The 66290-nt window shown below is 44.0% G+C and overlaps 1 protein-coding gene and 1 pseudogene across 1 annotated transcript; both read left to right on the top strand.

Annotated features, from left to right (window-relative positions):
* Nucleotides 1–5735: 5735 nt before the first annotated feature.
* LOC123038873 (GMP synthase [glutamine-hydrolyzing]-like) lies at nucleotides 5736–9210 on the top strand (annotated as a pseudogene).
* A 30804-nt stretch (nucleotides 9211–40014) lies between these two features.
* On the top strand, nucleotides 40015–42027 carry LOC123040224 (bidirectional sugar transporter SWEET6b-like). Its single transcript, XM_044463127.1, has 5 exons — nucleotides 40015–40203; nucleotides 40318–40534; nucleotides 40670–40831; nucleotides 41382–41501; nucleotides 41620–42027. The coding sequence occupies exons 1-5, from the start codon at nucleotides 40124–40126 to the stop codon at nucleotides 41779–41781; spliced, it is 741 nt and encodes a 246-aa protein (XP_044319062.1). The 5' UTR covers nucleotides 40015–40123; the 3' UTR covers nucleotides 41782–42027.
* Nucleotides 42028–66290: the final 24263 nt, after the last annotated feature.

Raw genomic sequence — 66290 nt, 5'->3', positions numbered from 1 at the left:
TTCTTGTAGACGTTGTTGGGCCTCCAAGTACATAGGTTTGTAGGACAGTAGCAAATTTCCCTCAAGTGGATGACCTAAGGTTTATCAAACAGTGGGAGGCGTAGGATGGAGATGGTCTCTCTGAAGAAACCCTGCAAATTAAATAACAAAGAGTCTCTCGTGTCCCCAACACACCCAATACAATGGCAAATTGTATAGGTGCACTAGTTCGACGAAGAGATGGTGATACAAGTGCAATATGGATGGTAGATATAGGTTTTTGTTATATGAAATTATAAAAACAGCAAGGTAGCTAATGATAAAAGTGGGCGTAAACGGTATTTCAATGCTAGGAAACAAGGCCTAGGGTTCATAGTTTCACTAGTGCAAGTTCTCTCAACAATAATAACATAACTGGATCATATAACTATCCCTCAACATGCAACAAAGAGTCACTCCAAAGTCACTAATAGTAGAGAACAAACGAAGAGACTATTGTAGGGTATGAAACCACATCAAAGTTATCCTTTCTGATCGATCTATTCAAGAGTCCGTAGTAAAATAACACGAAGCTATTCTTTCCTTTCGATGTATCATAGAGTTCGTACTAGAAAAACACCTTAAGACACAAATCAACCAAAACCCTAATGTCACCTAGATACTCCAATGTCACCTCAAGTATCCATGGACATGATTATATGATATGCATCACACAATCTTAGATTCATCTATTCAAACCAACACAAAGTAATTCAAAGAGTGCCCCAAAGTTTCTACCGAAGAGTCAAGAGGAAAACGTGTGCCAACCCCTATGCATAAGTTCACAAGGTCACGGAACCCGCAAGTTGATAACCAAAACGTACATCAAGTATATCACGTGAATATCCCATTCTCACCACAGATAAGCACATGCAAGACATACATCAAGTGTTCTCAAATCCTTAAAGACTAAATCCGATGAAATAACTTCAAAGGGAAAAATCAATCCATTACAAGAGAGTAGAGGGGGAGAAACATCATAAGATCCAACTATAATAGCAAAGCTCGCGATACATCAAGATCGTGCCAAATCAAGAACACGAGAGAGAGAGAGATCAAAAACATAGCTATTGGTACATACCCTCAGCCCTGAGGGTGAAATACTGCCTCCTCATCATGGAGAGCATCGGGATGATGAAGATGGCCACCGATGATGGATCCCCCCTCCGGCAGGGTGCCGGAACAGGGTCCTGATTGGTTTTTGGTGGCTATAGAGGCTTGAGGCAGCGGAACTCCTGATCTATTGTGCTCCTGGATGTTTTCGGGGTATATGGAAATATATAGGCGAAAGAAGTCGGTTAGGGGAGCCACAAGGGGCCCACGAGGGTGGGGGCGCGCCCAGGGGGTAGGGCGCGCCCCTGACCCTCGTGGCTACCTTGAAGCTTCCCAGATGTCTACTCCAAGTCTGCTGGATTGCTTCCATTCCAAAAATAACTCTCCCGAAGGTTTCATTCCGTTTGGACTCCGTTTGATATTCCTTTTCTGCGAAACACTGAAATAGGCAAAAATAACAATTTGGACTGGGCCTCCAGTTAATAGGTTAGTCCCAAAAATAATATAAAAGTGTATAATAAAGCCCATTAAACATCCAAAACAGATAATATAACAGCATGAATACTTCATAATTTATAGATATGTTGGAGACGTATCAGCATCCCCAGCGTAATTCCTGCTCATCCTCGAGTAGGTAAATGATAAAAGAAAGAATTTATGAAGTGTGAATTCTAGCAGGTGCACAAGTTTGGTCAATGATAATTTCAATCACCTTTTCTAGCATCATTATATGTCATAATAGTAGCTCATCTCGTAAAAAAATTCATGATCAAGTAACAAGCTATTCACATGTTAAAGCATAGACCATAAACTTTCTTGAAAACTAGCAAACTACATTCTCATTCATCAAACAATTGCAATTCATCTTATTTTCAGGAAGTGTCTATGTCAGAGCTTTGATTTAGCAAACTCCACATACTCAACTATCATTCAATCTTTCACAATTGCTAACACTCATGTGATATTTATGGGTTCAAAGTTTTAATCGAACACATAGAAAGATAGGGGATTATAGTTTCGCCTCCCAACCTTTTACCTCAAGGGAAATGTCAACAATAATAATTTATGAACGCCTACATCCAAGTGGATAAATATGTCCAGATCACCCCAAGACAAAGTTCTTGCCAAAGGAAAAAGTGTAAAAAGGAAAGGCATTGATCACCATGACTCTTGTATAAGGGTAGAAGACAGAAGTAAAAGATAGGCCCTTCGTAGAGGGAAGCAGAGGTTGTCATGCGCTTTTATGGTTGGTTGCACAAAATCTTAATGCAAAAGAACGTCACTTTATATTGCCGCTTGTGATAAAGACCTTTATTATGCAGTCCGTCGCTTTTATTTCTTCCCTATCACAAGTTCGTATAAAGCTTATTTTCTTCGCACTAATAGATCATACATATTTAGGGAGCAATTTTTATTGCATGCACCGATGAAATCTTACTTGAAGGATCTTACTCAATCCATAGGTAGGTATGGTGGATTTCTACTTGGTGCAAAGAATTTCGCTAACATGGGAGGGAAAGGCAAGCTCAACATGTTGGATGATCCAAGACAATATAACTTTTCAGATATAGGAAAACATAACCCATTAAGTTGTCTTCCTTATCCACCATCAACCTTTTATCATATCATATTTTAATGGAGTGCTCACAATTACAAAAGATGTCCAAGATAGTATATTTATATGTGAAATCTCTCTTCCTTCAATATTCTTTCATGAATTGTTCAAGTGACCAATACAATGTTTGCTAACCTTCAATAAATTTACCACCTCTACTTCTTATATGTGAAGTCATCACTCCCCATGGGATAAGAGTATGAAACATATATAATTTCAGATTTATGATATTCAATTCATTCAACCATTTACTCATAGGATATAAGTGAAGCACACGAGTAAATGAAAAAATACTTCCAAAAAGATATAAGTGAAGATCAATGAGTAGTTAAATAATTATGTAACTATGTGAAGACTCTCTCTCATTTAAGAATTTCAGCTCTTAAGTACTTTATTCAAACAGCAAGCAAAACAAAATAAAACAACATTTCAAGGATAGCACACATCATGTGAATAAGCAAAAACTTAGGTTCAACCGATACTAACCGATAATTGTTGAAGAAGAAAGGTAGGATGCCTACCGGGGCATCCCCAAGCTTAGATGCTTGAGGCCTATTGAAATATTATCTTGGGGTGCCTTGGGCATCCCCAAGCTTGAACTTTTGTCTCTCCTTAATTCCTCTCATATCACGGTTTTCCTAAATCTGAAAAACGTCATCCACACAAAACTCAACAAGAACTCGTGAGATAAGTTAGTATAAAACAATGCAAAAAACCTTATAATTTTCTACTGTAACAAATAATAAAATTATTATTCAACATTTCATACTAAATGTGTCTTCATATTTAATACTCCTATCCTCAAATAGAATCATTAAACAAGCAAACATAAGCAAACAATGCAAACATAACAGCAATCTGCCAAAACCTTATAGTCTGTAAAGAATGCAAGATTGATCATTCTTCCCTGACTACAATAATTATGAGAAAAATACTACAAGATTTAGCAGATCTCAATATGCAATAAAATTCAATATTATATCATTCTCTGACTTTTCTAGGGAATTTTTGCAACAGCGGTAAACTTTCTGTTTTGAAACAGCAACATGTATTCTTGCAAAATAAGAATGATAAACGCTATCCTTGACATTTTTATTGAAAATATAGATGCAAAACATTATTCTAAATAACCGCAAGAAAATACTAACAAAATAAAATGACGCTCCAAGCAAAACACATATCATGTGGTAAATAAAAATATAGCTCCAAGTAAATTACCGATGAACGAAGACGAAAGAGGGGATACCTTCCGGGGCATCCCCAAGCTTAGGCTCTTGCCACTCCTTATTCCGTAGTCCATCGAATCTTTACCCAAAACTTGAAAACTTCACAACACAAAACTCAACAAAAAATCTCATGAGCTCCTTTAGTACAAGAAAACAAACCACCACTTTAAGGTACTGTAATGAACTCATTCTTTATTCATATTGGTGTAACTAGCAAAAAGGCCCGTGCTTTGCAACGGGAGAAAAAAAACCACACGCTCTTAATTTACAATAAATGTTTTATAATATGAGAATATGTAGCTACTTTTTAAATGCATGAAGAGTTAAAAGGTTGTTAACAAGATACATGATTTCTTTAATCATAAAAAGAGGGTTTTTTTCATCTGAAAATGAACATTTTTTATGGTCTCATGTTGACGCAGGTACTTCCGCCCCTATTTCATCATTATTTCTTGCCATACATTTCATAGGTATTGGTTCTTGTTTTATCACTATTTATTTCTTATCAAACTTGTTTTTTATTTTCTTTTTTGTCATGCATGCCTCCTTTTTCCTTTTTTTTCATGCATGTGTTTTTCTTCTTCTTCTTCTTATATATAGGAGAATAGCGCAATATCTCATCTTTATCGGATCTCCTCTGAATTTTCTAATTTTTTTGAAAGATCCAGCAAATTGCTAGCTTCAATTAGATTAAGCAGAAAAGCAGCAAAAGAACAACATGGGGAGGATCCGAAGATCAAAGATAAAAGAAAAAACAACAACCCTATTGGCCACCGAACAACACTACCCTTACACGGCGGAACGCCATCCACCCACATCAAGAAAATGCAGCTCTGACTCCAGCGGAGAACTACAGAGAGCAAAGCAATGTTGGCGTCACGGTGCATTTTCTCTTTTATTTATTTTATAGCGGACGTCCCATCTTTATTGTGTCCTTTTATTTCTTGTCATGCATGTCCTTATTTATTGGGTGTCTCTAACAAATTTATCTTCAATCTGATGTCCAATCCTGATTTTGCTGAGGTGTTCATCCCCAATCTGAATCAGTACCGGTATGAAAAAAAGATGAATACTGCACTGTTGATTCGCATTGCCGCCTAGATAGTATTATTTTTAAAATTGTGAAAAGGTAAAATAACATCATATTTAGATTCTACAAAATTTTCTAATCAAGTTTCATATATAATATGTTAAATTTGAAGTTATGGTTTAAAAGATATGAGTATTTAAAAAATATATTTGACACTACTAGAAACAGGGAATTTGCCATCAGCCAGCTCTTTACCATCTGCCAGCTGATGGCAAAGAACGTCTTTGCCATCTGCTTATAAAAAACAGATGGCAAAGAACTGACAGACGGCAAAGAACATGGTTGCCATCAGCCAATTCTTTGCCATCTGCTAGTGGATGGCAAATAATCTTTTCCATCTGCTAGCAGATGGCAAAGAGGTTGGGAGTGTCCTGTGGCCGTCAAGAGTGTAACGGCGTACCAGCCCCACCTCTTTGCCATCTGCCAGCAGACGGCAAAGATTCTTTGCCATCTGCTGGCAGGTGGCAAAGAGATGGGGTTATTTTTTTCCAGGTAAAAAAAACTATGGGGTTATCCCCTCCCTCTCTCCCCACCCATCCACAACCCCACGTACGCCCCTCGCTCCTTCCTTCCTCACCCGCCGCCGCTCCCTCCCACCTCCTCCTCCTCCTTCTGCGCCCTAGGAGCCCCGCCGCCGCCCTGCTCCTACTCATCCACCGGCCAGCCCTACTGCGTCGCGAGCCCCTCCCTCCTCTTCGTGTTCCGGTGGTCGATAGTCGGGGTCAACGAGGAGATGCACGTGGCGGCGGCCATGGACGACTCCATGAGCGGGACCTCCGCCGTCGCGGCGCCTGCGGCCGGCGGCGCACTCCACGGGGCTCGGGATGTCCGCGGTGGCGCGGGCTGTGGACCGAGAGGCGGGGCCCTTGATGCGTTCCGCTCGAGGGGCTGGTCGGGCTGGCGCGGGATCTGAGCCACCGTTCATGGATTTCTCGCAGCTTGCACTACACCCTACTCCCCGCCGTCGCCGCCCACTCCTTGCTGCCGCAGCCGGTGATTCCACACGGTGAGGCAACTCCCTCCCCCTTCCCGCCTCCCGCCCCCCTCTCCCCCCTCATCCTTTCTCGAACCTGACAACCAAACTGGTCTCCCAGATCGGAACACATCAGCAGAGGCATGTTCTTCTTTAGAAGGCCAGACGTCTAGCGTTCGTCTTCAAGAGACCATGTCCATTTGACGTGCAACTACAATCTAGTGAGTTTCTCTGCCCCGAGTCACGACGACCTCCTTATGTGTGGATGTCAAAAGATGTGTGTTGTTTCTGCAACAGTGCAATGGCTGGTGAGGCAACTCTCTTTGAAAAATCCTTCAACATTATGTTTCTTCGTCTATGATTTAGTGCACTGTATGTGGTTGTTCTTTGCTTAGAAAACATTATCATCAGATCTGTTGGTATATGATGACTGGAAGTAATTTTAGTTTTAGATGAATTTCATTCATATGATGTGGTGTGTCCAGGCTCTTTTTTCTTTCTTTCAGTATATGATGTTGTGATTTAGTAGCTTGGAGCCTGGCACTTTAATTCAAAACTGATGTGGATACCTAAAATAATAAAAGAGCAGGAAATGGTGGCTAGCTATTTTATGGACTCCAGTACCACCCGGAGGTAGCTATTTTATTCTGTCATCTTGGATAGATGGAGATGGATTTAAACTAAGATTATTATGCTAATAAGTTCAGTTGCGTTTGTTGATTGGCTTATTTTGGGAGATTGTGAGACCCACATTTTGAGTTTGAACTGCTGGGCAACCTGCCCTTTTTCCGTAAGTGATAATTGAAATATAAGTGGGCTATTTTCTAAGTTAATACTTGGGTTTCTTGGGATGGTACCAACCTTTGGGGTAACAGGTTGTGTATTTACATGAGTTTTCTTTTTTTGTGGTAAGAAAAATGAGGATATAAGGTCATGGTCATCTGTATGGATCACACTGATCACAGCTTGCATATTACTGATTGTGTATTTACTAGTTTGGGTTTGTAGTGCATACCGATCTAAGTACACATGCTTCTTCGTAAAATTGTTTATACCTTAGCATGTTTGTCATAAACTTTTCAATCATCTGATTATACAAGGTGACACATCCAACCCAAGGAAAGGAAACACTGCGCCGCTTTCTTTTTGATGTTTGTGGGATTAAAGCTGACTGGAAGATTCAGGATGTGCTGGATGAGGAAATTAAGACCATCAGAAGTATGGTTGGGACTGATGAACTTGTGATTTGCGCGTTATCAGGAGGAGTTGACTCGATAGTTGCAGCCACGCTTGTTCATAACGCGATAGGTGATAGGCTTCATTGTGTTTTTGTTGACAATGGTCTATTGAGTTAGCCGTTCTTTCAGCATGTTCTGCTTCGGAATCAGTATGCAGCTAAACTAACATGTGATCTTATCTGCAGATACAAGGAGAAGGAACGAGTAATGTCAACCTTTAATAGTGACTTGCACCTTCCTATCACATGTATTGATGCTTCGGAGTAATTTCTTAGCAAGTTAAAAGGAGTCAAAGACCCAGAGATGAAAAGAAAGATTGTTGGCAAAGAATTCATAGCTGTCTTTGATGAATTTGCTCACATGTTAGAACAGTAGACAGGAAAAAGACCTGAATATTTAGTTCAAGGAACATTGTACCCTGATGTGATTGAATCATGCCCACCCCCTGGGAGTGGTATGACACATTCCCACACCATCAAAAGCCATCACAATGTAGGTGGTCTTCCTGAAGATATGAAATTGAAGCTCATTCAACCACTCAAGCTCCTATTTAAGGATGAGGTATTGATCTGCATCTATACATATATGTACTGAAAGATACCTCATACTGATACTTCATATATTTATTGATACTTCACTTTGCATGATCTGACATGCTGCTGAAAGATAGCTCATACTCGGAAATTATTTCCGTTTTGATTTCGAAGAAAATATTCCTATCACTTATTGTTTGTCAAATTTATGTCCTGCAAAAGGTGCGGAAGTTGGGTAGTATCTTAAATATCCCAGAGTCATTCTTAAAGCGACATCCATTTCCCGGGCCTGGTCTTGCTGTACGTATCCCATCAGGTGATGTTATAGAAGGCAATGCTTTGGAGGGTCTTCGTCAGGTTTGATCTTTTTCAACCATTGGTTTCTAAATCACCTTTGATATATGGTGTTAATTTTGGACCACTCTGTTTACGTATTCTAGGCGGATGAGATGTATGTTCAAGCCATTAGAGATGCAGGACTCTATGATACAATTTGGCAAGCTTTTGCTGTGCTTTTGCCTGTCGAAACAGTTGGGGTCCAGGGTGACCAGAGAACTTACGGCTATCCGGTTATTTTAAAGGCAATTACCAGTGAGGATGGCATGACTGCAGATTGGTACGCTGCATTGAACCTATCGCTCTATCATATCCCCTTTGGAACTTTATGATGCAATCGTACTCTAATGGTGTACTAGATGGCGATATTTTGTTGCAGTTCTGAGATAATAAGTTACAGCAAATACTATTCTGTTTGCTTTTTAGCTCAGTGTTCTAGAACAATACTTGGGCTTCCTGCTTCCCCTTTGGTTGCTCGGTTCCTGCTAGAGTAGTTTGTGAATACTATTAATTTGACTTAGACAATTCAGCATTAACCTATGTTACATTGCCTGTTGGCCTTCCCTTTTTAGGCAACCCAAAATCCATAATTTTCCTCAGTTGTAATGTACAGTTATAGTCTGCCAAGCTATGTTATTCTAAGCTATCTAATCAAGTCTCAACTGGTATCCCTAAGTTCGTGGACAGTTTGTTAATTATTCGATGCTGTGTATTTATTTATGTATTAGTTGCCGTTCTGATGCCCTTTGTCCATGTGGTCTTGGTATAGGATTGTTTTTAGCGCCTTATGCACTGTTGTGTACAGAAATGTGTTCTCTCTCTTCCTCTCATTTTGTTAACAAGCATTGATTACCGATGTTTCTGTTATTTGGCAACTCTCTCATTTTGTTAACAAGTGTTGGTAATTAAGGATGTCTCTATTATGTGGTAGAATCTAGTTCTTTTTGGAGTTCATTGATACTATCTTGAATATTTTGACTGACCTTTTCTTTTGTTTCTGTCAGGTATTATTTTGAACGCAAGTTCCTGGCCGATGTGTCGAGTAGGATCTGCAACAATGTGCGAGGCGTTAACCATGTTTGCCTAGAGATAACATCAAAGCCACCAGCGACAGTGGAGTGGGAATAGCCTGATAGTGCACTAAAGGACCCGGAATCGCAAATCATGCTCTGATGTCACATCATTTGAGTGGATGTTCTTATGTTGTGATCATTTAACACATAACGCCAATTACTATATCATTGTCTGGGGTTCCTAGATAGATCTCCTTGCCGTGAAAGATGATCAAAGCTTTGAAACTGCACTTATAATTGTCCTTTCTATTCTTAAATTATATTTCCCTGCCTTTCTAGAGCCTGTTGGACGGTCGTATCTCGCAATTTTATAGCAATACCACATATGTAATGCGAGCGTAATAGTATATGTTAGCAGTGATGGTTTTAGCAAATGCAAAGTTTCTTGTAAACCATGATGATACCACTTTTGATGGCACTATGTTGGCCTAATGACAACTGTCAGTGCACTCCTAACAGACGTTGGGTTGTGCTTAGGGCGCTCCCAATACATCAATTAAAGAAAGAGAATGGAGTTGTATGTTAGTGGAGATATGGCTCTAGCAAACATACCTTTTTTATAAAATTGATGAGCTGAATATCCAGGTAATGCTTTGTCTATAACTAATTTGGCGGCTAGATTTCTGTGAAGTTGTTAGACTGTAGTTCGATGGTTATGTATTAGGTAATGCTTTGTCTATAACTAATTTGGCTCCTAGATTTATTGAAGTTGTTAGACCGTATTTTGGTGGTTATATATGAGAGCTAAAGAACAATATCTACTGAACAATAAAGAACAATATGTTCTTTTTCTCTTAACAGAGCTTCTCTAAGCTTTTCTAATATGTTATCCTAGTTTATTCCTAGTAGCTCCGAGCCAACGTAGTGTGTGAACAAGTACTGAATGTTTTGTTTAGGCTTGGTTCTTATGTGATTTTTTCTTCAGAGACGGACAAGGAGGCCAAGAGATGGAAGTGAGGCTATATATGCAGTGCTTTGTTTGATGGGGAACTATCTTAGTTTGCCAGTATACGCTGTAGTGGTTTGTATTGATAATTCCATGCTAAATTTCCACTCAGTACCAAATGAAACTTGCTACTATTGGTAACATGTGTTGGATACATATGTGTTCATGACTATTGGTAATATGTGTTGAATATGCTATATTGGTCATATAAATATATTTGTGTTTGATTTCTGTGAAAATGAGTTGATATAAGAAAAAACAAAATTAAATGGGGCAATATAGTCACTTTGCCATCTGGCAGATGGCAAAGAGCTTTGCCATTAACTGGCAGATGGCAAAGAGGCCACGTGTCATCTACATGTAAAATTTGGGCTGGCTTATTTAGGCTCTTTGCCATCTGCCAGCAGATGGCAAACTGTTTGCCATCTGCTGGCAGACGGCAAAGCATGCAACCTTTGCCATCTACTGGCAGATGGCAAACAGCCTGCAGCCTTTGCCATCTGCTGGCAGATGGCAAAGTATGCCGTTAGCCTTCTAACGGGGCTAACCCCGTTAAGAGGCTTTGCCATCTGCCAGCTGATGGCAAAGCCACAGGCTCTTTGCCATCAGCCAGCAGACGGCAAAGAAGCCTTTACCGGCATGGTTTTAGAAAAACTGTTTGCCATCTGCTGGCAGATGGCAAAGCCTTTGCCATCCGCCGACCATGCCTTTGCCATCTGCCATGGAAGATGGCAAAGTGCCAGATTCCAGTAGTGTGATATGTACTGCGGGTTTAATGTCAGAAACATCAGGGGGTTTTCTACAAAATAGGATGACGGACTAAGAATACCTATTTATTTTATTATTATTAGTTATAGATCTCTACTATATTCCAACTTCTCTATGGTTCATACCCTCCGATACTACTCATAGATTCATCAAAATAAGCAAACAACACAATGAAAAACAGAATCTGTCGAAAACAGAACAGTCTGTAGTAATCTGTATCAAACGTATACTTCTCTAACTCCAACAATTCTGAAATAAATTGGTGGACCTGAGTAATTTGTCTATTAATCATCTGCAAAAATAATCAACCTAAAATCCCTCTGCAGTAAAAAATGAAAGCTAATCTCGTCAGCGCAAAAGTTTCTGTTTTTTACAGCAAGATCATAAAGACTTCACCCAAGTCTTCCCAAAGGTTCTACTAGGCACAAACACTAATTAAAACATAAAAAAATATCTAACCAGAGGCTATATGAATTATTTATTACTAAACAGGAATAAAATGCAAAGAACAAAAGTAAATTGGGTTGCCTCCCAACAAGCGCTAACGTTTAATGCACCTAGCTAGGCATGATGTTTTCAATGATGCTCATATAAAAGAAAATAATTGAAACATAAAGAGAGCATCATGAAGAATATGACTATCACATTTAAGTCTAACCCACTTCCTATGCATAGGGATTTTGTGAGCAAACAACTTATGGGAACAATAATCAACTAACATAGGAAGGCAAAACAAGCACAACTTCAAGATTTTAAGCACATAGAGAGGAAACTTGATATTATTGCAATTCCTAAGGGCATATGTTCCTCCCTCATAATAATTTTCAGTAGCATCATGAATGAATTCAATAATATAACCAACACAGCAAGCATTCTTTTCATGATCTACTTGCATAGAAAATTTACTACTCTCCACATCAGCAAATTTCTTCTCATGAATAGTAGTGGGAGTATCATAAGAGACACGAATACTATAAATTGTTTCCACATTAAAAGAGTAATGTTCAGAAAAAGGGTAACCATAATCATGACAAGTTTTATAAATATGATCATCACTACTTTTTATAGCATACGTATCATCATAATAATTATCATAAGTTGCAACTTTGTTCTCATCATAATCGATTGAAACCTCTTCCAAGATAGTGGAATCACCACTAAATAAAGTCATGACCTCTGCAAATCCACTTTCATACTTATCACAATAAGATTCAACATCCTCCAAAATAGTGGGATCATTACTTCCTAATGTTGACTCTCTTACAAACCCACTTTCATCAATATAATCATCATAAGTAGGAGGCATGCTATCATCATAATAAATTTTCTCATCAAAACTTGGGAGGCTAAAAATATCATCTTCATTAAACATAGCATCCCCAAGCTTGGGACAAACATTAATTGCAACAAATATATTCTCAAACATGTCATTCTCATCAAACATAGCATCCCCAAGATTGGGCCTTTTCCAACCATAAGCATAATCACTCTCATCATTAATAGTATGAATAACACCAATAGTATAGCAATCATCATCATCACAGTGATTAATATGAGCAACATCATTTGGGAGGGATACCTTTCTACCTTTGCTTCTCCATCTTTTCTTTTTCTTCTTCACATCATGTGTGGGTTCAACCCTCTTTTTTGAGATCCTTATTAATGAGAGTGGTTGAATAGAAAGCTCCTCCTCATTACCTCATTCATCATAAGAAATAATAGGATGGTATTGGGAAGTCTCTTCCCTTTCATTAGTATTCTCTTCATTTTCTATTTCTTTTCTTTTCTTTATGTAATTGGCAATATAAGGATTTTCAATGCAATTCACCGCACAATACATAAAAATTACTTCTAGATCCAAATCAAGAACTTTATCAAGGACAAATCTTGTAAGATCCTTAGTTATACATTTCACTTCTTCATAACCCACAAGTAAACTAAATTCATTATGATGTGCAAGGGAAATCAAGTCATCACAATTGTTGGACATGATTCGATCATGAAACAATTTGCATTGGGTATTTAAATGATCATGTTCATTGCAAAGTTCACAAGGATGGCAAAGAAATTTTAAATTTTCAGCACAAACTTCTAGCCTCTCTTGCAACCATTTAGTTTCTAAATACTTATGCCTCTTGCAAAATCTATCTTCCCTATTTGGTGTGTACTTGCAAACTATATGCACTCCACAAAAGTTGACAATCTTATAACAGACATTTTCATCATGACTAGTGTAATCATCATTAGTACCATGGATACTCAAAGAGTTCATACTAACAACATTGCAGTCATGCTCTTCATTCAAAGATTTAGTGCCAAACAATTTATAGACTTCTTCTTCTAGCACTTCAGCACAATTTTCCTTACCATCATTCTCACGAAAGATATTAAAAAGATGAAGCGTATGAGACAAACTCAATTCCATTTTTTTGTAATTTTTTATAGACAGATCTAGTGATAAAACATGAAACTAAAAGATTCGATTGCAAGATCTAAAGATATACTTTCAAGCACTCAACTCCCCGGCGACGGCACCAGAAAAGAGTTTGATGTCTACTACACAACCTTCTTCTTATAGACGTTCTTGGGCCTCCAAGTGCAGGGTTTGTAGGACAGTAGCAAATTTCACTCAAGTGGATGACCTAAGGTTTATCAATCTGTGGGAGGTGTAGGATGAAGATGGTCTCTCTCAAGCAACCCTGCAACCAAATAACAAAGAGTCTCTTGTGTCCCCAACACACCCAATACAATGGTAACTTGTATAGGTGCACTAGTTCAGCGACGAGATGGTGATACAAGTGCAACATGGATGGTAGATATAGGTTTTGTAATCTGAAATTATAAAAACAGCAAGGTAACTAATGATAAAACTGAGCGTAAATGGTATTGCAATGCTAGGAAACAAGGCCTAGGGTTCATACTTTCACTAGTGCAAGTTCTCTCAACAATAATAACATAACTGGATCATATAACTATCCCTCAACATGCAACAAAGAGTCACTCCAAAGTCACTAATAGCGGAGAACAAACAAAGAGATTATTGTAGTGTAAGAAACCACCTCAAAGTTATCCTTTCTGATCGATCTATTCAAGAGTCCGTAGTAAAATAACACAAAGCTATTCTTTCCGTTTGATCTATCATAGAGTTCATACTAGAATAACACCTTAAGACACAAATCAACCAAAACCCTAATGTCACCTAGATACTCCAATGTCACCTCAAGTATCCGTGGGCATGATTATACGATATGCATCACACAATATCAGATTCATCTATTCAAACCAACACAAAGTACTTCAAAGAGTGCCCCAAAGTTTCTAACAAAGAGTCAAGACGAAAACGTGTGCCAACCCCTGTGCATAAGTTCACAAGGTCACGTAACCCGCAAGTTGATTACCAAAAAGGACATCAACTAGATCACGTGAATATCCCATTGTCACCACAGATAAGCACATGCAAGACATATATCAAGTGGTCTCAGATCCTTAAAGACTAAATCCGATAAGATAACTTCAAAGGGAAAACTCAATCCATTACAGGAGAGAAGAGGGGGAGAAACAATATCATAAGATCCAAATATAATAGCAAAGCTCGCGATACATCAAGATTGTGCCAAATCAAGAACACGAGAGAGAGCGAGAGAGAGAGAGAGAGAGAGAGATCAAACACATAGCTACTGGTACATACCCTCAGCTCCGAGGGTGAACTACTCCCCCTCGTCATGGAGAGCGCCGGGATGATGAAGATGGCCACCGGTGATGGATCCCCCCTCTGGCAAGGTGCCGGAACAAGGTCCCGATTGGTTTTTGGTGGCTACAGAGGCTTGCGGCAGCAAACCTCCCGATCTATTGTGCTCCTGGATGTTTTCGGGGTATATGGACATATATAGGTGAAAGAAGTTGGTCAGGGGAGCCACGAGGGGCCCACGAGGGTGCGGGGCACGCCCAGGTGGGTAGTGCGCACCCCTGCCCCTCGTGGCCACCTGGAAGCTTCCTTAACGTCTGTTCCAAGTCTCGTGGATTGCTTCGGTTCCAAAAATAACTCTCCCGAAGGTTTCATTCCGTTTGGACTCCGTTTGATATTCCTTTTCTGTGAAACACTAAAATAGGCAAAAACAGCAATTTGGACGGGGCCTCTGGTTAATAGGTTAGTCCCAAAAATAATATAAAAGTTTAAATAAAGCCCATTAAACATACAAAACAGATAATATAACAACATGAATACTTCATAAATTATATATATGTTGGAGACGTATCACTCTTATCTCACAAAAGTGTTGTTGCTATATAGCAGTTTTCCTGTTTGTTTCCTTCTATTTTCTTTTCCTTTATTTTCTCTCACTTTTCTTTTCTTTTTTTCCGAGAGCAGTGAACGAATGGAAGGCGATATATATTGCATCATTTGACGGTTAAGTATGTATACCAAATAGGAACATATATATTACATCATTGGACCCATGCATAATAATGGCTAAGTGTGTATACAAAATAGGAACATCATTTGACCGATAACATACGGTTCCTCAGCGTTGACGTTTTCGTTTTTGAGTTAGCTTCTTTCCCTTCTTGTTTGTTGAAGAATAATTGAGCCCCTCATTGTGACTTTTCCTTTTGCATGGAGTATGATTTTTCTTAGGTAATGTAGTATTCTTTCTTCTTTTGATGTATACTTCATCATCATCGTCATCTTCCCTCATTGGGTTGCCGTACTGATTGTAGTCTTCCTCGTTGGCAACTCCATCCATTCTAATGATGTTCCTTTTGCCTTTCCTCACGACAACACGGCTGGGATTGCATGGGTCGGTTATGAAGAAGTATTGTGTCACGTGCTTAGCGTGTACCCATGGCTCATTTTTTGCGATAGCGTTCACGGTAGAGCCCTTGGCGTCGGGTATAGCTATGGTAGTGAAATTCTAGTTTTCTCTTTAGAAATTCTAGTTTTCTCTTTAGACACGGAACATCGTCGTGTTGTGCAGTCTAGAGTAGTCAAGCTCCCAGATCTCGTCGACCCTTCCGTAAAATCGTTCAGTTGCATCGTTGTCGCTGCCGGTCATGCATTCCATCGTCACCCCTGAGTTCTGATCATCAATGTCCATATCTTTACAATGTGTATCCATTGAAATCGTATGCCTGATAGGTTGGGAGGTTTGGAGAGGGGCCATGTGCTAAGGCGTATATGAGTAATCTGTCCTTTGAGCCCTCCTCCGGGGGATTAGCAATAATATGCCCTTTGAACCAATGCAGGAAAGTGGATTTGTGCTCTCTAGTAACTTCGGCATCCGTCCTGCATACCCCCCTATCACGATACTTCTTTGTGATAATTTTTATTATGTCGTCCGGCATCATGTTGTGCAGGAATGAAGGCCCCAGGTCTATTATGCCGTCCACAATATGGACACACAGATGCACCATCACGTCAAAGAACGTGGGCGGGAAGTACATCTCAAGCTCATTCAGTATCACAACGATCTCTTCCTGTAGCCTTTGGAGCTGCTTCACACTGATCGACTTTTGAGAGATGAGGTCAAAAAAGTTGCAGAGACCAATAAGTGTGTCATGGACGTGCTTGTCCATTATATCTCTAAGGGCAACAGGTAGTATCTGCATCATCATCACATGATAGTCATGGGACTTCATCTCGTTGAACCTTTTCTTGTCCATGTCTAGATATCTGCTTATCTTGCCACAATAACCGGAACTAACTTTGACTCCGGTAAGGCACTTAAAGAATTGATCAATCTTAGCCTGACTTAAGGTGAAGCAAGAAGGGGGGAAATAATTATCTTCCTTTATTTTCTTGCCCTTCTTCTCCCGCGCCTCTGTCTCCGTCTCTGTCTTGTCTGACTTTTTACGAGGCAGCATCTGCAAATATTCCCTGATATTCAAGTCTTGCAAGTCTTTTCTTACCTTCGGCCCATCCTTGGTCTTATCCAGCATGTCCATCAGTGTCGCAAGAAAGCTCTCAAGGACATTCTTACATATATGCATTTGATCAAGGCAATGAGGTGTATCGAGTTTGTGCCGGTACTCAAAGTCCAAGAACACAGACCTCGTCTTCCATACCTTCAGCAGCGGCTCCGGTGCCTTTTTCATCGTCTTTCCTGGTGCGGGGCACTGCTCCTAGTTTTTCAATAGCTCATCAATTTCTGCGCCGCTCCGTTTACGTGGAGGTCCTCGATGCTCAGCGTGACCACTGAATAGATCTCCACGGTTTCTGCATGGGTCATCCGGTTCGAGCCATCTTCGATGCCCCATGTACACGATTTTTCCAGATCCGCCATTTTTCCTTGACGTTAGCTATTGAGACGTCGTATCATCCATGCACCGCGTGCATCCACAATATCCATGGCACACCTGTCCTGCGACATATCCGTAACCGAGATAGTCATGCACCATCGTGGTCAGCGCGGCTCTCATGTAGAAATACTTGCCTTTGCTGGCGTCCCATGTCTTGGCCGGTATTTTCCATAACGTGTCTAACTCCTCTTGAAGTAGCCCCAAATACAGATTAATATTATTTCCTGGTTTTTTCGGCCCTTGAATCAGCATGCTCATGTGAATGTACTTCGACTTCATCCACAACTAGGGGGGAGGTTGTACATCCATAGAAACACGGGCCATGTGCTATGGTTGGTGTTCTAGTTGCCAAATGGATTCACGCCATTTGTACACGCGCCGAGCACGATGTTTCTTGCATCACATTCGGAATACCGATAGAAGTTGTTCAACGCTCTCCACTGGCTTCCATCCTTGACGTGTCTCAGCTTCGGATCATCTCCATCGTCGGGCTTCTTCCTCTCCGCGTGCCAGCGCATTAGCTTTGCTTACTTGGGATCTATGAAATACCGCTGGAGACGGGGAGTGATCGGTAAGTACCATACAACTTTCTGGGGACATTTCTTCTTGGCCTTCTTGTATCGAGAAGCATTGCACACCGGGCAGCTTGTTTTTTCCGTGTGCTCCTTCCAATAAATTATGCAATTGGTGATGCATGCATGGTATCTAACGTGCGGCAGATCAAGAGGGCACACGATCTTCTTGGCATCATCAACACTAGTAGGACATAGATTCCCCGTGGGAAGAACATCCTTTAGGTACTTGAGATGCTCATCGAGGCTAGTGTTCGTCCATTTATTTTTAGCCTTCGTCTTCAGGAGTTGGAGCGTGAAACTCAAGCGGTTCACCTCAGGATTGCAACCATCATACGATGGTGTGTTCGAGTCTACCACCAGTTGCTGTAGCTTAGCCTCCTCTCTAGAAGCAGCAAACTCAGTACTCGTCTCCTTGTGAAGCACTGCTTGAACATGAGGGTCCCACACGATTGAACTTAGTACTGACGAACTCTGCTGCATGGAGTCCACGTTCTCTCCGCCGCCATGTCCGGCCCCTTCTCCGCCGCCATGTACAGCCTCTTCCCTGCCGCCATTATCGATCATCTCTTCGTCTTGCCCCGTGTCATCATTGCCTTCCCCGTCGGCGTCCTCAACATCGTAATCCTCATCTTCAATTATCCACCGAGTATAGCCATCCATGAAACTAGTCATGAGCAGGTGCGCTTCGACACGACCATCATCATAGGGGTTGAGCCAAACTATTCCTCTGCATTTTCGACACGGACATAAAACCTCTCTCAGGTTATTTTCTTTCATGTCCTGCACCGCCGACCGCAACCACCTGGCCACCATCGTTCCACTGACCATAATGAACGTCTGCATGGTAATAATAAACAAATTGATTATAAAAATGCTGAAGGCATCAAAGTCATATAAAATTCGGTATGACCTTCCCTAAAAATAGGACATATATAGATCTAGAGTTTGCCCAAAATTCGCCGAAGCGGAAATAAATTGACATTTCGGCAAAACATAGGCAAGTCAAAAGCACAATTCGGCATCAACTCATGTGACACACACAATTTCCATCATATATGGCCCAATTATCATATCACACACACATACACATATTTCCATTTTGCAAAAGCACGGAATTTTAATCACCTCTATCTCGAGATCGAGCACACGGTGAAGATGATGATGTAGGGAGATCAAAAAGTGCACACAGATCTTGACAAAGATAAATCTAGTTAGGGGGCAAATAGTTCACTTAACTAAATGCTACATCTACCTAGCTAGCTAATTTGGGAGGAGACAACTTCAACTAGTGGAGGGGGAAGGAAAAAGAGAAAGGAGATATATGAATGGAGGTGGTGTAGTTAGCTAGGAGTAATAAAGAGAGAGAAAGGTAGGTATAAGAGGGAGAGTATTGGGGGAGAAGTATTGAGGAAGAAGAAGAGTGAGAGAGAGAGAGGATGTGGGAGGTAGGGGAAAGGGAAGAGAGGAGATGGGGGAGGGGAGGACGGGAAAAAGGTGGTGGTGTGCTACGTCTTAGCAGTAGCGCGGGAGGAAAAATGCGCTACTGGTAAGAGCGTAGCAGCAGCGTGCTGTTCACACACACGCTACTACTAAGCGGGGCAAACCATGTGCCCAATTTAAAAATTAGCAGCAGCGACCGGAGCAAAAGCGCGCTACTACTACTGTATTAGCAGTAGCGCGTGTCGTGACACAGCGCTGCTGCTAAAGTTTAATGGGTATTGTTGGTCGATTTTTGTAGCAGCGCGGTTTATCCACCACATGCTACTGCTAAATGTGTATCCGTAGCATGTGTATTGTACACGCGCTACTGCTAATTAGCAGTAGCGCTTCTTTTTGTGCCGTGTTGCTGCTAAGATTCTGTGTATAAGGTTTTCCCTAGTAGTGAGAGGGGGTAGGCCACGGTGAATAATTGCTTCTTCTCATGTTTTTTCCTTTACACTCTTTAAAGTTCTCTCTCGGTGCCGTCTAGGAAGTTGACCGGCACCGAGAGAGGGGGTAGGCCACGGTCAACAACTGGTTCTTCTCATGTTTTTTACTTTACACTCTTTAAAGTTTTCTCTCGGTGTGGGTCTAGGAAGTTGACCGGCACCGAGAGAGGGGGTAGGCCACGGTCAACAACTGCTTCTTCTCATCAGAAGTCTTTTATCGAAAAAAATCATCAAAAGACATGGAATTTTCAAACTTTGGTCATACAAACATATGAAATATGAGATATAAAAAAGATAGTGCCAAACAAAAACATAGAGAGAAGGAAAACTTTTAGAGTAGTGGTTATCGAGGGTCGATTATCGGCTCTCATTAATGGCCACTCTTTCCGAGAGACCCTCTCGGTAAAGCATTTAACCTAGATCTTTATCGTTCCCCTTTCTTTCTATCTTCAACACACTGACAATGAACGTGACTATCATATCATGTGCAGCATGGTGGGCGGCATGATGGAGCCGTCGCTGCGGCCCCGCTGCTTCTGCAGCTCCACGTTGGTGGCATGATGTCCATCATGAAGCCCAGGTTGCTGAGCTCGCGGTACTCCTGGCAGATGGCACAATACTCGAGCCAGCAGAAGTGGACGCAGCAGTCCGGGAAGGGGGTCTCCCGGAGCCCGTACTGGGCGCGCATCTTTGTGCGGTAGACACAGGAGTAGATCCACTAGCACTGCCACCCCGGCAGCACCCCACTGCCATGTACAGCACTGCGCCGGCGCCGCTCGCCATGGGCATTTTTTCTACTCTGGTGGTCAAGGCGTTTGGAGAATACTTGATAGAACCAACTATCACACACATCGAAGGGCTCCTAGCACTATCAAAAAGCAAGAGGGTGTCCAGGTACGCTTGGATCCTTGGATTGCATGCACTGAAAATGGAAAAGCTGCTCATATGCTCAAAAAAAGGCAATATCAGGACCATTGCAAGAAGCCCACATCATTCTTAAAGCAGTTGCATGGACCGCTGGATTTCACAATCTTTCTTTAGCATGCCCGGGTCACATAATGACATCAACATTCTGAAGTGTTCTTCATTGCTCGCTATGTTGACTATGGGACTAGGTTCCATGCAACTATACTAGCAATGTTCATGACTACCACATGAGCTACTATCTTTGTGATGATACCTATCCTTCATGGGCGAGCTTCATAAACACCTTCTTTGAGCCAAAGGGTAGAAAAAATCTCACTTTGCCCAAAGAAAAGAAGAAGCTAGAAAATATGTGGAGAGGCATTTGGAGTGCTCCAAGCCTGTTTTGCAGTTGTTCGAGTACCTACAAAAAATGAGATATGGAGACGTTGTGGATGGTGATGATAGCTTGTGGTCATGCACAACATGATTGTGGAGGATGAGGGTAAGTCATTTTCCATATGTAGCTTCAGAATTCCACCACCGAATTGTGGTCTGGATTTTGAGCGGATGGGTGATCCTGTCAAACCTCCACCACCGGATCAGCCGACGTTTTAGGATTTCAATCAAATGCATCAGCATATTCGGCATTAAGGAACTCATGATTTGCTTCAGAATGATTTGATTGAGCATATGAAGATGCTTCAAGGGAACAACAAGAACATATGTCGGAGAAAGTTGAATTTAAATTGGAACAATTTTAATTTAAAAAATTTATATTTTGATTGTAGTTTATATTTAAACTATTGTTCCACTGGAATATTTCCATGCTATTTATGGATGAGTTGTGTTATACCTATAGTTATTTGGGGTGCCTCGAAGATAGGAAAAAACAGGGACAGACAAGGACCAACATTTGGTGCACAGGGTTGGAACGTCGGCTCTCCTATCGGTGTCCGTGTACGTTTGATGTGTATGTTTCCGTGTTGTTCATTGGAGCTGCCCCTGTGATATCGATGTTTTAAAGCGAATAGATACCACTACTGCAAACGAAACATCGCTTATTTGTAATTTAGTGTGTCGAAGATGTAACATTATTAAATACATCACTCCAGAGGGAGCTTGCCATCATAGAGGAACTTCTGAGAATTCTTATCGTAAATTGGTCATGGTGCTCGAGAGAGTGTAGCAGAATTTGGTGTTGGAGTCCATAAAATATTTGCAATATAGATTGCTTCCATCCATGAGTTATGAGATACAATCAAACTGAAGCATGACTATGAATTGGAGCTAAATTTGGAGAAAGGAAGGATATGATGCGGAAATTTTGAAGCGGTAAAGACGTGATACCTGAGAGAGAGAGAGAGAGAGAGAGAGAGAGAGAGTGTTGTACATATCACATCGCAGTGGTATAGAGCTATTAGTGCATCCCAATGATGCAAAGGTCAGGGGTTATCCTCATTTAAAAAAATGTTATGAGTATAAGAATAGGGAAATAGTACACACATGTTATCATTGTAGTGATAAATCAGTACGTCATACATTGTTGTTGCATAGCTAGTGGTGCAGATGGTGCAAATTTTACAAGTGGCAAAAACTTTTTCTTTTGACAGAAGCCCATACTGTCTCCCTTTCTAATTACTTGAAGTTCTAGCCTTGTTCTAAGTCAAACTTATTTAAGTCTGACTTTTTTCGCTAAAGGACTTCTCATTGAATAGATATATCGAGGTGATACAATCGTATCGAAAGAAAGCCCGGTCTCTGCATAGCTAGATGCACACAGCCAAAAAGTCCAGAGCACCCTAATTTTTTTCGATACAATGCCAAGCAATAAATCGTGTCCAGCCTATGGAGCGGTACATCTTATCCGTAAATCACACCGCCATCCATGGGGATAGAAAACCTAGCTGGCCGTATGTCCAGCCTTGTAGACACCATTATAAAAAGGTCCCTGTCCTCCGGCTACTGCAGGATAGACCAAGTATGAAGCCATCGTGTACAAGCATGAATAAACTGCATAGGAGATGAGACACATTTATTGTTAAAAACCACATCATTCCTGGTAAGCCACATTGCCCAGCATAAGGACGCCGCTCCCACAAGAATATGTGCAGAAAATTGTTTATCAATGCCCCGCAACTATTTTCCAAAAATATTCCGTGCACTACGTGGTGGGTATAGATTCAAATCTACTTGGACCAAGACCCAAACTGCCCGAGCGAACTTGCACTCAGAAAATAAGTGTTTGATAGACTCATCATGTTGGCAGAACATGTCTTGGAACCATGCCAGTTTCATCGTGATAATTTATCTCTAGTTAGGATGACTCCTTTGTTTAGAAACGAGAGGAAAATCTTCACTCTCACAGGAATTTTTAGCTTCCACAATTTCCTGTTATCTACTCAAACATCACAATGAACCATTGCATCATACATGGATTTGATCAAAAATTTGCTATTCTGATGCAAGTTCCATCGAAAAGTGTCTGGCTCATCTGACAGTTGAATGTCCTCCAGGCGAGTGAATAATTCATTCCATGCTGCGAGACGAGTGCCCAAAAGACCCCTACGGAAAGAAATATCGGGGGTTTCTTGTCCTAAGACTTGTTTGATCGTGACAAATTTATGTCTGACAATCCGTTACAAGCTCGGATATTGTACCATTAGTGAGTTGTTCCCTAGCTAGGTATCTTCCCACAAATGAACCTAAGAACCATCCTTAACCGAGAAGGTCCCAAATTGATAGAAGAATTCCTTGGCCTTCATGACACCACAACAAAAATGTGAATCCCCTGTTTTCCAATGAATTTGAGAAATGGCATTGGATCCACATACTTGTTGCGAATGATTTCCTGCCATACACCATTCTCAGTGAGTGGTTTATAAACCCACTTGCTGAGAAGAGCAATGTTTTTAATCTCAAGTTCTTCAATTCCGAGGCCCCCTTGACTTTTAGGTCTCCACAATACGGTCCACCTAGCCAGTCGATATTTCTTGGTTTCATTATCACAATACCAAAAAAATCTGGATCTAAAGTAGTCTAGACGCTGTAGAGCCCCTTTCGGCAGGTGGAAGAATGACAACATATATGAAACCATGTTGCTTAGGACATAATTGATCAAGATCAACCGCCCCCGTAAGATCAGAGTTCGGCCTTCCAACTGGCTAAACATTTCTCAAGTCTCTCTTCCACATGCTTCCACTCAGCGATAGTTAAACACCAATAGTGTATGGGAATACCCAGATGCCAAACTGGAAACTGCTTGAGCTGGCATCCAAAAATCTCAGCATAGTCAGGTGCTGATTCTCCAGCATCGCCAAAGAAAAAAAGTTCGCTCGTATGAAAATTAATTTTGAGGCCAGAAAGTTCCTCAAAAGCACATAAGAGCAGCTTGAGATTTCGTTCCTTATCTATATCATGATCCATGAATAGTATCGTATAATCCGCATATTGTAGAATGGATAGACCATCTTCTACCAAGTGTGGAATGACCCCACTAATTTGACCATCCATCTTAGCCAACTCAACAAGGGTAGCTAGCATGTCGGCCACAATGTTAAACAGAATAGGAGATGCGGGGTCGCCTTGATGAAGCCCCTTCCTTGTATGAAAATAGTTGCCAATGTCAGCGTTAACTTTTATGGCCACACTACCTCCAGAGACAATGCTCTCTACCCAGCGACACCATATTTGGGAAAATCCCTTCATGTGCAAGGTTTGCAACAGGAAGGGCCACTTAACTTTATCGTAGGCTTTCTCAAAATCAATTTTAAGAATGACACTGTTCAACTTTTTCTGGTGTAGTTCATGTACAGTTTCGTGCAGGACCACTCCATCTAATATGTTGCGGCCGTGCATAAATGTTGTTTGAGTGGGTTTTACGACATGGTCAGCTACACCGTTCAACTGATTACTCGCTACCTTCATACAAAATTTAAAACTTACATGTAGAAGGCAAATTTGTCGATATTGTTGAATACGACTAGCCTCCTTAATCTTAGGCAATAGGATAATTTCCCCAAAGTTTAAACGAGAAATATTAAGGTCCTCAGAATGCTGTTGGTTAAACAACTAAACCAAGTCTGCCTTAATCACGTCCCAAAAGCTTTGACAGAACTCTGCGGGAAAGCCATCCGGTCCCAGTGTCTTGTTGTGTTCCATCTGAAACACCGAAGTTCGAATTTCCTCCTTGGAAAACGGAGAGGTTAGGAATTCATTTTTCGCTTCCATAACTTGAGTAATGTCATGAGTAACGGATTCATCCAACTGAAAATTAGTTTCGGCTGAAGGCCCAAAAAGATCTTTGTAAAACTTAGTGATAAAATTTCTAAGTGGTACGTCCTCCTCTATTCAGCCTTCCTCCTAGTCAAGGGAGAATATACGCTTCTTTCTACTTCTATCATTGGCTAGCATTTGAAAGTATTTCGTATTATCATCACCTTGCACCAGTGAATCCGCCTTGCTACACTGGTACCAGTTAATCTCTTCCTCACACAGTAGGCGGCCAATCTTCTTGTTAAGATTGTTTTTTTGCTCAATCTCAACAGCAGACAGAGGCCTCACCTCTGCTATTTTATCAAGGGGATGAATCAAGGTACAATCACACTTTTTCTTTTTTGTAGATGCCAGTAGTGTGCTTGGCCCATCCTCGAAGAAATCGACGCAAGGCGCAGACTCGATTATTCCATCATTGAATGGATGTGTTACCGCGAGGCTGGCGCGTCCACTCCTTCTTAACCAGCTCTTGAAATCCCTCTCTAGTGAGCCATCCTAGTTCAAATTTAAACTGGTGACTGTTAGAACTTGGGGTTGGTTGTCCAAAATCGGTTAGTAACGGAGTGTGATCCGGTAAGGCCTCAGTTCTTTCTAGCGCCCGAACAGAGGCTAGGGGATATTTATATTCCCAGTCCGTGGTAACTCGCTGATATAACGACATTAAAGAGGAAAGGCCACCTAGTGCCAAATCGATCATTGTTTTTTTCCTGCTGATATCGAAGGATATTAAAATCCCCCCCCCCCCCGATTAACATGGGATGGGGATTGTCTCGACAGGGATTAACCAATTCTTTTAGAAATGCAGACTTAAACTCCTGTTGAGCGGCGCCATTTACATCCACCAGACTCCCGATGAAGTTATCGGACTTATTTCTAAGGTGGAACCTGATATGATACTCCCCCTTTGACCTGGACAATAGTTGTTAGTATGTAGAGTTAATACCTAGCAATATTCCCTCAGAACTCTCGGTCGGTGGTAAGACGGGCCATTCGTAATCAAAACCACATGAGAAGTGGTCAAAATCACGTGTTGGAAAATCACGTTTACCCGACTCAGTGATACCACAAAGTCCAATGTATGATCCTTTACACAATCGGCAATGTGTTTGTGTTTAGCCAAGTCACCAAGACCTCTGCTATTCCCGAACATGCCTCTCATGATGAACCAACATTATGTTTAGAGACATTTGCCTTCTTAGAAGAGCACCCTCTTTTCTTTGCCGAGTTAGACTTGTTCTTGCGCACCGACGCGACAAGCTCAAAAAGCGTAGTGTCGCATACAGTATCGTCAAGGTCTACTTCAGTCGTATCTTTAACCAAATGAGAGAGAAGCTTGCCTTCATCATTGGCATCAACATCCTCATCCTCCTCATCTGATACGAGAGGGTCGACAAAACTCGATAACTTCGGAGCAACCGTAGGCCGGTCGAACACCAGTTTTTTTAGAGCCTTGACCGAAAAATCTATCTCATTCTCATTACGTCCTAGTGACACCCCAAGTCTAGTGATATTCGAAGATACTTTGGAATTATCAAAAGACATAAAAGATTTGCGAGAGGGGGTACCTCCGAAGTCGAGGTTGCAAATAGAAGTCCTGTGCATGGCCTTCACCATAGAGTTCTCGTCAGTGGCCGCTGCGCCTTAGTGGCGAAGGAGTAATGCCCGCTGCGCCTCAGTGGCGAAGGAGTAATATGAGCCTCGGAGCCCATCTCATCGACTCCGAGAGGCATAGTAGACTGCTGCGACGATGAAGAAGAAGATAGTGGGGGCTGCTCCTCAGCCTCCTCAAGTCCAGAAGTCCCCCCCCCCCCCCCCCCCGGGGGCGGAGGAGTAGATGATAACGTGCGTAGCTCCGCCATGGCAAACTCCTGTCCAACTCGAATGGACGGGGAGAAGATCACACCACATCGAGTCGGAGAGGCAGGAGTCGGTAAGGTGCACACATGACTCCCGACGTGGGGGTTAGGTGGTGGCGACCAGCGAGTCGAAGATGGCGGTGTCGAGGGCCGGGGCGCCGGCGTTGTAGGAGGAGCATCCTTAGACGAAGTAGCCGGCCCCGACGGAGTAGACCCCTTTAATGATGATGAAGCAGAGGGTTCGAAGGTGTGACGGCAATGGCCATCTGCATGGGCACCACACCACCCGAGGAAGTAGGGTCCGAAGAGTTGTTGGATCATGAAGTGGGTTTGGACCTCTTGCTTGGATCATTGGTCCTTGCTGTATGCTCCCTGTCATGCCCCTTGTCGCCCCCTAGATCATCGACGTGCTCCCAGACTCGAGGCACAAAGTCACTATCAACGCGGAAGTCTGACTCTTCAAGACTGTACCAGAACTCATAACCATTCCTTTGGACCACAACGTCTCAACAAAGAGAACCAATTGTGCTACTTTTGAAAGCATCAAGGTTCAATACCGCTACCTGGATACGAATAATTCCTTTCCGGCGCAAATAGAGAAGATCAACATGGAGAGTAGCACCAATCACCGAGAAGGCTGCCCAAACCCCAAGAAGTGTCGGAGAGCGTGAGGGACCCCATGCACATGAACCCAGATAGGAATTAGCTTGAAACAGTGTGGTATCTTCTCTGACTTACAAGGATTAAACTCGATAGTGACATTGTGAGATTTGATGAAAACTATGAAGCCAGTCACCCTCTGTAGAACCTCCTCAGTCGGAAAAGGACATGAGAAAAGTGTCCTTGCCATGCGATATGGCCTCCCACATCCACTGCTGCTGGTAATGAGCAATCTTAGCAACCTCTGCCTCCACGATACTAGGAGTGATAGAGCCACCAGAAATAGAGACCAACGCCGTCAGTGAATCCTGTGGTGCAAGATCCTCCCTGTAGACATTGTCAGGCATCTGGAAGAAAGCCATATTTTTAGTTACATAACCACATAATATCGCCACTGGCTTCGGCATCTTGAGAGCAGGGCAACGCCACATGGTCATCGGGTGATTAATCTTGTCGCAAATAAACTGTACTGTTGTGTCTCGCAGTTATCATAAGTGTGCCCAGAAGATTGACACTTCGAGCACCATACCTTCTTAGGATTAGCGGTCACCTCGGCTGCCCCTGAAAGTTGTATCGTACGCTGCTGTTGCAACGAGCTGAACTGCAAAGGAGAGTTCCACTCATAACCCACTGCCATCATAGACAAAGAAGCGGGCACCTGCACCAATGGCGACATCATAGGGGCCGCCGATGGATTAGTGGTAGGTGGTGCAACTACTCCTTGATGAGTTTTGTGATGACCACCCTTGCCGCCTTTGCCTTCCGAGGGCGTGCGGCTGCATGAACACCGGAGGCGGCTGGGTTTTATGGCATGCGGGCGTTGAAGCCGTCCGCCACCTGCGTGCCGGCTCTACCGAGGTGTTGCATAGACTAAAACACTGCCATTTGCTGTTGCTGCTATGCATAGCCACCCGTCGGTTGAAGAAGCAACGGCTGTTGTTGCACGAACTGACCCAGGGTAGCGAAGAACGGCTGCTGAAAGTGAGCTTGATACGCCAAGGACTGCTGCAGGGGCTATTGTTGTACCTGAGGCTGCTGCGGCGGCACAAAGCCACCCGGCGTCACATACGGCCACGCGGCCTGCACCGGTGCATATACACCCGGAGCGAAGCCAAGCGCGCCACCCATCGGAGAAGAAGCCGTCTGGGAAGAAGTTGGAGGCTGCAAGGGCTGGTTGCCGGTGGTGGTGCCCGACGGCGCGAAAGGGAAGTTGCGCAACATCGTTGGAGAGGCGATGACGGTAGCGAAGGTGCGATTGAAATTAGGGTTCACCCCCCTGCACTTTCCTGTTCCACTTATGTCCAAGCCAGCGACCAAGATAAACCATCTGAAGCGGACGCTCAGGATACGCCTGTAGACCTGGTGCATCTGCCAATGTCGGATCTGGAATAGCGACCGTCGTGACGGCCTGTTGTGTTGTCCCGAGGGCGGCGAAGGCGCACGGAACTCCGGCGGGATTCCTCCATCGCCGAGACAAGCTCGCGGCAGTAGATCACCGAGCATTCTTGGCGGTGACAACCAAGGTGGCAGAACCGGGCGGATCCAAGGCTTCATCGGAGGCCTCGATCGGCCGGGAACCCCGGAGATGCCGCGGGAGGGAGCTGCAGCCATCCCCGACACATTCGAGGAGGAGGCCGGTGCGCCCTCCACCGAGACCGGTGATGGTTCTTCGATCTTGTCCGACCTGCAAACAGAAGATACCTCACCTGCCCGTCGAGTCGAAGGTCTCTCCCAAACCCTAGACCCTTGAGTAGGGTAGCCGATGTCCGCCCAGAACTCGTCTGCCAACTCGTCGTCCGTTTTCCTCCGGCGAAGTGCAGTAGACAAAAGAGAAGAGTTGTCGAGGGACGAGTCGTGGCCCGTTTGCGTCGTCTCCTTCGCGTCGGAAGAACCAAGGCACGAGAACCGGGAGCCTGATTTGCCCGGCAGCGTCAGCGACCAACAAGGCGCCAGAGTCAGTCGCCGCCGAGAGCCGATCTGCATTTCTCTATCTCCAAAAACTAGCTCCAGCCTTGGTCTTCATGATTATAGCTGCACGTACATGTGTTGAGATGTGTATATTGCATGTATATTTCTTGTAACACAAACGACCGTCCTCCTCCCTTGTGTAGTTGAGGACGTGGCTACCCTTGTACCTATATATATACGTGCATATGCACCCGATCAATATATCGTGAGTTGCATCAATCCTCTAATCTCCTACATGGTATCAGCCTAACTCGGTCTACCCTCGCGCGCCCTGCAACCCTAGCTGCCGCCGCGCATTACCTCTTTCTGCCGCCGCTCTAGCTTCTGCTACGCCTCTCCCCAGCGCGCCCTAGTCGCTGCCGCACCTCACGTCCCAACCAGCTGCGCTGCTCCCTTGCTTCTAGCCACGCCCCGCGCTGCTTTCGCATCTCCAGCCGAGCTGCCGTTTTCCTCAAAGACGTGCGTCGCTTCTACCTTAGCACCCAGCCATGCTGCTTTCGCCTTCCAGCCGTGCCGCTCATCCATCGATGCCATGTCTCACTCGAGCCTCTCCCACCGCAGCAACCCGTTCGCCTCTTCCTGCGAGGCCGGCTCTCTGCCCAACCCGGCGTAAATCCGTGACCTGCCGATCTTCGATCGCGTTCCGATCAAGCTATTCCACACGGAGGCCAACTTCTATGCATGGAAAACCTATTTCAAACTCCTCTTCCGTGAGGCCACACTGGATGGCAGTTTACGCCACCATCATCCGGTGGCTCTTCCTCACCGTGTCCAAGGACATCTTTCACACTGTTGTTCACGACGGTGATGATGCCTACACGGTGTGGACGAAGATCGTCGGCCTCTTTACCGACAACAAACTCCAATGGATCGTCTTCTTGCAGCAAGAGTTTTTTGGTTGCCACCAAAACGACTCCTCCATCGATGCCTACTGCATGCGCCTCCAAACTCTCTCCGACGAGCTCAACGACGTTGGCTTCAAGGTTGGGGACGAGCACCTCCTCTCCACCCTCACCGCCGGCCTCAACGAAGATCTCGGTAATGCCGCGTCCAATCTTACTTATGAACGGGCGGTGGCCTATCTACCTCTTGAGCAGCGTCGCCTGAAGAACCTGCGGGCTCATGCGGTTCATACCGCCTTCGCCGCCGGCTACTCCCACGGCGGGTCTACATCAACACCTCCTGCTGGGGGCCACGGTGCCTCGCTGCTTCCGCAGCCTCGCCCACCGGTGCCTCCAGCAGCCGCAGGTGCGGGTGGCTACGGCACACCCTGCGGCACCTCCTACGGCTCCCATCCACCTCGGCCTCCGGCGCCGGTGCCCCCGCCCCAACAACAGCAGCAAAACCAGGACGACCGGCGCGGCTGTAGTGGTCGCCGTGGCGGTGGAAACCGCAGCAACAACGGCGGTGGACAGCAGCATGGTGGTGGCCAGCAACAGCAACTTGCCTCGCCACCATGGGGCACCGGCCACAATCCCTGGACCGGGGTTTTACACGCCTATACAATTCCGGTTCCCCGCGCTCCACTTCCAGTACTTCTCGGGCATCGACCAGCGGCACACCAGGCCTTCTACGCGGCCCCCAGCTCGGCGCTCTGACACCACCGCCTCCCCCCTACCCTGCACAGTTTGGCCATGGCGCACCAAATCCCAGTGGGGGGGGGGGGGGTATGACAGGGTTTGCTGGCTACCCCACGCCGCCGGTCTCCTACGACCCGGCTCTGCTCTCGGCGCTGCAATACACGCCTCAGCCCTGTTCTTACACTGACGATGGCGACTAGTTCATGGACACCGGTGCATCATGGCCCTGTTCTCCTCTACGTCTCCCGTTCACACATCTTCTCGTATCATCTATGGTAACGACGCTGGTCTTCCCATTACTCATGTCGGTTCTACTCCCTTTCCATCTACGTCTAGACCATTATCTCTTAATAATGTGCTCGTGTCTCCTGAACTTATTCAGAACTTAGTCTTTGTTCGTAATCTTTCCTGTGATAATTTTGTAACTGTTGAATTTGACAAAGTTGGTTTCTATGTTAAGGACGCCCGCACCCGGATGGTTCTTCGCCGATGTGACAGTCCCAGTGACATATACCCCGTCCAGCCTTCATCATCATCACGCAGTGGACCTCTCGCTCTTTCTGCCGGCATTGATCTTTGGCACGCCCATCTCGGTCATCCTAGCACCACCGCACTTCGTCAAATAGTCAAGGGTTTTTCTTTTTCATGTAATAAAGCGGATGCTCATTCTTGTCAAGCATGCCGCATGGGCAAACATGTTAGACTCCCATTTAGTTCTTCTTCGACAGTTGCTTCTTATCCTTTTGAATTAATTCATAGCGATGTGTGGACGTCACCTATCACAAGTAATTCTGGTTTTCTATACTATTTTGTTATTCTCGATGACTACTCTCATTTTGTGTGGACCTTTCTGCTTCGTTGGAAATCTGACGTTCCCGCCACCCTCCTCGCCTTTTTCTCCTATGTGTCTACACAGTTCAGTCGTCCCATCGATGCTATACAAACCGACAACGGGAAGGAATTCGATAACCTCACCATCCGTACACTTCTCTCCAACCACGGCACCATCTTTCGGTTAACCTCGGGCCGAACGCGTTCTTCGTATCTTAATGACTGCGTCCGCACTCTTATGTTTCACGCCTACATGCCACCCCGGTTTTGGCCGGATGCCCTTGCCACCACCACCCTCCTCGTTAACCTACGTCCGTGTTGTGTCCGTTGGAACTACACCCCGCATAATCTTCTCTTTGGGTCTCCTCCATCCTACGACGGTCTTCGCATTTTTGGATGCCTCTGTTATCCTAGTGTCGCAGCCACCGCCCCTCATAAACTTTCCCCTCGCTCCTTGCCTTGTGTCTTGCTCGGTTACCCGGCTAACACTAAAGGCTACCGATGTTATGATCCGGTGAGACACACCGTGTCATCACCTCTAGGCATGTTTATTTTGACGAGTGCTCTTTTCCTTTTGCACAGGAACAAATGGAGGTGCCACCTGCTGGAGATGATCACCCCTTGGCTGTCTCTACTCATGGACATGTTGCACTGGGACCTTTTCCTTTGGGTCGTGCACCGTTGGCCCCGCCAGCCCCTCTGCTGGCTTCGTCGGAGTCATTGCCGGCCTCGCCTGGCTCGTCGGCCTCACCAGCCACGCCAGCCTCGCCGACCTCGCCGGTCACCCCGGCCACGCCGGGCTCTTCGCCGGCTTCGCCGGCCACGCCGGCCACCCCGGGCCCTTCGCTAGCAACGCCGGCGCCTTGACCAGCTTCTTCAGGGCAGTCGCCCAGCCCGGCCGTGCATGGCGCGCCCCCGGCACCTGCTACTTCTACGTCTAGTACACCACCACCTGCTGGTCCTATCACTCGTGCACGCATGGGTGTTCATCGGCCGAGTCTTCGTTACTCCACTGATGAGTATGCTTGTCGGCGTCTACGGTGCCACTGTCGCCTCTTCCGACCTCCGCTCGTATGGCTCTTCGCGGCCCGCTTTGGTATGCAGCGATGAAGGAGGAATTTGAGGCTCTACAACGCAATGCGACTTGGCAGCTTGTTCCCCGCCCCCGGCACGCCAACATCATTACTGGGAAGTGGGCGTTCAAGCACAAGTTTCATCCCGATGGCACCCTCGACCGCTATAAAGCACGTTGGGTGGTCCGAGGTTTTCGACAGCGTGCTGGCGTTGACTTCACGGATATATTCGCACCGGTTGTCAAGACCGGGATGATTCGCACTGTTCTTCAGCTCGCGGTATCTCGTGCCTGGCCGGTGCACCAGATGGACGTCTCCAACGCCTTCCTTCATGGCCATCTTGAGGAGGAGGTCTATTGCCAGCAGCCTACGGGGTCCGGAGCAAGTTTGCCTACTTTCTCGCTCCTTGTACGGGCTCAAGCAGGCTCCCCGCGCTTGTTACCAGCGCATTGCAGCGTTTCTTCATCAACTCGGCGTCCGCTCTGCTCGCTCTGATGCTTCGCTATTCATTTACCAACACGGGGATGCTACCGCCTACTTACTACTTTATGTCGACGACATCATCATGACAGCTTGCTCTAGTGCTATTCTTCAACAACTTACCGATCGTCTTCGCGCTGAGTTTGCCATTAAGGACCTGGATCCTCTGCACTATTTCCTCGGCATCGAGGTTGTTCGACGTGCAGATGGCTTCTTTCTTCATCAGCGGATGTATGCTCATGAGCTTCTTGATCGCGCTGGGATGCTTAATTACAAACCTGCGTCTACTCATGTCGACACGAAGGCCAAGCTCTCTGCCACCGACGGATCACCTGCTCCGGATGCTTCGTTTTATCGGTCTATTGTGGGCACCCTTCAGTATCTCACTCTGACACGCCCGGAGCTTTAGTACGCCGTTCAGCAGGTCTGCTTACACATGCATGCTCCTCGTGATGCTCATTGGACTGCGGTCAAGCGGGTCCTTTGATACATCCACGGCACCTTCGATTTCGGTTCGTCTCTTCATGCCTCTATGGCTCTGGACATCACTGCTTACTCGGATGCTGACTGGGCCGGCTGCCCTGACACGAGACGTTCCACCTCAGGCTATCCTGTTTATCTTGGACCATCGTTGATCTCTTGGTCGTCTAAGCGGCAGCCCACTATTTCTCGCTCCAGTGCTGAAGTCGAGTATCGAGCAGTGGCTAATGTTGTTGCAGAGTGCTCCTGGCTTCGTTAGCTTCTTCTTGAGCTCTCTTGTCCTGTCGCCAAGGCCACCATTGTCTACTGCGACAGCGTCTCCGCTGTGTACCTCTCCGCCAACCCAGTTCATCACCGCCGCACCAAACATATTGAGCTTGATATCCATTTTGTTCGGGAAGATGTGGCTTTTGGACACATCCGGGTTCTCCATGTCCCGACTTCCCAACAGTTTGCGGACATCATGACCAAAGGGTTGCCTACGGCGTCTTTCGAGCATCATGACCAAAGGGGTTGAGATATGTATATTGCATGTATATTTCTTGTACCACAAGCCGTCCTCCTCCCTTGTATAGTTGAGGACGTGGCTACCCTTGTATCTATATATATACGTGCATATGCACCCGATCAATATATGGTGAGTTGCATCAATCCTCTAATCTCCTACAACATGCAATCATGCATGCTGGGGTAATTACTCTAATGGATGTTCTTATGTTCTTGCCATATTAAGTCTGACTAAGTCTATATATTAAGGTCTACAACCCTGAATTAGTTTCAAGGGATTCATTATAAAATATATTTTCATACAACGCGTGTGTGTGTGTTTCGTATTATAAATATTAGCATATTTTCTTTTATGTTTGCTGAAACTTAAAGTTTAACTTACGCCAATAGTTAGAACTTCATGTAATTTGGAACAAAGGGAGTACTTATCAAAATGAAGAACATAGTGTCTCTAAGATTTTAGAAAAAACTAAAAGGCCAATTTATTGAAAAAAATATACACACCACACAAATTTTGCTGCTAACAGTAAGAGAACTCATCTCACCTAAGTACTCAATATGGCAAGCCTGATGGATATGAAAAGTGGAAACAGAAAGACCGAGGGTATTAATTTCATTTTCCAGTATACATGTATTGTTACATAATGTGTGGACTTCCCGTCAAAGATAAATATATATCATTGTATTTGAGAAAATTGGACGGATATTCTTTTCTGAGCCCAGGCTCAAATGCTCCTGAAATCTCTCACGTCCGCTTTGCATGTAGATTTGCGTAGGTGGCGTATTGATATGTGTACTGGAGATGTATGGTAAGTAAAATAAGCCAGCCGCCAGATGCATTAAATGCGAGGACAGACGCTTAGGTCAAGGCGGAACTGAAATCTTGCGAATGGCTCGGGCGTTTTCCCGTGCTATGCTGAGCCGTCTCCGTCCCAGAAACATGAATCTATTTATATTTGACCTGTCACCCAGGGAAAAAACCCCAAGGTGGTCAGCACACATGAACCAGGTTAGGTGAAGCTAGCGCGACAATGCGAGAGACCTCTCCCTCCCGCGTCGCTCCCGCACGTGACCGGGAGGGCAAACCCTAGCCGCCACCGGCCTAGGCCCCCTCTCGTCCCTCTCTCCTCGCCGCCGCCTGAGCGCGCCGTCGGGCAAAGCCCGGCCGACATGGGTGGTGGCTGGGCTTTTTCCCCCTCGCTCGTCACTCGAGCGTGCGGGATCTGGTGTAGGGCGGTGGCGATGTGCTGACGCGGGGCTCGACGGCCTCGTGGACGTCGAGATCCGGAACGGGGCCTGCGTGGGGTGGTCTTCCGTGGCGGCGTCTCTGGTGCGGCCAGTGCGGGCGACAGGGGCGCCGTCGGCGGGCTGGTAGCTGCGAGGGGCTCGGCCTCTGCCCAGATCCGGCCGGGTCGACGGCCTGGGGCCCGGCCTGCTACGTGGGGAGCAGCTGGAGTCCCGGTTGGGCGGATGGTGGCTGGGGAGCATGGGGTTGGAATGGTTGTGTGCCCGGCCGGGTCTCACTGCTTGAATCTGGCGGGCGGCGCGGGTTAGGGCAGTGGCCTGGCATGGTTGCTACTCAGGCCATGGGTGTCCGCGGTGCTGTATGGTCCATGTGGCGGTCGTCCGGCGGCGCGGCGACTACATGGTGGTTTGGCGGCTTTACCAGCGGCGATGGCTGGCTCTACTCCGGCGTCGGTTCGTTTCCGGTCGGACCGTGTCGACCTTCGCGTCATCTCATCATCCTTCGAGGTCTACTTCTGTCGAAGGGCTGGCCCTCTCCCAGCTGCAGTCCATCGGTCGTCTCGCGCCCGGTGCAGCGGGACCGACCTCGTCTCGCGCACGGTGTCGTCGAACCGAGCTCGTCTCGCGCACAGTGCAGCAGGACCGACCTCGTCTCACACATGGTGTAGTAGGACCGAGCTCATCCCGCGCCCGATGCGGCAGGATGAGTCGATGGAGGCCCATTTTGGCCGGCCTATTGGGCCTCGACATTGGGGGATGTCCAGGGGTGGGAAAGTCGGGATCTTTCCTCTCATCTCTTTGGTTGGGGTAGCGGCGGATCTCCGGTGAGATGGTGTCTAGGTCTTGGATGCCGGAGCGGCGACCTTGGGGTGGTGGTTGCGCGGTGCTCTTGGGTCGAGCCCATGGCTTGGTGCTGCCCAATGGTGATGGCCGTGTGGGCGGCGTGGTAGCCGCGGTTTGGCGATCGGGGGCGGTGAGTGTTGTCCGGGGTGAAAACATGTTCTATCTTCGGACGGACCGGCGGCGGCGAACCTCGTTCCCTTCTTGAAGGCGTCCTCGCGGCTCTAGGGGAAACTCTGATCCTTGGATCGGGCGGTGGCGGCGCTCTAGTGTTGTATCCTTCCTGAAGGCGCCATCTTGGATTCCACGGGTCGTCGTATGCGGCTTTGTCTCTTCACGATAGTGCTAGGGATGGTGTTACTGCGTTCAGCGTCTATGTATCCTGCCTTGGGTGTATGCGTGTGCCGTGGTGGCATGCGTTTGTACCTGGTAATATTGATCAGTGATTTATAAATAAGACGGGGCGGAAGGCTTTTTCGGTAAAAACCCCAAAGGTAACACATCCCCATCCCCAATTAATTAACCACCGCTCAGGACCAGCACGAACATGTAAAACGAAGCAATTATTCTTTCATCACACAATCATAAAATCGGCCAATAAGCTCACTAAGCCGCAAACTTGAGTTCCCATCCATAGAATACGATTTTTGTAAGCTCACTTAGCCGGATCTCATGCACACTGCAATTGTTTATAATAGATGTAAAACGATAATTGTTTATAATACGATTTTTGTAAGCTCGCTACGATTTTTATAAAACTTTGTCAAAATAGATGTAATTACCAATTGTTTATTATTTTAATAAAGTATAGGGGCCTATATGCAAAAGAACATGAGGTCACATTACTAACATACCAGAAAACAAATACAAACTACATATTCATAATCTATGGAAAATTCGACACCAACTCGATATATGATTTATGCATGTTTCTGTTTAGATAAGGCACATCTAAGTTAACCAAATTTTAATTCGGAAAAAAAGAAAAAAAACAAAAGAACAAAAAAACAGATAATACTGAGCTATGCCGACGGGCAGGCCGTCGGCATAGCTATGCCCCCGGGTCTATGAGGACTGCCAACCGACACGGCTTGGATCGATGATGTGGCACGTGTCTCGGATCGATGATTTTTGTCAAGCCTATGCCGACGGCCTCCGTTAGGGCATTATGTCCATCCCCTGCAACCGCACCATGGTGCATCGTCCATCGCGGCGCATCCCCTGTTACAGCAGGCCCTTGGAGAAGGCCACCAACTACAGGCAACACCGTTCCCGTGCCTCCAGGCCACCTTCTGTTGCTGTGGCAGCGCTTGTCTTCTCTATACAAGCTTCTTGGGGGAGTGGACGGTTATGTAGGAGAAAGTCATGGGGGTTGTTGCAATGGTTTAGAATGCTCGCTGGTTATAGGTGGAGGAGGCATAGATAGGACTTGGTGGAGCGATTTGTTTCTTTTAGAGGAACGAGGTTAAACCGCATCAATATATGCATGCAGTCATCTTTATTAATTATTACACAAAGGTCTGACAAGAACATACATCAATTCATCCAAAAAAATCACTCACACCTACAAACTCGATATTGTGGATTGCTCTCACTCCCCATATCTAAACCGGTGTCGTCGCCAATCCATCCATATAGTGTATCGGGACTAACAGCCTGTGCAGCCTACCTAAAGCGCACACCGCATGCATACGTTCTAGACGCCGCCTTCTTCATCGGACGACTGACCCATCTTCAGGAGAGAGATCCGCATCATCCTTGCTGATCCGACATCCGTCGACGCCATCACGGCACCCAACGGCGCCATCGCCCTGCGCTCGTCCGTCCAGGCACGAAGACTTCAGAAGATCCGTCGTGCGGAGCACCTGCCAACCAGGCATGACTCGGCGTAGCACCTGTCGGCCAGACATGACTTGACAGCTCCATCGAAACTTCGTCCAAAGACGAAGCCACTCCACCTCCTGCCTATGTCCTCCAGCTTGCTCCACAAACAATGCTCCATATAGTGAAACGGCACCGTAGTACCGCCATCGTTCGATCTGGAAGACCAGATCTTAGGGTTTCCCCTAAGCAGCACGAGTGGGTCGACAACAGCTACACGACGATGCCTTCATCAACGTAACGGCGCAAAAGGCCACCATCGCCCGCCAACGGCTCAGTTTTCACCGGCAACTATGTTTTTCCGACTCGCAACCGGTTCAAGATGACAGATCTCGAGATATGACCATCTAGCGTCAGGCCGACCACATACGACAGAGGAGATGGCCACCACCGCCGGCTGCACCGGCAAGATCAGATCTGTCTGGAGGCGCCGCTGACCAGATCACCATGGCCTCCAAGCCGTCGCCGCCGATCCAACGCATGATGGCGCACCGACCGCAGCCGCCGCCCATCACGGTATAGGCCCGTGCCACGCCTGCAGCTGCCACCGCCCGAGGCAGGGTTGCCACCACACCGCCGCAACCATCAAGACCGCGCCGCAAAGTGGATCAAGCCATGTACGCCGCCGCCAAGAGTTGTCGCCTGGCGCCTCCTCGCGATCTAGCCGTCTCGCACCGGCCGTGATGCTCTAAGGGTGGAGAAGCCCCGCCGCCGCCCTGCCGTCCCGGCTTTGCCTAGCGGCACTGCGGATGGTGGCGAGGAGAGGGGAGGGGCGTGTGGGGTCAAGTGGCGGCGGCTAAAACGCGGTTAAGAGTTTGGTTTTTTTAGAATAAAAATTGTTGAGGGGGGCGATGGGGGAGCGACGTAACCAAATGAAACAAAACTACCTACGTACTCCACTTTAATAGTAGAAAGATAATGATATATTACTCCCTCCGTCGCATATAGCGTTAAAAACACTCTTATATTATGAGATCCAGGGAGTAGAGCACCAACAACACTTCACGGCATCCGGTAACACGCGTGTTGGGCTTCCGGAGTCGTTGGGACGACTGGGTCTTTCTTGGGCTTTGCAGTGTCCTTGGGTGACGCCGGCTGGGTTGGTGTTGGTCCGTGACAATTTCTCGCTCAGGGTTGTCCTTGGGTGACGACGCGGGTGAGGAAGAAATTGACACGGCCGGCCATTGGATGGGAGCACGGCCGGAGAAGGAGAAGAGGAAGAAGGAGGAGAAGAAGAAGAAGCACGGTTTTCTATTTTTTTTCTTTCGTGAGAGGCACGATTTTGTTTTCGTGAGAGGCATGGTTGTGATTTCGTCAGAGGCACGGGCGTGCCTCTTCCGGAAAGGGATAAAACATTTTGAATAAACGGATCTACGAAAAAAGGGAAAACTCCCAGGTTACGACAAGTGGCGCACATGCAGCGTGCCACTTGTCGCAACCTGCGGAGGTTGGAGTGATCTCCGCAAGAAGTACTCCTTAATTAGTGATTTCGCAGTTTCGCGCTCTTGTCCTTGTTTGTTTTGCGTACGACTGTATGGGGTTTATCCGAGGAGTATTGTTATACGTGGGAGAGGAGCTAGCTCCTAGCGGCGTGATCCTTTTTTGGCTCGAAAAAACGACGCGGGCGAGGAAGAAATTGACACGGCCGGAGAAGGAGTTGGATGAGGACTGCACTAAAATAAAACCGTTTAACCTACCCTTAACCATATCCACGTCGGATATAACTTGGGGAAGGAGACGGGGAACCCCCTCTATATAAGCTCAGACACCCACGCCCCAAACAAATCACAACCAACTTTCCTCAAGTAGTTAGTTCCCCGAGCAATCGAGTTGTGTTCCCGACTTCCCGGCGATCGATCGATCTAGGTGAGCATCATGGTTTCCGCCGACGTGGCCCGCAACATCGTCGGCATCACAGGCAATGTCATCTCCTTCGGCCTCTTCCTCTCCCCTGTGTAAGTCCTCTCCTCCTCCTCTGGTCTAGTCTGTATCTGTATGTATGCATATATGAAAGGTGGTTGCTGGGCATTAATCTGAGGCTCGTTTTCTAATTGTACGTACATACGCAGGCCGACGTTCTGGCGGATCTACAAGGCCAAGGACGTGGAGGAGTTCAAGCCGGACCCCTACCTGGCGACGCTCATGAACTGCCTGCTCTGGTTCTTTTACGGGCTCCCCATCGTCCACCCCAACAGCACCCTCGTCCTCACCATCAACGGCATCGGTCTCGTCATCGAGAGCGCCTACATCATCATCTTCATCATCTACGCGGCCAAGAACACAAGGGTACGTACGTGCAACCCTCCTAATGCCTCCTCAATCCTCATCCGTCCCACTGTCTCTTTTCGGTTTTAGTTTCTGTACAGAAGATCCTCCAGCCCCTAACCCAAGCCATGCGCATGTGCTCTGCTGTGTGTGCAGTGGAAGATGCTGGGCGTGCTCGCCCTCGAGGCGGTGTTCGTGGCTGCCGTGGTGGCCGGTGTGCTCCTCGGTGCCCACACCCATGAGAAGCGCTCCATGATCGTAGGCATCCTCTGCGTCATCTTCGGCTCCATCATGTACGCCTCCCCGCTCACCATCATGGTACGTACACCACCCCAACTTAAGGGTCGTCGACCCGTGATCTTTGATAACCGCATTAACTTGTTAGTTCACGTGGCTAATTAATTAATCTGCATTGTGCACGTATGGTGTGGTAATGATACGTTTTCAAGAAAAATACCTGCCTATACTTTATTTTTAAAGTTCTAGTGGATGCTTTTGACAGACCTTAATTTGTTAAGTAGTACACCTTGTTTGTTGTTGATTCTGCATGAAAATCTATGTCCATCTAAAAGATGCACCCACCTTTCACTTTTTAACGTTCGTGCCAAAACCCTGTTATAAAAAGTACGAATTGAGTTGTTCACCTCTCACGCACCCAAGTTCTTCTACAATATGCTACATAATAATTTTTAATCAAAAAAGCCTAAGTTTTATTTCTACCTCAAAGGTAAACTTCCTTTACAGGGTGAATTACTAGCTCAGGCTAATTGCTAATTACGGATGCTTTTGCCAACTTATGAGTGTACTAATACAAATATAACTCAAAAAGTTAAGATGAAAGTAGTAATATTGTACTGCCTATTTGCAGGGTAAAGTGATCAGGACCAAGAGTGTGGAGTACATGCCATTCTTCCTGTCGCTGGTGAACTTCCTCAATGGCTGCTGCTGGACGGCCTATGCGCTTATCAAGTTTGACATCTACATCACGGTATGTACATATACATACACATTGGAAATAAGAAGTCGCAAACCCAGCCAAACATACAATCAAGAAATCCTCAGCACGGATTGATCTAACTTTTATGTCCTCTTTAAATTCTGTGCAGATCCCCAATGCCCTCGGTACAATCTTTGGTCTCATCCAGCTGATCATGTACTTCTACTACTACAGATCTACCCCCAAGAAGGGCAAGAATGTTGAACTGCCCACTGTCCTCACCAAAAACGCCGTTACTAGCGGCATCGTCTCCGTCACCATAGAGAAATAAACGTGGCTTCGTTTTTTAGCCCTAATGATTTTGAGTTGTTAATACCGGATGATACTTCAGCAACAAGTTGATGTTAATTAGTACTACTTTTCGTTAGCTAGTAGAGTCTGAGATCGCCTTTAATTTCGTGAACCATTGTCGTCTGTCCGAGACTACTAGTGCAAATTACAAGTGTATATAAATACCAATCCAGCTGAGTTATCCCACAGATATATTATGACACCATGTATGCTTGCCTGTTTTCAATCTGCTCCTGCGTGATGATACGATTGAATTTTTAATTACAGCGTGCGATGGCTTTGTTAAATTAAATTGTTGAATATCCATGATGTGTTTGTATTATGTTTCGGGCAAGTTCCTATTTTGTTTTCTGCACAAAAACACCCAATGGGCATCTTATTGGTGATGCAACTTTTGAACCCGGTGTGAGAAAAAAAGGAGAAAGACTTAACCTAATTACCGGTTTGGTTGGATGGCTCCTGCTCTTTTCCCGTGACGCTGCCTTGTTACCACATCGACAGGCAACGAGCAGCTCTAGAGCTTGGTCAAGTATGACGCTTTTTTCTGAATCTTGTAACATGTTAATTGTTTGTCATATATATTTCAAAGCAGTGTGTTTAATCGCATGGTGTCTACTGTATATATTGACACACTTCTTAGTCAAGAAAAAATAGTTGAGTATAGGAAGAGCTACGCTCAAATTAGATAGCCCACCAACTTGTGGCTCTAACTATTAAGACACCAGCCCTTTCTCACAAATTTCTATTAAGGGAAATAAAAATAACATCCAACTTGAAGCAACATCTAAACTAGCAGCCCAGGTTAGCTAAACACATCAACCATAGACTACATACTGTGTTTTAATATCCAAGAGCAAGGTTTTTTTTATCAATTTATTTTCTTTGTATTCGAATGATCACGAGTGATCTAGCGATTATTACTATATGAATCTAGTAAGATTCTGTTTGATCAACGATAACTTATTATAATTTGTTAGGTTTTGTTCCTGGATCATCATTATGTCTACTAGAATTAGGAAACATGATTTTGGTGCTGCAAAACAAAGACTGGATCTTGAGGCTCGAACTCAAACGAGTGCCCTCGATAGATATTTAGTGAGCCTGCCAACTTGATTCTGAAAATCAAACTGCAGATGTTAATGTTGATGATGGTGGTGATGATAATACGATGGTGGTTGTGGAACATGATGCAGAAATTGATGTCTTGGAGATATGATATAGGACGAAGATATGATTGAAGATTATATTCCAAGAAATACTAGACAGATGGTCCTTTTTGGTAGAACATGAAGTTCGTTCATTGCTTTCCTATCACATTACAATTTTAGCATAATATCTGATATATGGTTAAATAAGGTACAAATAAAACAGACTGGAAATTATATAATAAAGTGACAGTATGCTTTACGCATATTAATTCTTATGTTATGTGAATTGTTCGAAATTTTGGGCCACATTTTGGTTTCCCGCCCGAGGCCCCAAATTTCTGGAGATGGCCCTGCTAAACAGCCGCTGAATGCAGCCGAAGACCGATAGCCTTAAGTGAGTTAGTTTCTGGCCCCGCACAGCTCCAAACACTTCATTTGCCACCTGTTCAAAGAGCCTTACTCCCCACTGCAACAGATTTTTGTTTACCTCATTTCTCTACAAAGGAAACGAATAGTGAATCCAATATCCAATTAGTTTGATCACAACAACACATCATCCAGCGGTTATTTCTGTGTGTGCCTGAAACACCATCATTTCGTGTGTCCCAGATAATCCGCGGAACTGCAGCAACCACAACTAGCACTAATTTTCCTGTACTCCAGCAAACTTGATTATCCAGGATTCCAGCAGTTATTAAATATCCATGGAAATAAGAATAAAAGTGCATTTTGGCACATTCCATATAAAGCGCACGAGGGGAGTAGAGGAACAGATGATCAATTGCATGAGGCCAAGGAGGTTGGCAATTGCACATGGGTTGCTAATCCTGGCGCCAAAGTAGTCGAGTACTGCATCCTGTATGAATGGACACTAAGATTCATGTCTTCTACTGTCCTCCAGGTGTGGACTTTGACGCCCATGGACCGAACTAATGGTTCTATGATGGGATTATACAGGGCCAAGAAAATACATTAGCATGGTAGATTGGCGATTCTCTACAAAGGTACATGAACTTGGATGGTTTGCTTACAGAAACAATGATGTTTATGATGGTTACTGGGTTTACGTCACATGCAAAGTAACTCGATGGGGATGATATTGTGCTGGCTCCTGTAGTGACATCCATCTTTGTTAATGCAGATGAATCCTCGCCCTCACCCGTTGCTGCACCCGCCCCTCCGGTAGCGCCGCACCACATGACGACCCGTGCTCACGCTGGTGTGCTTTGTCCCGGCAAGTGCTATTCGTCTGAAGAGTATGTGTGTACCACATCGACTTCATCCCCATCGTCGATTCCCTTTTGAGCCCGCGCTGCTTTTCGCGACCCTCACTAGCTCACCAGGATGCAAAAGGAGTTTGACGCGTTGGAGCACAACCTCACGTCCGCACATGGCAACTTGTGCCGTGCGGCCTCCCCATGCCAACGTCATCAGTGGGAAATGGGTGTTCCACCACAAGACCCGCCCTAACGGTTCCCTTGAGCGCTACAAAGCATACAGGGTAGTCTGTGGATTTTGGCAGCGCGCCGGAGTTGACTTCAACACCTTTGCCCCGGTTGTTAAATCGGGTACGATTCACGATGTTTTATAGCTTGCGGTGTCTCGCACATGGCCCGTGCATCAGTTGGATGTTTCCAATGCATTTCTTCATGGTCATCTCATCGAGCAGCTGTTTTGCCAGCAGCCTACAGGATTCATCAGGGCCACTCATCCAGATCACGTGTGTTTGCTTTCTTGATCCATCTACGGGCACAAGCAGGCACCACGTGCGTTGTACCGGCGCATCACCGCCTTCCTCCGATGGCTCAGGTTTCAATCACCCTGCTCTGATACATCATTGTCCGTCTACCATAAGGGCTCTGCTACCGCCTACGTCCCGCTTTACGTCGATGACATCATTCTGACAGCGTCCTCCACTGACCTCCTTCATCAGCTCACTGCTCGTCTCCGATATGAGTTCGTCCTCAAGGATCTGGGGCCTCTTCACTACTTCCTCGGCATCCAGGTGGTACGACGCACTGACGGGTTCTGTCTTCATCAGCAGCAATATGCTCATAAGCTTCTCGAGCACATGGGCATGCTTAACTACAAGCCTACTCCCATGCATGTCGAAGGCCAATATCTCTGCACTTGACGGATCGCCTGAACTGAATGCAACATTTTATCACTCCATCCTCGATGCGCTGTAGTTCTTGACGATCACCTGCCAGGACCTATAGTATGCCATGCAGCAGGTGTGTCTTCACATGCATGCTCCGCGTGACTCCCATTGGACACTGGTGAAGTGGATTCTTTGTTATATGCACGACACCATATCACAAAATACCAAAAGCATGGCGTTTATACAGAAGGCTAGTGCAAGTTAGATAGCAGTCTTGATAAGTACACAAACTAATAACCATAGCGGAGCTCATCATGGCGACTGATACCGCTGGAAGCATATGATTGCCAATTCCAACCACTCAGGTATTGCTTGGTCAAGAATCTCATCGGCGTCCATGACGGCAATAGCTATTGCTTGTCCAGAGAAGGGGCTGCAAGGATGAGATGGATCATACTTAGTAGAAAAAGAGGGAAAGAATCAAAGGTGTTAAGTTTAGCTTGAGGCACCAACCTTTGAATATTTTCAACTAAGAGCACTCTCGCACAAAAGGTATCTCCTCTCGCGCCGCTGCTGAGTGCTTGACCCTGGGTGGCCTGAAGTGTACTTATCCTATCCAAAAAAATCATTGGGCCTTATTTTGTGGTAGGCATGTTATTTTTCTTCAAATGGGTCGGGCGTGAGTGAGGTCTCCTTAAGGAAATGGGCTTTTTTATGGAACGTACCTATTTTCCTTTACTGTGAATATATTTGAAGGAACAGTATGACTTTTCCAGAGGAAAAATACAACCGAAACACGCCTGGTACAGACACTAAACGTAGGTATCAAGCCTAACAATGGGATCATGGTTCAAAAATAAGATTCGTCACGTACGATGGTTGTTGTAGGTTCATATCTTAACATGGTTGGTGGGATCACAAAAAGAAAAAATTGTATTTACCATTTGCAATTACTCACACGTATTCTGGCATCCTCTTTCGGTGGCACCAACCGCAACAGACGGAAGGGTCATTTAACAGATAAGGCAAAAGAGAATATTAAGTACGACAACAACTTAACGCCAAGAACATAAAGTTTTCCGACTTATGCACCAGCCCAGGACCACTATGAAGACTGCATACAAGGTCAGGTGAACTAAGAGTTCCACCCTTCGTCCGGTTTGTATGTAACCGATGAGCAATCATAGAGCCCAAACTAAAAGTTCTGTCAGCATATAAAGCATGGCGCAAAATAACAAGGTCAAGTGAACTGAGAGTTCCACTCTCTCCACGACCAGTAAGACATCTCCCGGCCAATAATGCATAGTAACGGAACACGGGAAAATGTAAACTATCCACTCTTGCTTCCGATACTCCTCTCCCCCACCCCCCCACACAGTAGTTTCCGAAATAAAATCAATCCATGTCTCTAGGACGTGGCTCAATCATGCTTCCCTCATAAGGTATTTTGCAAACATCACAAAGATCATATAATGTCATCTCCTCAGGCTTATCATATAAATGGAACTCCACCGTGGGTGGTGTTTTCTTAGGATAAAAATGAAAGTTTTGCACAAAGGTATTAGTGAGTAGGAGGTATTGGTCGCACTTATCTTGGAGGAAGCGCATAATGCCAGCATTGTTCGCCAAATAATAGAAATCTTCATAAATTCCCACCTCCTTCAAGAATGCATCACTTGGTCACTCACACGGCCGAACCTCCGCCGCACGCGGAAGATTGTACTTGGTCTTCTTCTTCGGTGTTTGCTCTGAATCATGACTTGATGAGCCCCTTAACCACCTCCTCGGTGCTTTTCTTTTCCCTGAAATTTTCTGAAATTTTCAGTTACTCAAAATAAAACTGAACGAAATTGGTAGCAACTAGTCCCACAAGTGTCTAGAGGCCATATCATGCCAAAAACTACTTTGGATCATGTTAATTTGACATGCAAGCTCAAGAACATGGTCACCATAGCAGAATTTGTTTTTGCAATATATGAAGCACTAGAACAAAACTAATTGGACCATTGCAGAAGTCGCATACCGAAGAACAATCCCCTAAAGCAGTTTGGAAATGGAGCTCCGAGAAAGGAGATCCAAAATTGCAGCAAGATGAGCAAGAACACAATTTTGAGCAATGGTGTGATTTTTTCCGGAGGAAGACGAAGTGGATGGGTGGCTGAAATAATTGAGGGGGCCTATGTGGCACCCACAAGCCACCTAGGCTCGTCCAGGGGGTGGGCGCGCCCTGTGAGCTTGTGGCTCACACGAGCAACCCCCTGGGGTGTGTTCAGTGCCAAAAAATTTCAAATATTCTAGAAAAAAAAATATAAAATTTTCAGGGCATTTGGAGAAATTTTAATTTCTGGTCATTTTTTATTGCATGCATAATTGAAAAAACTATAAAATAATAGTATTTCTACTCTATTAATTCTAAATAATAGAAAGTAAAAGGTGGGTACAGAACGTTGTGTTTACTAAATTCATCCATCTCATGCCAGTCAAAAGTAATTCATTAATAAAGTTGATCAACTATTATTAATAAACTACTTCCGAATGACATGCAACCGGAGAATCTTCCTATAGCACTAGGTTACCACAACAGGGATATGCATGTCCCCAATAATAAGAATATCATATTTCTTTTGACAGTAGGAATAGGGAATTCAAAACCTCCAATGGTAATTGTTTTAATTTTCCAATAAAATTGACACTATTCACTCAAGGTTGTTTCTTTAGAAAGTGTATCATATGCTCATTACCATTAACATGAAACGTGATATTGCCTTTCTTGCAATCAATAACATCCATGCAATATTCAAAAAGGGTCTACCAAGGATGATCGGCATATTGGCATCCTCGGGTATATCAAGAATAACAAAGTCCATTAAGATAGTAACATTTGCAACTATGACGGGTACATCTTCACAAATACTGATGGGTATAGCAGTTGATTTATCAGCCATTTGCAAAGAGATTTCAGTTGGTGTAAACTTATTGAAATCAAGTCTACCATATAAAGAGAAAGGCTCCTAGATCACATAGAGCAGGTCTAACATAGCTTTTTTTAATGGAGCATGGTATAGTTGGTATTGTTGGATCTCCTAGTTTCTTGGGTATTCCACCCTTAAATGTATAATTGGCAAGCATGTTAGAAATTGCAGCATTAGAAATAGAAATATCATCTGGATTCTCATGTGTGTCTACAATAGGTTCACTAGAAGCATGCAAAGTCCTATCATCATTCTTTTTATTTTTATTACTAGGAGGACTAGGTGGATCAGTATTAATTCTTTGAGTGTCTTGCTCAATTCTTTTCGTATGGCCTTCATGATACAAAGGTTCCCGAGCCATTTTATCACCTCTAGTCATAACTCTACATCATGATCATTCTTTTCATTTTTCATCTCATTAAGCAAATCATTTTGTTCCTTGAGAACTTGCTCTACCTGAGTTTTTAGCATGGAAGCATGTTTACTAATAACCTTAAGATCATTAACAGTTCTAAACATATAGTCACTCAAATGTTCAAACATATAGGCATTACGTTTCAATTGTCTACTAACATGTGCATTGAAGTTCTCTTGCTTAACAATAAAGTTATCAAATTCATCCAGGTATTGACTACCAGATTTAGTATAAGGAATATCACCTTCACCAAATCTATATAGAGAATTTACCTCCACTACTTGTGTCATGTTTTAAGACCATATATTTCTTCAATAGGTGGTAAATTCTTAACATCTTTAGCTTTAATACCCTTTTCTTTCATAGATTTCTTTGCCTCTTGCATATGTTCATGACTGAGAAATAAAATACCCCTCTTCTTAGGAATTGGCTCAGGAGGTGGTTCAGGAAGAGTCCAATCATTATCATTACACAATACATTATTCAATAATTCTTCAACTTGTTCAACAGTCCGTTCGTTAAAAACACAACCAGCACAACAATCTAGGTGGTCCCTAGAAGCATCGGTTAGTTCATTATGAAACATATCAAGTATTTATTTTTTGTTCATAGGATGATCAGGCAAAGCATTAGGTAATTGGAGAAGCCTCCGCCAATCTTGTGGGGACTCTCGTCTTCAATTTGCGAAAAGTTAATTATTTCCTTTAAAGCATCTTGTTTCTTATGAGAAGGACAATATTTTTCGAACAAGTAATATATCATAACCTGGGGACTACGCAAACAACTAGGAGTAAGAGAATTTCAGATTACAAATACTTATATCTACCATCCATATTGCACTTGTATCACCATCGCTTTGCCGAACTAGTGCATCTATACAATTTACCATTGTATTGGGTGTGTCGGGGACACAAGAGACTCTTTGTTATTTGGTTGCAGGGTTGGTTGAGAGAGACCATCTTCATCCTACGCCTCCCACGGATTTATAAACCTTAGGTCATCCACTTGAGGGAAATTTGCTACTGTCCTACAAACCTCTGCACTTGGAGGCCCAACAACGTCTACAAGAAGAAGGTTGTGTAGTAGACATCAATCACCCACTTGAGGGACGAACGCAGAAGATCCTCGAAGTTCCCGCATGTGTGTGTGGTTTCTGAGGCACGTGCCACATCAAGGAGGTCTTTTGCTTATTGAAATAGCACACCGTCCCTGCATGCATATGCATGGGCCACACACATGTAGGGGTGGCCTCCCCCCTCGGGCGGTCTCTAGACCGAGCACCCATCCGGTGGCCCCAACGGTCTAGGGCATTGTTTGGCACCAAGAGGGGGTAGGCCATGGGGAATAACTGCTTCTTCGTGTTAGTGCATTTCATCGCGAGACGACAGACCAAGTCTAGCTCGTTCTGTCATGGGATCACCCACCAAAGACTCTGTTTCGGGGACGAATGCAGCCGGTCCTTGACGTTCCCGCCCGTGTGTGTGGTTTGTGAGGCATGTGCCACGTCAAGCAGGTGCGTTGCTTATTCAAATAGCACACCACCCCTGCATGCATATGCATGGGCCACACGCATGTAGGGGTGCCCTCCCCCTGGACGGTCTATAGATAGAGCACCCATCCAGTAGCCCCGGTGGTCTATGGTGTTTATCGGCACCAAGAGAGTCTAGTCCATTGTGAATAACTGCTTCTGTGTGTTAGTACATGTCATCACCAGATGACAAACCAAGTCTAGGCCCGTTCTTCGAGATAGTCTATGGGTATCGAGAGGGAATGTGTCCGGTTTTGTGTAGGAAGTGCGGGTCCTGTTGCTCCATTGGCCTCGAAACTTCTTGTGCTCTCAAAGGAGGCCATCACATGTATATGCATGGGATATCATGTGGCCCCTGCGGTCTAGGAAGTTGACCGACACCGAGAGAGGGGGTAGGCCATGGTCATCAACTGCTTCTTCTCATGTTTATTACTTTACACTCCTTAAAGTTCTCTCGAGGTGCCGGTCTAGAAAGTTGACCGACACCAAGAGACAGTACTAGGGAAAAGCCTAGCAACAGTGCGGGTTCTAGGTATGTCAGTAGCGCGGGGGTCGGCGCTACTGATAAGGCGCTACAGCTAACCTGTAGCAGCAACACGTGTACTCCCGCGCTACTGCTATACAAGTGTAGTAGCAGCGTGTTGTATGGAAGCTCTCTACTGCTAATAGCTGTAGCGCACTTTTCTCGGACGCGCTACTGCTACTGTCATGCTGCTGCTAACTTTTCTTCACTCGTTATTGCTAATTTTAGTAGTTTTTGATTTTGTTTATTTCATATTTGTTTTGTATTTGAACATGCTTCATACAAGAATCTTTAGCACATACAAATGTCATCATCATACACATACAAATGGCTGCGAGACCACAAATGTAATCATATCATATACATACAAATAGTCTCATCATAATCATGATCCAACAAAAAGTGGTATCTCGTCATCATCTCGAAAATAGCGATACATGCAAGTCTCAAATATTTGCAACTACAACGTCATCCATCGAAACAATGATATACGCAAGAAGAGCTATCACTATGAGTTAGAGAGGAACTATGCAGTACATGAGGCGGCGGTTACGAGTCCTCTCTCGCGCTAGCGTGAACCTCAAGTAACTAGCTTCTCCTTCTTGTCTGCTTTTGAATCCTTTATGGCTGGCGCCCGAGACCCCATTCACTTGCGCCTGACACTCAGTCCACTCGTTGTACACCCCCGGAACCTTCCCTTTGTACACGACACAGCACTTCCATCTCACCATCAAGAAGCTAGGTACCTGTTAGAGATGCATCTTCATCAAGAGGATGTACAATCATATGCAACAAAATATACTAAAGCAACACGAAAAAGAAAGGGTTAGCAGCTGGATGCAACATACAATACACAAACTAATTAACTAGAGGTACGCAGGTTATTGTACCCAAACTAACAAAGTAGCGTTACGCTAGTTTGGTAGGGACCGTGGACATCACAAAGTTTCATCGCTACAGGAAATATACAAGTTCAACCAACACATATCATTATCATCGGCATCGTAAATCACTAGAAGTTCCATCCTTCCATATCATCGAGGATGGACCCTAGCTTCTTGAAAGGCATGAGGTCATGACGTTGCTTGCCTATGCGAGTTCGTACGTCAGCTCGCGATATAGGGCCGTGGTGGAACATCCCCTTCTCATCGATGACTTCTTTCATGATGATCCTCGCAATGTCCCTTTGGATGCGAAAGAAGTCATATCTAAGTTCATAATCTACTTCTCCATGAGATTCTACCCACTTGTGGATATGATCATCATTTCTATTTGTGATGCGAAGCTTTTGGTGATCCGTGTTGAACTCAATCATGAGATGGAGGATGTAGAATCCATCTTTCTTGCTTGGTTTTGGGACATGGATGCAAAAAAAGTTAGTTTCATGCGCGAAACCCATCTTCTTGTTCCTTTGTTTCCTGATCTTCATGTGGCCACCTCTAAAGCTGAAGCCTTGGAGAGCATCATCTAGAATATTCACTATGTGGATGTAGTCCTTCTTCTCGTAGTCTCTAGAAGGTCGAAATACACGGCGTGGGAGACTCGCAGGTAAAGAAAAATAAGGAAGGCGCGCACGTTGCTGCGGGGAAAAGACACCTCAAATTATTCTCCATATTAGCGAGAAGGAATGATTGAAATGTATGAAAGGGTTTTCCGGAACTAACTTACTTTGGATGATAAGGCAGGAGGACAATTTCCTGGTCCTTATTCTGTACCATGAAGTTTTCGAGATACTCCATACCAGTTTCAGGCTCAAAGTTGCCGAGACTCAAGAAAGACTCGTGCATGTAGTACGGATCCGCCACACAGATTTGCGAGACTTCTTCTCTCTTTATTACGGAGCTCATATGTAGCGCAAAAAGGCGGACGATTGTAAAATCGAGCCACCTTGTCAGAAACATCTCAAAGATATGGTCAAACCGTAGGAAGAACACCTCTGCGGCCCGTGTGTCGATGTAACACTTCCCCTCAGGCACACGAGCTGTGTAGGTCGGATATCTTGGATCCTTCGAGGCTAGTAGGCTTTTCGCAGTCAACAACACATTGTCGTAGAGTCTCCTGAGTGCCTCCAGCGGTTTTGGCGGTAGCATCGGCTTGCCCGTGAGATCGAAAATGGCCGCACCTTTCACAGGTACACACTCTTCAGAATCCATCGTCTGGCTGCTAGGTGCACTGGCTTGTTTGGAGGCAGTTATCTTCCCCGGTCTCTTCTTCTCCTTTTTCTTGGGCACACCTTCCAGACCCTTCCTTAACCCCTGCACCAGTGTTGTTGGGCTAAGCACTGTACGACCCCCGGCTAGTTGAGCCTGTGTTGAGGCGGCATGTTCAAGCATGTACTGTGAGGATTTCATGAAGAGAGACTTCTTGCAATCCCTGTTACGACCTTCCTGCCTGGTAAGATCATCCATATCCTCATTAGCATGCTGATAGCCCAACTTGTCATATGGTTGACTCATCATATCTAAGTCACAGTCATATGCGTTTGTATTGAGGAAAGCCATTGGGTCGACCTATGTATCATCATCCATTCTCTGTTCTACAGGACCGATTACATCACACAGTACTATTGTGCCCCCTTCATCACGTCGTCCGCCGCTCTCACCCGACACTACAGGAGCTTGTAATTGCGTAGGCGGGGTGGTGGTCTCCGCACATGCTTGTTGATGTGTGGTTATTGGTGTGCTCTTGGCCGGCTCCAGATGAAGAAGATTCTTTGGCCATAGCAGTACCCAACCCTTGCATATTCCAATCCGCGGCGGGGTCTCGTCGTCCTCTCCCACATACCGTACTGGAGGACGCAAATACTCGTGCCTTGATTTCACACTGGACAAGTTAACCCTGAAGTGCCTAGCGGGGATTGGCTGGTTGTGGAACGTGGGTTGCAATGGATTCATTATCACCCCCTTTCCCATGTCCACCTTCTGGCCTTTGATCAAGTAGAGTATGGTGTACGGGGTTTCATCGGCCTGCAAACACATGTGTGTGGCATAAAACATCCGAAAGGCAACTAAAATGGAATATTATATATATATATATATATATATATATATATATATATGTTGGTGCGGCATGTAATTACCGTGAGGGCGTCAAGCTCAGCCAAAGACGAAGGCCCGCCTAGCGCGCCAGAGACTAAGGACGGGTTGCTATGAGCGGGAGCGAGTGCGAGAGGAGGCCTGGTTGCATGAGCAACTGATGGTGCGGTGGTGTTGTTGTTCACGGAGTTGCTCACGATGAAACTGGGCAACGAGAAATCATGTACCATCTTGTCTGGATTTTCCTTCATCCAGTTGATGATAGCTGGAACCAACTTAGTAGCAAAATCATTTCTGCAGGTAGTTACAGCTGCATTGACTGCCTCCTGTAGCAACTCAGTTTTCTCCTCAGCTGTTTTTTTTTCGCGTCCTCAACTGCTTTTTTCTTGACCGCAAGCTTCACCTTCTCGTCGATGTCTGCCTGACTAAACTTCCTTTTCTGCTTCTTGGCCTCCGGGCCCTCATTGTAAAACACCTTCCACGTGGCGCCGTCTCCAACTCGTGCACCCGACCATATTGCGGCCGCTGGCCCAAAGGGAGTCCCTCAAGTTCGTTCCAGGCCCGGTTGAGAGGGGTGTCCCACTTGGGCCTCATCAGAGAAGTAGGGATGTCGGCTGCAAGCTGGTGTTGCTTCTCCTGCAGAAGGAACGTGAACCATTTAGGAATGTGTAGTCCACTAGATCTGGAGCTAAATGTAATGTGGTAAAAGAATAATTACTAGTAGTCTAATCAAGATCCTCGTGATCTGGTCTCCGTGTAAAAAACCTTCTTTTCCTTGTCCCACTTGTAGCGGGCCCTGATGAAGTCACACTCCAAGGGGTTGGTGAACTTCATGAAGGGGTCTGGGATACCCGCGGCTTCACGTTCCGCGTCCTCCTTATCCCATATGCGCCTTTAACCAAGGTAGCCACGGCTTCCGAGGCGATGCTTCCTCGTGTTCCTTTGTTGAAGGCTCTTGAATTTTGCAGCCTTAGCCTTGGCTACCTCGGTAGCGCAAGTATCCTTGAAATTTTCGAATTCCTCTTTCGTAAGTGTCAGATTTTCCTCTAGAATCTTGGACAGGGGTTCCTCAGCATCAATAGATCATTTCACCCTCCCTTTCCAGGATGCCAAATCATTGCTGAACATGCTCATGCCGTGATTGTTAATCTTTTTCATCTTCGGATCATCCCACGGTTGTTCTATGTTGGTCGGGGAACTTGATAAAAAAGCACTCATCTCCCCGGCAATGGCGCCAGAAAAAAGTTTGATGTCTACTATGCAACTTTGTTCTTGTAGACGTTGTTGGGCCTCCAAGTACATAGGTTTGTAGGACAGTAGCAAATTTCCCTCAAGTGGATGACCTAAGGTTTATCAAACCGTGGAGGCGAGGATGTATATGGTCTCTCTGAAGAAACCCTGCAACGAAATAACAAAGAGTCTCTTGTGTCCCCAACACACCCAATACAATGGAAAATTGTATAGGTGCACTAGTTCGACGAAGAGATGGTGATACAAGTGCAATATGGATGGTAGATATAGGTTTTTGTTATATGAAATTATAAAAACAGCAAGGTAACTAATGATAAAAGTGGGCGTAAACGGTATTTCAATGCTAGGAAACAAGGCCTAGGGTTCATAGTTTCACTAGTGCAAGTTCTCTCAACAATAATAACATAACTGGATCATATAACTATCCCTCAACATGCAACAAAGAGTCACTTCAAAGTCACTAATAGCAGAGAACAAACGAAGAGATTATTGTAGGGTATGAAACCACATCAAAGTTATCCTTTCTGATTGATCTATTCAAGAGTCCGTAGTAAAATAACACGAAGCTATTCTTTCCTTTCGATGTATCATAGAGTTCGTACTGGAAAAACACCTTAAGACACAAATCAACCAAAACCCTAATGTCACCTAGGTACTCCAATGTCACCTCAATTATCCATGGGCATGATTATACAATATGCATCACACAATCTCAGATTCATCTATTCAAACCAACACAAAGTAATTCAAAGAGTGCCCCAAAGTTTCTACCCAAGAGTCAAGACGAAAACGTGTGCCAACCCCTATGCATAAGTTCACAAGGTCACGGAACCCGCAAGTTGATCACCAAAACATACATCAAGTAGATCACGTGAATATCCCATTCTCACCACTGATAAGCACATGCAAGACATACATCAAGTGTTCTCAAATCCTTAAAGACTAAATCCGATAAGATAACTTCAAAGGGAAAAATCAATCCATTACAAGAGAGTAGAGGGGGGGGGGAAACATGATAAGATCCAACTATAATAGCAAAGCTCGCGATACATCAAGATCGTGCCAAATCAAGAACACGAGAGAGAGATAAAAACATAGCTATTGGTACATACCCTCAGCCCCCAGGGTGAACTACTCCCTCCTCGTCATGGAGATGGCCACCGATGATGGATCCCCCTATGGCAGGGTGCCGGAACAGGGTCCTGATTGGTTTTTGGTGGCTATAGAGGCTTGAGGCAGTGGAACTCCCGATCTATTGTGCTCCTGGATGTTTTCGGGGTATATGGACATATATAGGCGAAGGAAGTCGGTTAGGGGAGCCACGAGGGTCCCACGAGGGTGGGGGCGCGCCCAGGGGGTAGGGCGCGCCCCTGACCCTCATGGCTACCTCAAAACTTCCCAGACGTCTACTCCAAGTCTGCTTGATTGCTTCCGCTCCAAAAATAATTCTCCCAAAGGTTAGGAAAAAATAACTATTTGGACTGGGCCTCCGGTTAATAGGTTAGTCCCAAAAATAATATAAAAGTGTATAATAAAGCCCATTAAACATCCAAAACAGATAATATAACAACATGAATACTTCATAAATTATAGATACATTGGAGACGTATCAGCATCCCCAGCTTAATTCCTGCTCATCCTCGAGTAGGTAAATGATAAAAGAAAGAATTTATGAAGTGTGAATTCTAGCAGGTGCACAAGTTTGATCAATGATAATTTCAATCACCTTTTCTAGCATCATTATATGTCACAATAGTAGCTCATCTCGTAAAAAAATTCATGATCAAGTAACAAGCTATTCACATGTTAAAGCATAGACCATAAACTTTCTTGGAAACTAGCAAACTACATTCTCATTCATCAAACAATTGCAATTCATCTTATTTTCAGGAAGGGTCTATGTCAGAGCTTTGATTTAGCAAACTGCACATACTCAACTATCATTCAATCTTTCACAATTGCTAACACTCACGTGATATTTATGGGTTCAAAGTTTTAATCGAACACATAGAAAGATAGGGGATTATAGTTTCGCCTCCCAACCTTTTACCTCAAGGGTAATGTCAAAAATAATAATTTATGAACGCCTACATCCAAGTGGATAAATATGTCCAGATCACCCCAACACAAAGTTCTTGCCAAAGGAAAAAGTGTAAAAAGGAAAGGCATTGATCACCATGACTCTTGTATAAGGGTAGAAGACAGAAGTAAAAGATAGGCCCTTCGTAGAGGGAAGCAGAGGTTGTCATGCGCTTTTATGGTTGGATGCACAAAATCTTAATGCAAAAGAACATCACTTTATATTGCCGCTTGTGATAAAGACCTTTATTATGCAGTCTGTCGCTTTTATTTCTTCCCTATCACAAGTTCGTATAAATCTTATTTTCTTCTCACTAATAGATCATACATATTTAGGGAGCAATTTTTATTGCATGCACCGATGACATCTTACTTGAAGGATCTTACTCAATCCATAGGTAGGTATGGTGGATTTCTAAAGAATTTCGCTAGCATGGGAGGGAAAGGCAAGCTCAACATGTTGGATGATCCAAGACAATATAACTTTTCAGATATAGGAAAACATAACCCATTAAGTTGTCTTCCTTATCCAACATCAACCTTTTATCATGTAATATTTTAATGAGTGCTCACAATTACAAAAGATGTCCAAGATAGTATATTTATATGTGAAATCTCTCTTCCTTCAATATTCTTTCATGAATTGTTCAAGTGACCAATACAATGTTTGCTAACCTTCAATAAATTTACCACCTCTACTTCTTATATGTGAAGTCATCACTCCCCATGGGATAAGAGTATGAAACATATATAATTTCAGATTTATGATATTCAATTCATTCAGCCATTTACTCATAGGATATAAGTGAAGCACACGAGTAAATGACAAAATACTTCCAAAAAGATATAAGTGAAGATCAATGAGTAGTTAAATAATTATGTAACTATGTGAAGACTCTCTCTCATTTAAGAATTTCAGATCTTAAGTACTTTATTCAAACAGCAAGCAAAACAAAATAAAACAACATTTCAAGGATAGCACACATCATGTGAAGAAGCAAAAACTTAGGTTCAACCGATACTAACCGATAATTGTTGAAGAAGAAAGGTAGGATGCCTACCGGGGCATCCCCAAGCTTAGATGCTTGAGGCCTATTGAAATATTATCTTGGGGTGCCTTGGGCATCCCCAAGCTTAAACTTTTGTCTCTCCTTAATTCCTCTCATATCACGGTTTTCCTAAATCTCAAAAACGTCATCCACACAAAACTCAACAAGAACTCGTGAGATAAGTTAGTATGAAACAATGCAAAAAATCTTATCATTTTCTTCTGTAACAAATCACTAAAATTATTATTCAACATTTCATACTAAATGTGTCTTCATATTTAATACTCCCATCCTCAAATAGAATCATCAAACAAGCAAACATATGCAAACAATGCAAACATAACAGCAATCTGCCAAAACCGTATAGTCTGTAAAGAATGCAAGATTGATCATACTTCCCTGACTACAATAATTATGAGAAAAACACTACACTGTAGAAGATTTAGCAGATCTCAATATGCAAAAAAAATCAATATTATATCATTCTCTGACTTTTCTAGGGAATTTTTGCAACAGCTGTAAACTTTCTGTTTTGAAACAGCAACATGTATTCTTGCAAAATAAGCATGATAAACGCTATCCTTGACATTTTTATTGAAAATATAGATGCAAAACATTATTCTAAAAAACCGCAAGAAAATACAAACAAAATAAAATGACGCTCCAAGCAAAACACATATCATGTGGTAAATAAAAATATAGCTCCAAGTATATTACCGATGAACGAAGACGAAAGAGGGGATGCCTTCCGGGGCATCCCCAAGCTTAGTCTCTTGCCACTCCTTATTCCGTAGTCCATCGAATCTTTACCCAAAACTTGAAAACTTCACAACACAAAACTCAACAGAAAATCTCATGAGCTCCGTTAGTACAAGAAAACAAACCACCACTTTAAGGTACTGTAATGAACTCATTCTTTATTCATATTGGTGTAACTAGCAAAAAGGCCCGTGTGTTGCAACGGGACAAAAAAAAACACACGCTCTTAATTTACAATAAATGTTTTATAATATGAGAATCTGTAGCTACTTTTTAAATGCATGAAGAGTTAAAAGGTTGTCAACAAGATACATGATTTTTTTAATCATAAAAAGAGGGTTTTTTCATCTGAAAAAGAACATTTTTTTGTGGTCTCATGTTGACGCAGGTACTTCCGCCCCTATTTCATCATTATTTCTTGCCATACATTTCATAGGTATTGGTTCCTGTTTTATCACTATTTATTTCTTATCAAACTTGTTTTTTATTTTATTTTTTGTCATGCATGCCTCCTTTTTCCTTTTTTTTCATGCATGTGTTTTTTTCTTCTTCTTCTTATATATAGGAGAATAACGCAACATCTCATCTTTATCGGATCTCCTCTGAATTTTCTAATTTTTTTTGAAAGATCCGGCAAATTGCTAGCTTCAATTAGATTAAGCAGAAAAGCAGCGGAAGAACAACATGGGGAGGATCCGAAGATCAAAGATAAAAGAAAAAACGACAACCCTATTGGCCACCGAAGAACACTACCCTTACACGGCGGAACCCCATCCACCCACATCAAGAAAATGCAGCTCCGACTCCGGCGGAGAACTACAGAGAGAAAAGCAATGTTGGCGTCACGGTGCATTTTCTCTTTTATTTATTTTATAGCGGACGTCCCATCTTTATTGGGTCATTTTATTTCTTGTCATGCATGTCCTTATTTATTGGGTGTCTCTAACAAATTTATCTTCAATCTGATGTCCAATCCTGATTTTGCTGAGGTGTTCATCCCGAATCTGAATCAGTACCGGTATGAAAAATAGATGAATACTGCATTGTTGATTAGCATTGCTCCCTAGATAGTATTATTTATAAAATTGTGAATAGGTAAAATAACATCATATTTAGATTATCCAAAATTTTCTAATCAAGTTTCATATATAATATGTTAAATTTGAAGTTATGGTTTAAAAGATATGAGTATTTGAAAAATATATTTGATATGTACTACGGGTTTAATGTCAGAAACATCCGGGGGTTTTCTACAAAATAGGATGATGGACTAAGAATACCTATTTATTTTATTATTAGGTATAGATCTCTACTATATTCCAACTTCTCTATGGTTCATACCCTCCGATACTACTCATAGATTCATCAAAATAAGCAAACAAAACAATGAAAACAGAATCTGTCAAAAACAGAACAGTCTGTAGTAATCTGTATCAAACGTATACTTCTGTACCTCCAACAATTCTGAAATAAATTGGTGGATCTGAGTAATTTGTCTATTAATCATCTGCAAAAAGAATCAACCTAAAATCCCTCTCCAGTAAAATATGACAGCTAATCTCGTCAGCCCAAAAGTTTCTGTTTTTTACAGCAAGATCATAAAGACTTCACCCAAGTCTTCCCAAAGGTTCTACTTGGCACAAACACTAATTAAAACATAAAAATATATCTAACCAGAGGCTATATGAATTATTTATTACTAAACAGGAATAAAATGCAAAGAACAAAAGTAAAATTGGGTTGCCTCCCAACAAGTGCTAACGTTTAATGCCCCTAGCTAGGCATGATGTTTTCAATGATGCTCACATAAAAGAAAAGAATTGAAACATAAAGAGAGCATCATGAAGAATATGACTATCACATTTAAGTCTAACCCACTTCCTATGCATAGGGATTTTGTGAGCAAACAACTTATGGGAACAATAATCAACTAGCATAGGAAGGCAAAACAAGCACAACTTCAAGATTTTAAGCACATAGAGAGGAAACTTGATATTATTGCAATTCCTACAAGCATATGTTCCTCCCTCATAATAATTTTCAGTAGCATCATGAATGAATTCAACAATATAACCAACACAGCAATCATTCTTTTCATGATCTACTTGCATAGGAAATTTACTACTCTCCACATAAGCAAATTTCTTCTCATGAATAGTAGTGGGAGTATCATAAGAGACGCGAATACTATAAATTATTTCCACATTAAAAGAGTAATGTTCAGAAAAAGGGTAATCATAATCATGACAAGTTTTATAATATGATCATCACTACTTTTTATAGCATACGTATCATCACAATAATTATCATAAGTCGCAACTTTGTTCTCATCATAATCGATTGAAACCTCTTCCAAGATAGTGGAATCACCACTAAATAAAGTCATGACCTCTGCAAATCCACTTTCATATTTATCACAATAAGATTCAACATCCTCCAAAATAGTGGGATCATTACTTCCTAATGTTGACTCTCTTCCAAACCCACTTTCAACAATATAATCATCATAAGTAGGAGGCATGCTATCATCATAATAAATTTGCTCATCAAAACTTGGGAGGCTAAAAATATCATCTTCATTAAACATAGCATCCCCAAGCTTGGGACAAACATTAATTGCAACAAATATATTCTCAAACATGTCATTCTCATCAAACATAGCATCCCCAAGATTGGGCCTTTTCTTACCATAAGAATAATCACTCTCATCATTAATAGTATGAATAACACCAATAGTATAGCAATCATCATCATCACAATGATTAATAGAAGCAACATCATTTGGGAGGGATACATTTCTACCTTTGCTTCTCCATCTTTTCTTTTTCTTCTTCACATCATGTGTGGGTTCAACCCTCTTTTTTGAGATCCTTATTAATGAGAGTAGTTGAATAGAAAGCTCCTCCTCATTACCTCATTCATCATAAGAAATAATAGGATGATATTGCGAAGTCTCTTCCCTTTCATTAGTATTCTCTTCATCTTCTATTTGTTTTCTTTTCTTTATGTAATTGGCAATATAAGGATTTTCAATGCAATTCACCGCACAATACATAAAAATTTCTTCTAGATCCAAATCAAGAACTTTATACAGGACAAATCTGGTAAGATCCTTAGTTTTACATTTCACTTCTTCATAACCCACAAGTAAACTAAGTTCATTATGATGTGCAAGGGAAATGAAGTCATCACAATTGTTGCACACGATTCGATCATGAAACAATTTTCATTGGGTATTTAAATGATCACGTTCATTGCAAAGTTCACAAGGATGGCAAAGAAATTTTAAATTTTCAGCACAAACTTCTAGCCTCTCTTGCAACCATTTAGTTTCTAAATACTTATGCCTCTTGCAAAATCTATCTTCCCTATTTGGTATGTACTTGCAAACTATATGCACTCCACAAAAGTTGACAATCTTATAAGAGACATTTTCATCATGACTAGTGTAATCATCATTAGTACCATGGATATTCAAAGAGTTCATACTAACAAAATTGCAGTCATGCTCTTCATTCAAAGATTTAGTGCCAAATATTTTATAGACTTCTTCTTCTAGCACTTCAGTACAATTTTCCTTACCATCATTCTCACGAAAGATATTAAAAAGATGAAGCGTATGAGACAAACTCAATTCCATTTTTTTGTAATTTTTTATAGACAGAACTAGTGATAAAACAAGAAACTAAAAGATTCGATTGCAAGATATAAAGATATACCTTCAAGCACTCATCTCCCCGGCAACGGCGCCAGAAAAGAGTTTGATGTCTACTACGCAACCTTCTTCTTGTAGACGTTCTTGGGCCTCCAAGTGCAGAGGTTTGTAGGACAGTGGCAAATTTCCCTCTAGTGGATGACCTAAGGTTTATCAATCTGTGGGAGGCGTAGGATGAAGATGGTCTCTCTCAAGAAACCCTGCAACCAAATAACAAAGAGCCTCTTGTGTACCCAACACACCCAATACAATGGTAAATAGTATAGGTGCACTAGTTCAGCGAAGAGATGGTGATACATGTGCAATATGGATGGTAGATATAGGTTTTGTAATCTGAAATTATAAAAACAGCAAGGTAACTAATGATAAAAGTGAGCGTAAACGGTATTGCAATGCTAGGAAACAAGGCCTAGGGTTCATACTTTCACTAGTGCAAGGTCTCTCAACAATAATAACATAACTGGATCATATAACTATCCCTCAACATGCAACAAAGAGTCACTCCAAAGTCACTAATAGCGGAGAACAAAATGAAGAGATTATTGTAGGGTACGAAACCACCTCAAAGTTATCCTTTCTGATCGATCTATTCAAGAGTCCGTAGTAAAATAACACAAAGCTATTCTTTCCGTTCGATATGTCATAGAGTTCGTACTAGAATAACACCTTAAGACACAAATCAACCAAAACCCTAATGTCACCTAGATACTCCAATGTCACCTCAAGTATCCGTGGGCATGATTATACGATGTGCATCACACAATCTCAGATTCATCTATTCAAACCAACACAAAGTATTTCAAAGAGTGCCCCAAAGTTTCTAACAAAGAGTCAAGACGAAAACGTGTGCCAACCCTTGTGCATAAGTTCCCAAGGTCACGTAACCCGCAAGTTGATTACCAAAACGTACATCAAGTAGATCACGTGAATATCCCATTGTCACCACAGATAAGCACATGTAAGACATATATCAAGTGGTCTCAAATCCTTAATGACTAAATCCGATAAGATAACTTCAAAGGGAAAACTCAATCCATTACAGGAGAGAAGAGGGGGAGAAACAATATCATAAGATCCAAATATAATAGCAAAGCTCGCGATACATCAAGATTGTGCCAAATCAAGAACACGAGAGAGAGAGAGAGAGAGAGAGAGAGAGAGAGAGAGAGAGATCAAACACATAGCTACTGGTACATACCCTCAGCTCCGAGGGTGAACTACTCCCCCCTCGTCATGGAGAGCGCCGGGATGATGAAGATGGCCACCGGTGATGGATCCCCCCTCCAGCAAGGTGCCGGAACAAGGTCCCAATTGGTTTTTGGTGGCTACAGAGGCTTCCAGCAGCAAACCTCCCGATCCATTGTGCTCCTGGATGTTTTCGGGGTATATGGACATATATAGCTGAAAGAAGTCAGTCAGGGGAGCCACGAGGGGCCCACGAGGGTGCGGGGCATGGCCAGGTGGGTAGTGCGCACCCCTGCCCCTCGTGGCCACCTGGAAGCTTCCTTAACGTCTGTTCCAAGTCTCCTGGATTGCTTCCGTTCCAAAAATAACTCTCCCGAAGGTTTCATTCCGTTTGGACTCTGTTTGATATTCCTTTTCTATGAAACACTAAAATAGGCAAAAACAGCAATTTGGACGGGGCCTCCGGTTAATAGGTTAGTCCCAAAAATAATATAAAAGTGTATAATAAAGCCCATTAAACATCCAAAACAGATAATATAACAACATGAATACTTCATAAATTATATATACGTTGGAGACGTATCACTCTTATCTCACAAAAGCGCTACTGCTATATAGCAGTTTTCCTGTTTGTTTCCTTCTATTTTCTTTTCCTTTATTTTCTCTCACTTTTCTTTTCTTTTTTTCCGAGAGCAGTGAACGAATGGAAGGCGATATATATTGCATCATTTGACGGTTAAGTATGTATACAAAATAGGAACATCATTTGACCGATAACATACGGTTCCTCAGCGTTGACGTTTTCGTTTTTGAGTCAGCTTCTTTCCCTTCTTGTTTGTTGAAGAATAATTGAGCCCCTCATTGTGACTATTCCTTTTCCATGGAGTACGATTTTTCTTAGGTAATGTAGTATTGCTCCTTCTTTTGACGTATACTTCATCATCATCGTCATCTTCCCTCATTGGGTTGCCGTACTGATCATAGTCTTCCTCGTTGGCAACTCCATCCATTCTTATGATGTTCCTTTTGCCTCTCCTCACGACAACACGGCTGGGATTGCATGGGTCGGTTATGAAGAAGTATTGTGTCACGTGCTTAGCGTGTACCCATGGCTCGTTTTTTGCGATAGCGTTCACGGTAGAGCCCTTGGCGTCGGGTATAGCTATGGTAGTGAAATTCTGGTTTTCTCTTTAGACATTCTTAGCCCATCTGTCACGGAACATCATCGTGTTGTGCAGTCCAGAGTAGTCAAGCTCCCAGATCTCGTCGACCCTTCCGTAAAATCTTTCAGTTGCGTCGTCGTCGCTGCCGGTCATGCATTCCATCGTCACCCCTGAGTTCTGATCATCACTGTCCATATCTTTACAATGTGTATCCATTGATATCGTATGCCTGATAGGTTGGGAGGTTGGGAGAGGGGCCATGTGCTAAGGCGTATATGAGTAATCCGTCCTTTGAGCCCTCCTCCGGGGGATTAGCAATAATATGCCCTTTGAACCAATGGAGGAAAGTGGAGTTGTGCTCTCTAGTAACTTCGGCATCCGTCCTGCATACCCCCCTGTCACGATACTTCTTTGCGATAATTTCTATTATGTCTTCCGGCATCATGTTGTGCAGGAATGACGGCCCAGGTCTATTATGTCGTCCACAATATGGACACACAGATGCACCATCACGTCAAAGAACGCAGGCGGGAAGTACATCTCAAGCTCATTCAGTATCACAACGATCTCTTCCTGTAGCCTTCGAAGCTGCTTTACACTGATCGACTTTCGAGAGATGAGGTCGAAAAAGTTGCAGAGACCAATAAGCGTGTCACGGATGTGCTTGTCCATTATATCTCTAAGGGCAACAGGTAGTATCTGCGTCATCATCACATGACAGTCATGGGACTTCATCCCGTTGAACCTTTTCTTGTCCATGTCTAGATATCTGCCTATCTTGCCACAGTAACCGGAACTAACTTTGACTCCGGTTAGGCACTTAAAGAATTGATCGATCTTAGCCTCACATAAGGTGAAGCAAGAAGGGGGGCAATAATTCTCTTCCTTTATTTTCTTGCCCTTCTTCTCCCGCGCCTCTGTCTCCGTCTCTGTCTCGTCTGACTTTTTATGGGGCGGCATGTGCAAATATTCCCTAATATTCAAATCTTGCAAGTCTTTTCTTACCTTCGGCCCATCCTTGGTCTTATCCAGCATGTTCATCAGTGTCGCGAGAAAGCTCTCAAGGACATTCTTACATATATGCATTTGATCAAGGCAATGAGGTGTATCGAGTTTGTGCCGATACTCGAAGTCCAAGAACACAGACCTCGTCTTCCATACCTTTAGCAGTGGCTCCGGCACCTTTTTCATCAACTTTCTCGGTGCGGGGCACTGCTCCTAGTTTTTCAACAGCTCATCAATTTCTGCGCCGCTCCGCTTACGTGGAGGTCCTCGATGCTCAGCGTGACCACTGAATAGATCTCCACGGTTTCTCCATGGGTCATCCGGTTCGAGCCATCTTCGATGCCCCATTTACACGATTTTTCCAGATCTGCCATCTTTCCTTGACGTTAGCTATTGAGACGCCGTATCATCCATGCACCGCATGCATCCAGAATATCCATGGCACACTGGCCTGCAACATATCCGTAACCGAGATAGTCATGCACCGTCGTGATCAGCGTGGCTCTCATGTAGAAATACTCACCTTTGCTGGCGTCCCATGTCTTGGCCGGTGTTTTCCAT

This window comes from Triticum aestivum, chromosome 2B (genome assembly GCF_018294505.1).
Source record: "Triticum aestivum cultivar Chinese Spring chromosome 2B, IWGSC CS RefSeq v2.1, whole genome shotgun sequence".
Taxonomy (NCBI): domain Eukaryota; kingdom Viridiplantae; phylum Streptophyta; class Magnoliopsida; order Poales; family Poaceae; genus Triticum; species Triticum aestivum.
This window is presented reverse-complemented; position numbering and strand designations above follow the sequence as displayed.

Coding starts and splice junctions, on each gene's coding strand:
- LOC123040224 (XM_044463127.1), top strand. CDS start 40,124: ATGGTTTCCGCCGACGTGGCCCGCAACATCGTCGGCATCACAGGCAAT. Junction 40,204..40,317: donor GGCCTCTTCCTCTCCCCTGT/GTAAGTCCTCTC, acceptor GTACATACGCAG/GCCGACGTTCTGGCGGATCT. Junction 40,832..41,381: donor CCTCCCCGCTCACCATCATG/GTACGTACACCA, acceptor GCCTATTTGCAG/GGTAAAGTGATCAGGACCAA.